At 43.8% G+C, this 72,089-nt stretch overlaps 3 long non-coding RNA genes across 3 annotated transcripts; all 3 read right to left on the bottom strand.

The window, feature by feature from the left end:
* Positions 1 to 622: 622 nt before the first annotated feature.
* Positions 623 to 2,955, bottom strand: LOC138798654 (uncharacterized). The gene is made up of 3 exons (XR_011364126.1): positions 2,847 to 2,955; positions 1,770 to 1,841; positions 623 to 883 (listed from the first exon to the last, which is right to left on the bottom strand). It is a non-coding gene; the product is annotated as an uncharacterized lncRNA (long non-coding RNA).
* Positions 2,956 to 31,991: 29,036 nt separating this feature from the next.
* Positions 31,992 to 33,434, bottom strand: LOC138798653 (uncharacterized). Its single transcript, XR_011364125.1, has 3 exons — positions 33,325 to 33,434; positions 32,750 to 32,821; positions 31,992 to 32,253 (listed from the first exon to the last, which is right to left on the bottom strand). It is a non-coding gene; the product is annotated as an uncharacterized lncRNA (long non-coding RNA).
* A 7,319-nt stretch (positions 33,435 to 40,753) lies between these two features.
* Positions 40,754 to 42,850, bottom strand: LOC138798652 (uncharacterized). The gene is made up of 3 exons (XR_011364124.1): positions 42,754 to 42,850; positions 41,640 to 41,711; positions 40,754 to 41,021 (listed from the first exon to the last, which is right to left on the bottom strand). It is a non-coding gene; the product is annotated as an uncharacterized lncRNA (long non-coding RNA).
* Positions 42,851 to 72,089: the final 29,239 nt, after the last annotated feature.

The following is a 72,089-nucleotide window of genomic DNA, read 5'->3' as shown; positions in this document are numbered from 1 at the left end:
ATCGGGTGATGGGTCCCGGGAAGGAGAGTGCAGGTGCTATGTGGCGATTGCGCCCCTGACACCGAGGGCACATAGCACCCGCACTCTCCTTCCCGGGACCCATCGATGCTGAGCCAGGAGGAGGGCGGGCTGCCGCTATCCTCACAGTGCGCTTCGGCAGGAAAGGGGAGTCAGGGTACTATGTAGAGCTCAGCTGGGTCTGGGGGATGTCAGTGCCGGCGCCTCCCGTGGTCGTTGGCTGATTGGAACGGCTCTGACTTCTCTCCCTCCCCCAGCATCACCCACACAGTATGTGGGTAAGCTGCTGCTGCTGGAGGGAGGGAGGGAGGTCAGAGCCGCTGCGGGGATAGGTGCCGGGACTTCTGAGTTATAGCAGTGTCCCGGCACTAAAAGGGCCAAAAATAATAGCACCGCGGGCCAGCTCTAGGGAATCATCAGATTTCCTAGGCGGGCCAGAAATAATGGCACCGCAGGCCAGAGTTTGACATGTCTGTTATAGGACCATAAGTTATAGTCAGCAAACTTTACTTTTTATAAAATCAGCTGTTTCCGGCCATTAAACGGTAAAAATACCAAGGCAGTAAAGTGACTGGAAATCTAACAACTCACACATAGACTCGGATAACTTAAGAGAATGCATTTATTAAGTGAACAGAACCTTTTCAGGATAAGTTAAGCATTTCACATTGATATAGATAGCATAACAGACTGGAATGTGTCATTAGCTCCATCACTAAATTCTGAGGTTTTAATGGTACAGAAAGGTTTCTTCACTTCTTGCCACCATATCCTCCCAACCCTCCTTGGCCACCAAAGCCTCCCAACCCTTGGCCAGAGAGACCTTGCTGCTTACAGCAGGGATCCTGCACGACAGCACATGGATCTAAAAAAAAAAAGTAAAAACTAAATTAAAACAAGGTTTTATAGATTGTTTTTAAATAGTACCAGTGTTTTTTGAGAACAGCATTATATACAAAACCATGAAATATATGTGATCTGATTACAGAGATGATAATTAATACAAAAGGGAAAATTGGAATCTGAAGTTCCTGGGTCCCAATGCAAAATGTATATAATGTGGTAAAAACTGGATGTCAGAAAACAGCGTATAGAGGGTGAGCCAACTACAACCAAACACACTTGGATAAGGTTTTTACCTTAGTGAACTGAGCTTGAATATACTGTATAGGCATAACTCTATATTGTATAACAACTCTCTCATGTAATAGGGCCCAATGCAAAGGATTTGTCTGTACAATGTGCCTCTGAGTAGACAAAGTACTATAAACCATCATAGGTATAGGCATAGGCATAGGTAATCTTTCTGTGTAAATGGGCCCTAAGCAACATTGTTTTTTTTTTTTTTGTTTTGTTTTTTATACCTTGGCAAGGAGGAGGTGCACATGGATCTGGGCAGCATTTGGGTGTTTGATCTATACAGGACCTGCTGTATGCACCTCTTATGTTATCCATCCTGAGGACTTTACAGACTGTATTGTTCCCCCTCACCACTGTATTGCCAGTGCAAAATATGGAACATGTAATGTAAATGTGTACACCGTACCTCTGGGTAGACAAGATACTATTCCCATTGTAAGCAGACAAAATGAGGAACCAGCACTGAGGTCACCGCACCCCACTACTGTATCCATTGCATTGCGTTCCACTAGATTCTCATGTCTATGTTTGCATCAAAGTATTATCAAAAGCTATATCAAGTGAGATTATAAGAAAGACATTAAGACCTAAGAAACCAATTTTTTTCATACTTTGGCAAGGTGGTGGTGCACATGGATCTGGGCAGCATTTGGGTGCTTGGTCCTGGCAAACTGGGGCACATGCTGAAAAGAGAAAGTTATGATTATATCAGACAATGTCAGGGAAACAAAAAGGATTACAATCATCACATTGGAAAACTAAGCCATATATTGAAGTAATAATTTAGTTATAAGCGCATTGGTGCAAGGTTGGCACTACCTACTACTGCTGCTACTACAACTACTACTACTACTACTACTACTAATAATAATAATAATAATAATAATAATAATAATTATTATTATTATTATTATTATTATTATTATTATTATTATTATAAATCATACTATTGCGCATCATTTACTAATATCAGCTAATAAATTAAAGAAACCATTTGTTTGGAAAGTTGACAAATATGAAACAAAATAAGGAGCCCATTCTATGAGGTCACAAAATACAACTGCACAAGGGCCCTGCAGGCAAAAGGGCTCAATGCTGTTTTATATGAAAAAATTAATTGTTCACAAGAGACGTCTCTGGAGAAACATAAAGGAGTTTGTCTATGGTTTGCATCCCACACCTATCAAATCAGCAGTTAGAAGCCAATAGAGCTATAAACATTATGCCTAGACATAGCTTAGTGTATGTTAGGGCAGTATATGTATATACAGTGAAATAGAGTTACCCTATTCTGTTGTATGATGTTGTATTTTTATACTTTTCATATAATTACAGTTACCCGAAATCATTAACCCAGACCAGTTAAATCCAACTTTCGCTCTGATCTGCCTTTACATCTGTGAACATCACTCATGGGAAGCTAATAATACTTCAATCCCCTAATAATAACCCCCCTTACTGCGTAAGAGACTGGCCGTTCCGTGACTCGTGCGCACCCACATCAGAACTGCCCACAGCACACTATGGAGCTAGCGACCGGCGATTCCATAGGCAGCAATGTTACGTATATTTTCGTAATAATCGCGGCGGTTATTGCAATCGGCAACAACAGCCGTAGTTTTACGAAAATAAACGTAGTGTGAACATAGCCTCAAAAAGATATCAAATGCTATTTAGAAGGTACTTACGGTCTTTGCACTGTCCCTTTGCTGACATGTTTGTTTCTGTGGATGTGGTAGACGTCTGAGGGAAGAAACAAGATCACAACAGATGGATACTGCAGCTTGTCACAGTGGTGCTATATATACAAATCTACTGTCATTAATGAGCAGCATAGCAGATACCAAAATAAGCCAATTGGAATCCTAATTGTTGGTTTAACTACAGGATAAATTCTATAATTTGCATACCTTGAAGGCAAGGTGTACTCTGCCAAAGTCTGTGATGCAAATCATTTCCTATAACTTACACACATGTTAATCTTTTATCAAGATAATGACTTTCTATATGAGTACATACTTAAAATTCATAAATAAAATCATTTATCAGATAGGAGTATAATAGTTATACATTCTAAGACTGGATGCTGCCAGTGTCCAAACATTATTCTTATTACTAACTCATCTTGTTAGTTCACTTATTTCATTGATAAGAAAACTTAGCACTGCAACAAAAATGTGACCAAGTATTAGAGAAGAGCGAACCTCGAGCATGCTCGAGTCCATCCGAACCTGACCGTTCGGCATTTGATTGGCGGTGGCTGCTGAACTTGAATAAAGCTCTAAGGTTGTCTGGAAAACATGGATACAGCCAATGACTATATCCATGTTTTCTACATAGCCTTAGGGCTTTATCCAACTTCAGCAGCCACCGCTAATCAAATGCCGAATGACCGTGTTTGGATGGACTCGAGCATGCTCAAGGTTCGCTCATCTCTACCAAGTATCATTGTTACCATGATTTAGTACTAGAGCATACATAACCCACAGACTATATGGATGCTTTTGGACCCTTGAGCTGGCTTTTTGATCGGCACCATTTGCCTTATTAATCATCTATGAGATCATACATACAAACCACAGATGAGCAAAGCAAATCTGACAAATTCTGATTTGCAGTGTTTAATTCATCTCATTGCAATTCGCTAATTCACCAGATTCGCTTTGCAAATTCGCTAAATATGGCAGCCGCAATAGTGACCACACATGTTAGCTTATTTTTACGAAGTTACATACATTACACAGTTGCTAATATTACACAGGTGCGAATATTATGCAGTTGCGTACATCATGAGATAAACGTTGGCATGTTCGAAAATGATTGTTATAACCATTCCGAACATCGAACACATTGTTCAAATCGACGAACGCAAACAATTAGCGGCATTTCCGTGCGAATATACAAACATTTACGAACATGTTCGCTCGCCACTATTTGTAACGAGATTCATTTGTAAGCAATTTGCAAATATTCGCGAATGTTGCAAAACAACTTTCTCAGTGATTTGCCCATCTCTAATACAAACCATCAATTTGCCAAACTATATTGGATTGTGTGCAATGTGTTTTTTTTTCTTTTAAGACACAGGGAGCTGTTGGGAATGATCAGACAAATTGTGCCGATTATGCCGCACACTTATATTTTCAGTCAACCTCAACATGGCCACAATGTGACTGTGATTTCAACAAAAATAAGCCTGCCGTCTTTAGAAAAGACTAGTTCTTATGGGTCCTATTCCCTTTTTTTTATAAAGCTAGCAAAATGGTGAGAGGGCAGGTATATATCTAGATGTTCAATAGCTGTATGGGTATTAGTTAATACTGGCATATAAGACACAGACGTACTAAGTCCCCCATATCAAGTAAATATTGTCCATGCCAAATTTTTTATTTTAAATAAATAAGGTCGCTCTTTAGGCTTTGGTTTAGAATTAATTTCTGGCAGATCCCTATGCTGTGGTTCTACTGGATTAAAGTCTTCTTGCTTTGGATCATTTGGACTGTGTATCGGTTACCCTTATAGTCTACTAGAAGTCAACTTCTAGTCATTGTGTCCTCCTGGTTCTGATTATTGGATGCTTAATATGTTAACTAGTGATGAGCGAGTACTAAAATGCTCGGGTGCTCGTTACTCGAGACGAGTATTTCCCGATACTCGAGTGCTCGTTTTGAGTAAAAAACCAAATTGAAGTCAATGGGAAACTCGAGCTTTTTTGCAGGAGACTCAAGTTCAGCAGAGGGAAGGTTGTGTGAAAACCTGTCAACCTCAGAAATTGATGGAAACACATCGGAAATGGACAGGAAACAGCAGGGGCAGCATGTATGCATGCCTCTGAGACTGCCCAATGGCACCATTATGCCTAATTCTGTGCAGCATATCATGAACCAGCCAAAAATTCAGCCTGACACAGCATAGCGGTGAGGACAGAGTGAACAAGGTAGAAGCGGTAGCCAGTCAGTCTTCCAAAAATTATACCAAACCTAGCATGGCAGTGAGCACACAGAGAACCATTAAAAGTGAGTGAGGAAGCAAGTGAGCCTCCCCAAAATTAGGCCAGACACTGCATGGCATTGAGCACAAAGAGAACTCCCGGGAGCATCAGTAGCCAACATGGAGGCCAGGCAGGAGCAACAGTAACCAACATGGAGGCCAGGCAGAAGCAACAGTAGTCAACATGGATGCCAGTGAAGGCCCAGCAGTAGTCAACATGGAGGCAAGGGTAGGCACACCAGTAGTCAACATGGATGCCAGTGAAGGACCAGCAGTAGTCAACATGGATGACAGTTAAGGCCCAGCAGTAGCCAACAGGGAGGCAAGGGCAGGCACACCAGTAGTCAACATGGATGCCAGTTAAGACCCAGCAGTTGCCAACATGGAGGCAAGGACAGGCACACCAGTAGTCAACATGGATGCCAGTAAAGTCCCAGCAGTAGCCAACATGGAGGCAAGGGCAGCATGGTGGCTCAGTGGTTAGCACTGTAGCCTTGCAGTGCTAGAGTCCTGTGTTCAAATCCCACCAAGGGCATAATCTGCAAAGAGTTTGCATGTTCTCTCCGTTTTTGCGTGGGTTCCTCCCACACCCAAAAACATACAGATAGGTGAAGCGCTGCGGAATCTGTGTGCGCTATACAAATAAAAAAAAAGGCCCAGCAGTAGCCAACATGGATGCCAGTTAAGGCCCAGCAGTAGTCAATATGGATGCCAGTGAAGGCTCAGCAGTAGTCGACATGGATGCCAGTTAAGGCCCAGCAGTAGTTAACATGGATGCCAGTTAAAGCCCAGCAGTAGCCAACATGGAGGCAAGGGCAGGCACAGCAGTAGTCAACATGGATGCCAGTGAAGGCCCGCTGTTTTGATTTTCAACTTGATTTTGACTGTCGCAGGTGGAGTAACATTCCTTGCTCCTCTCCCCCCACCGCTGTTTTGATTTTAAATTTGACTTTGTATTGATGTGGCTCTGGCATCCTGGTTTTAATTTCTTGAGGATCTGGCAATTGTCTCACTTGAGGTCCTGCCATCCTAAATTATGTGCTGCCCAACAACTAGAATTGTTATTTGTTTCTTTAGTTTGAGCAGGGTCAGATTTTTTTTTCCTTTTTCCTCTTTTATTTTATTATTTTATGCCAGCAGACAGAAACAGGTCTGTATACAGACACACACTTAAGAACAGAATACTGACAAAGTATACCACTTGGTTTAAAAATTGTAAGAAATTCTTAAAAGAGTGAGAGAGACAAACACAGAATTAGACAGCAAAGTTCACCTGTTCACACTGCTGTGGTTTCAATATCAGTCTACCATGAGACCCCGTGAGTCTGTGGGATGCAATCCAGCAGTGGCTGCACCTATACACACTCCGTGACACCACCTTTACTCTGTGCAAGCAGTTGTGAACTTAAATAGGCCTTGCGTATGAAATACAGAAATCAGGAAAAATACTTGTGGTCCCACTAATTTTGGGGGTCTGTGGGATACAATCCAGTAGTGGCTTCACCTGTACACACTCCGTGACACCACCTTAACTCTGTGCAAGCAGTTGTGAACTTAGATAGGCCTTGCGTATGAAATACAGAAATCAGGAAAAATACTTGTGGTACCACTAGTTTTGGGGGGCTGTGCTATACAATCTGGTAGTGGCTGGACCTATACACACTTTGTGACACCCCCTTACATAGAAACATAGAAGATTGTCGGCAGAAAAAGACCACTGGGTCTATCTAGTCTGCCCTTTTAGTTTTTTTCTTTCTTATTATCTTAGGATAGATGTATGTTTATCCCAGACATGTTTAAATTCTGTTATTGTAGATTTACCAACCACCTCTGCTGGAAGTTTGTTCCAGGTATCTACTACTCTTTCAGTAAAATAATATTTTCTCACATTGCTTCTGATCTTTCCCCCAACTAATCTCTCACTGTGTCCTCTTGTTCTTAAGCTCAGTTTTTTACTAAAAACACTCCCCTCTTGAACCTTATTTAGTCCCTTAACATAACCTGTCACCCCCCGTCCCAGCCCCCCTCTAGAGCACCCTATTACTAGCCTGATCCCGCCGGGTCTCGCTTTTTGAGCCGGTCGGGTGACTGAGATATCAGCGCCCAAAGCCCAGCGCGCGCTCCTCAGATGAGTCCAACGCTCATAGAGAATGACGGAGCGTCGGACTCACCTGTCATTCTCTATGAGAGTTGGACTCATCAGAGGAGTGCACGCCGGGCTTCGGGCGCTGATATCTCAGTCACCCGACTGGCTCAAGATGCGGGACCTGGCGGGATCAGGTGAGTATAGGGTGCTCCAGCGGGGGCTCGGGGGCCTGTCACCCCGGCATCGGGGGTGACAGGTCCTCTTTAAAGGTTTCAATCATGTCCCCCCTTTCCCTTCTTTCCTCCAGACTATACAGATTCAAATCCTTGAGTCTTTCCTGATATGGTTTATGGACACAGTATTCCAGACGTGGCCTCACCAGAGCTCTATACAGCGGGATCACAACCTCCCTCTTCCTACTGATTATACCTCTAGCTATACACCCCAGCATACGATTTGCTTTCCCCACCGCCTGGTTGCACTGGTGACTCATTTTAAGGCTGTCAGAAATCACTACCCCTAAATCCTTTTCTTCTGAAGTCTTTTCCAACACAGTACTGCCGATGTTATACTTGGATAGAGGATTCCTCCTCCCCAAGTGCATTATTTTACATTTGGAAATGTTGAACTTCAATTTCCACTGTTTGGACCACTTATCTAGCAAAGCTAAATCATTTTCCATATTACTGACACCTCCACGAATATCAACCCTGTTGCACACTTTTGTCAGTAAACAGACAAACTTTACCTACCAAACCTTCTACTATGTCACTTACAAACATATTAAAAAGAATAGGACCCAGAACAGACCCTTGTGGCACACCACTTGTAATAAGTCTCTGCTCGGAATATACACCATTAACAACAACCCTCTGATATCTATCTTTCAGCCAACCAACCACAAATCCACTTAACTATCCAGGGATTAAGTCCAATTTTCTCCAACTTCTCTATCAGCTTTTTATGAGGAACTGTATCAAAAGCTTTGCTGAAGTCCAGATATCTGCAATATCCACAGCACCACCTTCATCCAGCACTTTTGTGGCATAATCAAAGAAATCAATGAGATTAGTCTGACATGATCGGCCCTCAGTAAAGCCATGCTGGTTTGGATCCATCAAATTGTTGAGCCTTAGGTGATCCATTATCTTCGTTTTTAAAAGAGTTTCCATCATTTTCACTACTACAGATGTCAGGCTCACTGGCCTGTAGTTACTGGGCTCTTCTCTACTCCCCTTCTTGTGGATTGGTATAACAATGGCTGTTGTTCAATCATCAGGGACATTTCCTATTAGCAGGGATTGGTTATACAGATCTGTCAGGGGGGCAACAATCAGAGATGCGAGTTCTTTAAGAACTCTGGGATGGACGCCATCTGGGCCGATCGCCTTATTCAGCTTTAAACTGGCAAGTTCCTCTACAACTTCAGCCTCTGAAAATACTGGAGCTGAACCCATATAGCTGGAGGCAATGCTGTGTCCAACCATCCTGTGATTGTGAAGGCCTCCTTCTGAAAACACTGAGCAGAAGTAACTATTCAAATAGTCAGCGACTGCCTTATCTCCATCAATAAACGTATTATCCCCATTACTTATTTTAGTAATGCTGCAGCCATTCTTCTTCTTCCTGTCGCTTATATATCTGAAGAAGATTTTATTCCCCTCACTAACAGAGTTTGCCATTTCTTCTTCTTTTGAGGCTTTTGCAGCATTTATAATCTGTTTTGCCTCCTTCTGTATATTTTTATACGGCTCTCTGTCAGCTTCATTCCCAGTCTCCTTATACTTCCTATACGCTGCCTTTTTTCCTTTTACAATTGCCTTAACCTCTCTAGTAAACCATAATGGATTCTTCTTTCTTTTACTTTTTCTAACTTCTCGTACATGTAGTCTAGTTGCCTTTGATATGGCATTTTTTAAATTCTACCCACTGAGTGCTCGCTCCCAATGTTAAGACTCGCTCCCGATCTAAATACTCCCCCATTTTCTTAAAATCTGTCTTCCTAAAATCCAATACTCTTGTTGTAGTATAGTATGAGATTGGACGCAGTCAGTTTGTATGTCAAACCATAAACACTGGTGGTCACTGGAACCTAAATTTTCTTCCACTCTAACTTCAGAAACTTTATCCCGTTTAGTAAATACTAAATCTAGAATGTTCTCTCCTCTGGTTGGTGACTTCACAAGCTGTTTTAGAGATGCCCCTGTAAGGGTCTCCATTATATTCTTGCTTTTACATGTAAGTGCAGAAGGGATATTCCAATCCACATCTGGCATGTTGAAGTCACCCATAACTACAATCTACCCCTTTTATGACATTTTAGTAATTTCATCCATCAGCATGTTATCATAGTCCTCACTTTGCCCCGGAGGCCTATATATAACACCGATTCTAATAACAGATCCCTCTTTGGACTGCATGCAAACCCAGAGAGTCTCCAGCTGTATTTTTGATGACTGTCGATTTAAGACTATCTCTAACATAAATGGCTACCCCGCCTCCCCTTCTCTCTGCTCTGTCTTTCCTGTACAAAATATATCCCGGCATAGCTATTTCCCAATCGTTAGACTCTTTGAACCAGGTCTCTGTTACAGCAACAAGGTCCAAATCATCTCTAGACATAATGGCCATCAGCTCACAGATCTTGTTTCCTAAGCTGCGAGCATTTGTACACATTGCCCAAAGATTACTAAGCTTCATAATACCTTTATTCCCAACTTCATCTACCGTACCAACAGCATCTTCCTTACCATCTGAATTTTTTACCAAGTACATGTGTACCTATGTGTGATGGGTGCAAACCATCCCTCTTGAACATCTCCTTTTTGGACCACTTGCAATAGCTATGACTACCAAACCCAAAACCTTCAGTCTTACACCACTGCCTTAACCATGCATTAAACTCTGAGATACCACATGCCTTGTTGTTCTGATTACAGACCGGCAAAACCTCTGAAAATGTTACAGAATCCGTTATCTTGCTCAGCTCCAGGCTAAAAGTTTGGAATTCCTTTTTAACCAAATCCACATCTCCTTGGGACAAGTCATTGGTTCCAAGTAGGGATGGTACGAACCCGAACCCTCGGTAATGATTCCCACAGTCTGCCCGCTCCGTGCAGCAGGCGGATCCAGCGGTAGGACCGCCTGGAAAACTGGGATACAGCCATAGCCATAGGCTGTATCCCAGTTTTCCAGGCGGTCCTCCCGCTGGATCCGGCCGCTGCACGGAGCGGGCAGACAGCGGGAATCCGATGCCGAGCGTTCGGGTTCATCTGAAACCTAACATAGGCGGGTTCGGACCATCCCTAGTTCCAAGATGAACCACCAGATCAACATTGCTATCTATACTAGCAGCCTTTACAATGTTCACAATCCGTCTCCTATCCCACTTAACAGTAGCACCTGAGAGACATCTCACCTCTCTAAACACACCCTCCTCCTGTCCTACAACAACACCTCTAACAATCGCGTCACCAACAAGAAGATGCCTTCTCTCCTTACTAACCTTTCCTTCTGCCCTCAGTGGCCCATCCAAAACAACATGCCCATTGGGAATCACCAGAGCAGCCATGTCTCCAACAGCAACAGCATCTCTATCTATATCAGCAAGAACACTAAAACTATTCTGCACAGAGAGGCCAAACATCCTATGCTTCTGCTCCACAGCTCGCAATCTACCTGAACCAACTGTTTTCCAATCGGCCCTTTTCCTCTGAGGTCTTTGAGGAAGTGGTGGCTGGTGACAGGACTGCAGAGCAACTCTTGGCTGGGATAGTCTCATCACATCAGATTGAAGTGTACAGACTAAGGACTGCAGCCTAGAAATTTCACAACGTAAACCAGACATCTGCATGCAAACTGGACCGCACCCCAAGTCCCAAAGTGTTCTATGGAAAACTGCAGCAAAACAGGAATTACACTGCACCAAACCAGACATCTTTTAAGAACAAGTGAAAACAAGTACTGAACAATACACAAGAATCTCCTGCAGTTACCAATCTCCTGCTGTGTTTCAAACTACTGCAGTTTTTTAACTACTCAATGAGCAGTGAAGTTCTATGCAGGTGAACTACAAATCCCAGCAATACAATGTAGTACTCACTAGTTTTGGGGTGCTGTGCTATACAATCTGGTAGTGGCTGGACCTATACACACTCTGTGATACCCCCTTACAATGAGCAGTGAAGTTCTATGCAAGTGTACTACAAATCCCAGCAATACAATGTAGTACCCACTAGTTTTGAGGGGCTGTGCTATACAATCTGGTAGTGGCTGGACCTATACACACTCTGTGACACCCCCTTACAATGAGCAGTGAAGTTCTATGCAGGTGTACTACAAATCACAGCAATACAATGTAGTACCCACTAGTTTTGGGGGGCTGTGCTATACAATCTGGTAGTGGCTGGACCTATTCACACTCTATGACACCCCCTTACAATGAGCAGTGAATTTCTATGCAGCTGTACTACAAATCCCAGCAATGCAATGTAGTACAGCAGCATGACCAGCCTCAATATCAAAAGAGTACTGAGCACGTCTTAGGGGTCTGTATGCAACACCTACTGTCCCGTTTCTGCCAGCAGCCGATCACCACAGTGTGCTGCTGAAATCGTGGTAGCAGCACTGCAAGTCCCAGCCAGCAGTCTGTAGTAATACTATTAAAAAACTATTTGAAGCCCTTAAAAGGGCTGTTTGTTTGTATTGCTAGTATTCCCTGCCTACTGGAGCGCTAAATCCTACACTGACGCTCTCCCTGATCAGCAGCAGCTCTGTCCCTAATCTCTCACAGTACACGTCTGATGCGAACACTACTGGCTGTGCTTTTTATATGGCAGGGTCATCTGATCTGGCCAACCAATCGCTGCTATCGACGTGTATGGGTCCCACCTGATCGCAGGATGTACCAAAGAGTCTCCTGCATGTTTATTGGCTGAGAAATAGTGCCCAAACTTACAGGAAACGGATGATGAGATTTTCTCGAGTATCACGAGATGCTCATCCGAGTAACGAGTACCATCGAGTACCTTAATACTTGATCGAGTACCAAGCTCGGACAAGCATGCTCGCTCATCACTAGTTAAATCATTCAATAAAAGGCTAATTATGCTGTCAACTGTGTGTTTGGGGGGTGGGAGGGTGGGGGAGGGAACAGGGAGGATTACTTACAGGGGGATGCCTACATCAGAAATATTACATACATAGCTACATGAAGGACACTACCTAGTGGAGGTCCTTCCTTAAATTCTATATAGATGCTATATAGTTATGGGAGTGGCTTCCTCTTTCCTCCCTGCAAATGGTTTGAGGTATGTATATACAAATCTACTGTTGTTATTGAGCAATTTAGCAGATACCAAAATACAGTAAGCCAATTGGAATCTTACTTGTTGGTCTAACTACAGATTAATTTCTATAATTTGCATACTTTGAAGGCAAGATGTACACTGTCAAAGTCTGTGATGTAAATTGTTTCCTGTAACTTACACACATCTTTTTTATCAAGATAATGACTTTCTATATGAGTACATACTTAAAATTCATTCATAAAAATATTTATAAGATTAGTATTTATAAATATTATAGTTACACATTCCAAGACTGTATACCGCCAGTGTCCAAACATTCTTTATATTATTAAATCATCTTGTTAGTTCACTCACTTGTTAGTTCATTTATAAGGGTGCATTAACACTGAGAAAAAAAAAAAATTCAGAACGTAATCCCCGCCTCAGACTCCGCTCAGAATTCTGTAATATGATGTAATGTGACCCCAACAATCATCTGTATAAAGATCACTTCTAGTAGTAATATAGAGTCGGCATACATTAGTGATTGTGAACTGCATACAGAAGGTTGCCAGTGTATTGTCCCATCACGGCTGTTACTGGTTCTTCCACCCCTCGCAAAAGCCTGTACTACCAGTTAACGTGGTAATTAAATAGTACCTAAGTTTTACCACTAGATGTCACTATTATTTGTATATGCACTTGTGTATTCCACAGCTGTAGTGAATAAAGGGTTTTTACTTGTTTTTATATGCGCACAACTAAGCGCTCTTTTCTCCACCTATGTCTGTCCTTTTTCTTCTCTTTGCACTTTCTTCTCCACCACTCACAGGGAACATTACACCTCCTGTAGGAAGTTGTCACGTGGGGAGAGGAAGAACACACCCACACTTAGTCAGTATCCATTGTAGTCTAGTCTGTAGTGTGGTAGTGGACAGTCGCACATGGGAGATGCAGACACCAGTTTCCTTAAAGCAGCACTACTCACTATGCAGTGATAGGCTACTCAGGAGAGGACAAGTCAGGGATCACCCCAACCCACTCTGTGAACATCTCTAAAAGTGCAGAACAGTATCCTGAACCAAGAGGAACTGATCCAGGTAGAGTATGTAGGCTTGTAGCAACTTTGCTCTATCTTGCAGTGCGGGTGTAACCAGGAAAACATGTCCACTCTGCTCAACTCAGGTAACAAGGTCTGGGGCTTGTGTCACCCTCATAGGATGGGTCACCCAACACTGTAGGACAACAGCTGGTACAACGACAACAAAGGTTGAAACACGGGCACAAGTATTCTTCTATCTTCATGTATTCTTCAGTATTCTACTTTTTCTTCTTCCAAAGTTCCGGCAGAGCACACTACTACCCTGGGTTGGGACTCTTAGTACAAACTCCTCTCTACTACTCTGAACCTGCAGCACAAACTCCTATCTACTGTTCTAAGCTCACTCTACTTCTCAGCACACAACCAAGTCAACTCAACTCTTCTACTTACAAGGCTCTTAGCACAGATTCTGTTCTGTTATAAATACAGTTTATGATCAACCAATGTACAAAGTATTTTCACAAGTAGATTTTATTTATGGTAACAGGACTCAGTTATTATTGTTTCGGCACCTACACAGTCACCATCCATCCTTGGGTCATCTCCCCTTTCTGTGGGTGGCGGTACCGATAGTCCGGGTGGGTCATAACTCCACTCTGAACCACCGTGACAAGTACCGAAGGGACCCTCTCACAGCCCGGCAGGTCACCGACCACAGGGGAAAGGGTATAGCTCTCCACCCTAAACTAAAAGTAGGTGTGCCTCCATACCTGTGTGCCCACCTGGCACTGGCGCCACGACAGTACAACTACAGGCTGAGCTATACTTCGACCAACCACCACAGAAGTGGAATTACACGGTACTATCTAGCAAGTGACCGGTCGAGCACACACCACACTAGGGTGATAAAAATCATATCCTCCCAGTTTACATCAGTTTAGGTCATTTCATGTAAAAAGTGAAAAATTAAAAAAGTAATTGTAAGGTAAAGAAAAAGGGGGGTGGGGGAAGCATTTTTGCAGATTGTGTGAAATTTCATTTATAGGCTATGTTCCCACAAAATTTTTTCTTGTCCGTTTATCATTTTGGGTTTAAAATTACGTCTGTTATTTCTCGGTTTGGCCACTCGTGCAATCACAGCTGTTGGTACATGATTCTAGCTCAGGTAGACTTATTGCCATTTGTCTTTAATTGAAAAGTCCATTGAATTTAATTTAATTAAATTCCATAGACTTTAATGCATCTTATTGACGACATTAAAAAAAAAGGTCGGGTGCCTTTTCTTCCTCTCTTTTTTTTACAGCAGTCCTGTAGCCTTCAGTGCAACACTTCACCTGCTGACCTGCACACCTCCATATAAATATTCATATTGGCGCTCTGCAGTAACATCGCTCTCTTCCACAACTCTTTGCAGAGGGCCATTGTGAATACTCATAAAGTGACTGAGCTGAAAGTTGGATTTCTGCGCAGCCTAGTGCATCAAATCACTTTATTTACATGTTAGGCTAGGGCCACACTGTGTTTTTGCGTCGTTTTGTACTCGTTTTAGTTTTTTCTTTTATAACACAGCTGCACTTTCCATCCCCTGCCATGTTAGAATCTAGCTGCAGGTTTAATTTGTCTAACCTGCTGCTAGATTCACTTTAAAAATGCATATTTGGTATCATCAAGCATAGAAAGAAGTAACTAGCTGCCAGAATACAAAGGCCTGGATCAGAGATAACTCTGAGCCTGGCTGTTTAACTCCTCAGTTACCATGGCTTATAGCAACCATAACTAGTGATGAGCGAATAGTATTCGATCGAATAGCTATTTGATCGAATAGTATGCTACTTGTGCTATTCGATTGCATTCGAATATTCAAATGATAACACAGTAAAAATTCGATTTTTCCAGCCAATAAAAATGAAGGGGGGAGGGACTGGTACTAGGAATAAACAGGACTCTAAAAAAAAAAACCTCTAACTGTGATTGGCTGTCTAAACTACATCACCTCCTTAGTATAAGAATAGTGATTTCAGATTCATGTCAGTTGCTGGTTGGAGCTAGAGAGGGACAGGCTCTATACCAGGGAGAGAAAGCTTTCAGGTGAAGTTAGATAGGGACTTCCAAAAGCCCTTGTTAGGGCTAAAAGTATAAAAACCAGAGATTTAGAAGCTGTTGTGAGATAGGCAGTGTGTTCAGACATCTACTGATAGTGTATACGGCTGTATACTGTGAGTGTGGGATAATAGCTGTTAATTTGCTACTACTGATTTGCGCAGTCTGCGTCCTGTGAAGGAGTTGACCAGCCCTTTCATTTTATTATTGTAAAAAAACAATTAAATCTTGCTACTACTGATTTGTAGTTATCGTTAATTTTCGTTATTACGTATTCTACACTGCACCTGACCTCATACGTACGCAAGTGCGTACTAATAGACCGAAACGTATGCTTCTACTGTACGTTCATATATTGTTCATGAATCTTCGGTGTACACTTGGGAAAATTGGGATGTTCGCTTATCACTAGTGTTAGATGCAGCCAGGCATGCTTCCCCTGCTGACCTACATGCATCCAGAGGTGTTGGCGTCATTTCCTGAGGTGTCATTGTGCACTTGGTTACCTCCTAGTGGTCGAATATTGATTTCCAGGTGCCAAGTATTTTTCTCCTATAGACTAAAATGGGATTCAATATTCTTTCAAATATACGCTCATCTTTAACCATAACATCTAATCTGCTTGACAGAGGTGGCCGATTTACTTCAAGAGTTATTAAAGGAAAGCTCCAGGCCAAATTTAAAAATCCGGGGTGGGCGCGGGGTTGTGGGAACACAATAAAAATTTTTTTGCTTACCCGCCCCCATGCCCCCGCAGTGTAGCATCACCAGCTTACTGTCTGGTCACTTCTTAGCTTAGAAATGTCTGCTCAAGCAGTCAGTGACTGGGCCAGGACACCTCTTCAAACACTGACTGTCAGGGCTGGGATAAACAGACAACAGAGGAACGCTAGCCCTGAGCTTACCCTGTCCCTGCCTATTGCCCCACCCATGCTAGACCGTGGTGCGACAATCACGATGACTGCGATATACACTGACTAGGGTGCAGGGGATGGGAGACAAGAGACAGACAAACAAACACAGAAGAATGGTCAATAAGGCCGAGTCAAAACCAGGAAGGTGTGTAAGGACAAAATCACAAAGTTAAGAATAGTCAAAAACTAGCAGAAATCAAAAACCAACCGGTAGTGAAGTACAAAGGGATCAGGCAAGGTGATGGTCAAAAACATGAAGCAAGGTCAGAACTGCAGAAAATAAACCATTAGACTAGCTGGTGCAGAGAACCTCTAACACTGGCAACTAGCATACTGTTTGCAGGCCTTAAAGCGGTACTCCAGGTAGAGATTCATGTTGAGCAGTTCCCAGAATGCAATGCTTTCCCTCAGCTGATCATCACAGTCCCCAACCAATCACAATCAGTAAAATTAGTGCTGCATCTGCTTCTAGCCGGTCAGAGCTGGTAAATCACTCAGGGAATTGGGGGATCCAGCCAAGCCTCCTGTGAGAGCACGCCCTGCCCCCTGTCTGCATCATCAGCCTGTCCTCTGCAAACGCACACAATGCGAGACAGAGCCATGGAATATTTGTCTCCTAAGGGGGATAGCAGTGGGAGCAGGAGACAATGTGAATTGGCACAGAGGCCATTTTTCTTCACTTCCTGGATTTCTATCAGCTACCAGTGTGGCAGAACAGCACAGATACGGTAATACATTGTATAGACACATCTATATAACTTTTAATGTACTTTTAATAGAAAACAAGTTTTTCTTATCCGGAGTTACCATTTAAATGCAACCTGAAATCCCCACTCCCACAGGGGAGGGGAGGAGAAACTCCAGTGAACAATTAACCCTTCAGATGCCCAGGTCTGTACAACATAGCAATTGATTAAAATGCTCACGTTATCCGACATGCACCTAATGACCGAGAACGTGAGCAAGCATCCACATCACCTGCAGAGTCAGAGGTAGGACCAGCGGCACGGATGCCATGACCACCAGTCCTGACACTGACTGGCTGAGTGGGTACTTCCTGCTGGGACAGTGGCGTAGCTACCAAAGAGGCAGGGTAGGCAGCTGCTATGGGGCCCATGGGGGAGGGGGGCCCAGGATGCAAAGGGAAGATAAGAGCCTCCTGTGTCCTTCTGCTTAACCCCTTATGTACTGCACTAAGTGACCCAATGTTTACTTACATGCTGCAACACAAAGGGTTAACAAACAGAAGACAGAGATCTCTGCTTCACTGCACTGATAACCTCTGACCTCTGTTCTGCCTCAATCAAGTAGTACATTGTGCAGAGCTCCTGCAGAGGTCAGGGATTATCAGTGCACCAGCAGTAAAGCAAAGATCTTCTTGTCTTCTAAACATTGGGTCACTTACACACTGTAGTATATAAGGGGTTAAGCAAAGGTGGTCCGCTCCTGAACCTATGTTCTTAACCATAAGGGCTCCCAATGGGCCCTTATAGTTAAAAACAGTGGACTGTAATAGCAAGCAGCCATTGTCTCCCTGCTCTGCCAGTCAATCTTGTGGCTGTAGCCAGGATACTACCAGTGGCCAAAAGAGATTTTATTTTTTGGCAACATCACACGTGGTGGGGGTGGGACTGTCTAACCACCAGGAGGATTGCAGGACTTACAAGAAGATTACTACTGTGGAAGGAGATGGCTGCATGGGGAGTACATCACCAGGGTGATTACCTACATGAGATGGTGCTGGAGGGGATGCCTACATTTTTTTTCGGGGGGGGGGGGGGGGCAGAGAGGGCCCTAACTACTACATGGAAACAGAGGTAAATAATAACTATATTGGGGCACAGAAGGCCTAACTACCATATGGATGCAGAGAACGTCACTTATGAGCTGACTGACCCGAGCTGTGTTGGTAAGCCTAGTCAAGACAGTGCTTCTGAGGGGGAGGCAAGTGCAGCACCAGAACAGGTTGGAAGAGGCAATGGGGTGGCCAGAGATAGAAGCAGGGCCAGAGCAAGTAGATCAGCAACAGTTTTACGGAGTGAAGCTCCCATGTCGAGGCCTAGATGTTCACAAGACTGGAGGTTCTTTAAAGAAAGTGAGGATGACCTACGGACTGTGGTGTGAAACCTGTGCCGCAATAGGCGGTGACAACAGAGTGACCAAGTTAGATGAGGTAGCAGCTGAACCACCCAAAAATGTAGCCTGACACAGCATGGGGTTGACAACAGAGTGACCAAGTAAGATCAGGTAGCAGCTGTCACCGAGTCCGACCCTGTCACCGAGGATTGTGGGGCCTATCTCATGGTTCTCAGGCTAATTATGCCTCTTCCTCCAACTCCTCCTCCTCCTGTCAATTACCATCTACGAGCATGGCGCCTTCAGTCCGTAGCTCTAGGCGCAGCAGCACTGCCGTGGGTAAATGGCAACAGGCGGTGCTGAGACTGATGAGCTTACACAGAAGTTCTTATCCCTGACACACACACTATTGATTTTTTTTTTCTGAGTGTTGAAACACTGAATCAGGGCAGTTTCTAGTGCAGTGCGAGCCGGGCAACCGCACGGAGCGCCAACAGCTAGGGGGCACTGTTGGCACCCCCCAGGACCTAACTTGACCCCCCACCCCCGGCCCACCGCCACCTCCATAACACCACCAACCCCCAGCACTTACCTGACCGGCCCCCTGCTGCCTCCATCTCCCTTCGGAGCTCACCTGTCTGGCTCGCCGCCATAGCAACCCCCTGTGCGCTCAGCTCAGTGCTTGGCAGCTCTTCAGGCCACCGCCCGCATCTTCTCCCTTTACAGAGCCTGGCCATGCACACTCAATTCAGCAGGCACAGTGATATGACGTCACTGCGCCTGCTGGAGGATGGGTCCTGCTCTGCACAGGCTGGAGAGAGAAGATCCAAAGATAGAGGGACCCGCTCCATCAAAGGATTTGGTGAGTATAATGTTTTTTGTTTTTTTTTTGTGTCTTGGGCAATACAGGGGGTTACTATGGGGCAGAGCACAGGGGGATTACTGTGGCGCACAGCACAGGGGGATTACTATGGGGCAGAACACAGGGGCGATTACTATGGGCCAGAGCACAGGGGGATTACTATGGGGCAGAGCACAGGGGGGATTACTATGGGGCAGAGCACAGGGAGGATAACTATGGGACAGAGCACAGGGGGGATCAGTGTCGGACTGGAGTGCCTTGGGCTCACCAGGGGAAATCATTCTTGGGGCCCACCTTTCTGCCACTATACTTATGTATGGTAACATTAATAAGGGTCCATTAACACAGCATGATATGGGGCATTGTAGGGCTGCAAACGATTGCTAATCAGCAGGGCAGGAATATATAGAGATGCGCGGCCAACAACAAAGATTTTTACAGCCACACAAAATATCCTGTATACTGAGAGTGATATTACCAATAATACCAGTAGATAGGAGGGAAATATTATCACCATACATATTACCGCCATACTGTTACTGACCAAATCCTGTATACCAATATTACCAATAATACCAGTATACAAGGGGGAAATATTACCTCTACACCACAACCAATACCATCACTATATTGTTACTGACCAAATCTTGTATACTAAGACCAATTAAACACAGTACCAGATTACAAGTAACAAATACCACCGCATACTGACTAATACCATCACACACTGACTAACACCATCACATACTGACTAACACCACCACATACTGACTAACACCACCATATATTGACTAACATAACCGCTGCTACTTAATAACATCCTCTGTACACAGATCAAAATCACTTCATCCAGTCACATAGAGGTAGCCCCAGCTCTACACAGGTTCTGTACCCCATATACAATACAGTGCAGTTACATCAGGTGACTCACAGGGGACGTCTTCTCTGATTGGAGTTCTTCCCTTTTCATCTTCTTCTCCATCTGCCCTGGGCCATTATGAGAACTTCTCCGAGCCACGAGTCCACAGAATCTGCCAGACAAACATGTTAGGCTCCTCACTCTGGCACCATCCTCATCTCTCTACAAACTGCACATCTGTATTGGTCCCTTTGTGCCCTTATTTAGTGGGTAGCCCTAACTCTATGTATATATATATATATATATATATATATATATATCCCTTATAGTATATGGTCCCCTCTGTGTAGACACCTTATAGATGGTCCTTTGTTCAGTCCTCCATATAGATAGCCCCCAGTGTTGTCCATGCCCCATATAGGTAGACCCCTTATGTTGTCCATCCCCATATATAAAGCCCCCTCATGTTGTCCATCCCCCATATAGCCCCTTATGTTGTCCATTCCCCACATATAGACCCCTCATGTTGTCCATTCCCCCATATAGCCCTCATGTTTTCCTTTTTTCCCCCATAGCCCCCTCATGTTGTCCATCCCCCTATATCCCCCACATGTTGTCCATCCCCACATATAGCCCCCTCATGTTGTCCATCCCCCTATAGCCCCCAGTGCTGTCCCCCTATGATAAAAAAAAAACAAAACAAAACTCACCTGTCAACACGCTCCACCTTCGGTCGCAAGTCTCTTCTTCTCTCTTCCCCAACAAATGAGCAGCTCTTGGTCCCATGCAGCGCCATCACCACTAAGCTCCATGCGCGCTGCAGCGGCTGGGACTTCCGGTATGCACTCTGTGTACCGGAAGTCCCAGCTGCCGCACTGCGCACAGAGCTCAGTGGTGATGGCGCTGCCCGGGACCAGGAGCTGCTCATCTGTCGGGGACAGTGGCAGCACGCTTGTGATCGCAGGCAAGAAGCTGCTTGCGGTCAGAAGAGTGATTGACAGGGCGAGAAGCCGATGGCTTCTCGCGCTGTCAATGGGAACACTGCCACATTTAACTGGAAGCGATCGTTGCGATTGCTTCCAGTTAAAAGGGAAGGAGCGGCAATCGGCGGCTGAGTGGGCCCCCCAGGAGCACGGGGGGTCCCGCTAGGCTCACTGGGTGGAGACCACATTGATGTGGTCTCCAGCCCTGTGTCCCCTGACTGGGGGATGGGGCCCACTCCTGCTCGGGGCCCACCGGGGGAAATCCCGGGGAATTACTATGTGACAGAGCACAGGGGGGATTACTATGGGGCAGAGCACAGGGGGATTATTATGAGGCAGAGCACAGGGGGATTATCACTATGGGTAGAGAACAGGGGGGATTATTACTATGGGGAGAGCACAGGGGGGATTACTGTGGGGCAGAGCACAGGGGGATTTTTACTATGCGGAGAGCACAGGGGGATTACTGTGGGGACAGCACAGGGAGGGTTTACTATGGGGAAGAGCACAGGGGGATTATTACTATTGGGGCAGAGCACAGGAGGATTATTACTTTGGGGCAGAGCACAGGGGGCATTATTACTATATGTGAGGGCACAGCAGGGCAGGGAGCATTATTACTATATGGGGGTACAGCAGAGGACATTATTACTATATGCAAGCACATCAGGGGGCAGTATTACTATATGGGGCAAAGCAGGGGATATTATTATATGGGGACACAGCAGGGCATCCTATATACAGGGGCAACCCACATACCTACTGACTTTACTGCCCATAACACAAAAAAGGTTGAAGGAAGTTGCTGGAAAAGTGTGGAGCCTAAGATGTTTGTCTGGCAGGTTCCGAAGAGATGAATTGTTGCTGCAGAAAATCTTCCTGGAGGTCTGGGCCGGATGGAAAGGAAAGTGACGCCTCAGGTCCAAGAAGACGTCACCTTTGAGTGACTGAATGACTTTTTTTAGTAGAAAAATTTGGGTAGCACTGCTTTATGCCATAATACACACACTGCTTCTTCCTAGCAACAACTTTTATCAAGATTCACCCTGTAGTCAAAATTACCTAGATATGGCCCTGCACTGGATTAGTTAATACTGGCATCTAAGACAGTCTCAATAAATCCCCCCATTGAGTATTGTAAAGGCCTGTTTTTAACAAACAAGGTCGCTCTTTGGGCCTTGTTTTAGGATAGATTTCTGTCTGTTCAATTTGTAATACTGTTAACTAGAGATGAGCGAACATGCTCATGTGAGCTTAGTACTCGGTCGACTATTAGGGTACTCAAGGAAGTGGCATCTTCCTCTTCCTGCATGTTTGGCGGCTTTTTCTCAGCCAATCAACATGCAGGGGAGGTTTGGGACCTGCTGACCGGGACTTGTAGTGCAGCTACCGCCATCTTGGCTGCACGCTGTGCAGAGCGACTGGTGCCAGAAAGGGGACAGCAGATGGTCCACATAGACCCCAAAGAAATTGGACAAAGTCCTCTCAGTACTTATTTTTGCTGCTGCTTTATCTTGGCTTGCTGGGATCTGTAGTGCAGCTACAACTATCCTGGCTGTATCCATTTTAACGGGTGCCCTAAAACATACAGCACCTGGTACCTGGTACACACAGACTCCATAGACTACACCAAAAGTCCTCCTAGTACTCTTTTTTGCTGCAGCACCTTGGCTTTCTTGGACCTGTAGCACAGCTACACCTATCCTGGCTGTATAGTGTCCAGTGTAACGGGTGCTCTAAAACATACAGCACCTGGTACACACAGACTCCATAGACTACACCAAGTCCTCCCAGTACTCTTTTTTGCTTGGCTTGCTGGGACCTGTAGTGCAGCTACACCTTTTCTGGCCACATACTGCAAATTACGCTTTTTTTTTTAACACCTTAGTGGTATATTCTTGGCTCGTCTAATACTGATTAGTGCTGTCTGTTAGTTATCTAAGCATTTTAGCAGTACATTTTAGGCTTGTCAAATACTGGTGCGTGCTCTTTCGTTCCATTCACAACAGTCTAGTGAATACGTTTTTGCCCTCAGTTATATTTACTACAGTCTAGTGAATACGTGTTTGCTCTCAGATACATTTACTACAGTCCAGTGAACAAGTGTGCGCTCTGTGGTACACCAACCACAGTCTAGTGAATACTTTTTTGCTATCTGTTTGATTCACTACACTGGAGTGAATGTGTGTGTCCTTTCAGTTACATTCAATCCAGTCCAGTGAATCAGTGTGTCGTCTCAGTTACATTCACTCCAGTCTAGTAAATCAGTGTGCCCTTTCAGTTACATTCACTCCAGTCTTCGACGCAGTCCCCCCACACTAGCCAAGGGAGTGGAACTGTGGCTCCTTCAGTTCAACCTCCTTCCCCTCAGCCTGGCCCCTCCATAAAAATTAGGGATTCAGATTGGGCATACTCCCAGGAACTCTTTTCCGGACCCTTCCCAGAATCACAAACCACTGCTCAGCAGCAACCTGAGCAGTTGCCCTGTCCCGATGCCCAAAATATCACACTTTCGCAGTCTGTGGGTGATGTGAGTGGGGACTTGCAACTAGTGTGTGAAGAGGTGTTACATAATGATGAGACACGGTTGTCAGACAGTGACGATGTCAGGGCAGTTAGTCCGAGGGGGCAGCAGAGTGAGGAATTGGAGGAAGAGCTGGTGGATGATGAGCTGACTGACCCAAGCTTTTTTGGTAAGCCTAGTAAGACAGTGCTTCTGAGGGGGAGGCAAGTGCGATGCCCCTGGCCCCTAGGGGCCACTCCGCAGTGTTGATGGTGCTAACGGGCAGGAACTGGGGCAGCTGTAGGGCATAGGGTTGTCACGGTGAAGGCACGAGGGTGATACAGCTGGAAACCGGGCTCCTGACCATGCAGGGATACTGGGCATGCGATTCTTCGTTGTCCTTAGTCAGGGCACCAATTATCACACCAATGCCAAGGTTCAGAAACAACGGTAGTTGTATATTTATTGTAACGGTGGTAACTAGTAGCAACAGTCTCTCCGGATGCAAACAGGTATAAAGCAAACTTGAATAAAGCAGAGTAATGGGCAGGCCCGGATTGGTAATCTGGCAAAGCGGGCAAATGCCCGCTGGGCTGCCAGGATTACCAGTCCGGGGGCCGCCGGTCCTGCCCCCCATGTGCACCGGCCCTCAGCAAAGGCTGCAAGAATAGCGCAGCCGGCCGCTGCGCTATTCATTCAGCCTCTGCAGAGGGCCAGTGCCCTGGCCCTTTAACTGTGAGCGTTCAAGATGAACGCTCACAGTCTGCAGTGGCCGGGCTCTGACTGACAGAGCCAGGGAGCCATAATTGGCCCCCGGCCCTGCCAGTCACTCCTGTGGCATGTGCCCCCCCCCCCCCGGGCCGGTTTTCGCGGCTGAAAGTTGTCAGGGCCGGCCCGGGGTCGCAGACGTGCCGCGCGCAGGCACGTCTGCAGGCACCTCTGCCAGGCCCCCAGTGGTGACGTCACTTCCCTGACGCGCCGCTGAGGGCCTGTGAGGAGAGACGCCGCCGCCGCGCTGCAGCATAGAGAAGAAGCTGCAGACTGAAGATCCGGGACCAGGAGGAAGAAGCTGCTGGGAGCGAGGTGAGGTGAGAATGTTCTTCTTTTTTTTTTTTTTTTTAACCCCTTCACATGTGGCCATATGGGGGGGTCTCCACAGGGAGGCTATTCTATATGGGGGGATGGCTGTCTGGGGCTTTACAGGGGCTATTCTCTATGAGGGGATGCAGGGGGGCTATTATTTATGCGGTGATGCAGGGGGGGGGGTGGCTGGCTGTCTGGGGCTTTACAGGGGGGCTATTCTATATGGGGGTTGCAGGGGGGCTATTCTCTATGAGGGGATGCAGGGGGGCTATTCTATATGGGGGGGGATGCAGTGGGGCTATTCTATATGGGGGGATGCAGGGGGGCTATTCTATATGGGGGGATGCAGGGGGGCTATTCTATATGGGGGGTGCAGGGGGGCTATTCTCTATGAGGGGATGCAGGGGGGCTATTATTTATGCGGTGATGCAGGGGGGTGGTGGCTGTCTGTCTGGGGCTTTACAGGGGGGCTATTCTATATGGGGGGTGCAGTGGGGCTATTCTCTATGGGGGATGCAGGGGGGCTATTCTATATGGGGGGATGCAGGGGGGCTATTCTCTATGAGGGGATGCAGGGGGGCTATTCTCTATGGGGGGATGTACAGCAGGGGGGCTATTCTATATGGGGGAATGTACAGCAGGGGGGCTATTCTATATGGGGGATGCAGGGGGGCTATTCTATATGGGAGGGGGATGCAGGGGGGCTATTCTATATGGGGGATGCAGGGGGGCTATTCTATATGGGAGGGGGATGCAGGGGGGCTATTCTATATGGGAAAATGTACAGCAGGGGGGCTATTCTATATGGGGGGATGCAGGGGGGCTATTCTATATGGGGGATGGAGGGGGGCTATTCTATATTGGGGGATGCAGGGGGGCTATTCTATATGGGGGATGCAGGGGGGCTATTCTATATGGGGGGGATGCAGGGGGGCTATTCTATATGGGGGTATGCAGGGGGGGGCTATTCTATATGGGGGGATGCAGGGGGGCTATTCTATATTGGTGGATGCAGGGGGGCTATTCTATATGGGGGGATGCAGGGGGGCTATTATATATGGGGGATGCAGGGGGGGCTATTCTATATGGAGGGATGTATAGATGAGGATGTTGCTGGAGCATGAAGCCTAAAATGTCTGTCTGGCAGATCCCGTGGAGAGGAGTCATGGCCAGAGAAGCCTTCATGATGGCCGGAGCCAGATGGAGAAGAAAAGGAAAAGTGGACGTCTCTTCATGCAGAGAAGACGCCTACTGTGAGTCACATGATGTAACTGCACTACTATCACTTACAAAGTCTGCAGAACCTTTACACAGCTGGGATCTACCTCTATATCGGGGTGTCAAACTCAAGCCCTCCAGGTGTTGCAAAACTACAATTCCCAACATGCTTTAGCTGTCCAGGCATGCTGGGATTTGTAGTGTTCTAACAGCTGGAGGGCCGGAGTGTGACACCTGTGTTCTATGGTCACTGCTGTGGTAGAATATTGGTCTTTATATAGTGGCTATTATTTGATGACAGTATAGTGGTATTGTCCAGTCACACTATGGTGGGAGTAGTGGGCATGGTGTGATGGTATAGTGGTATTATCCAGTCACTGTATGGTGAGGGTAGGTATGGTATGGTATTTCTCGTCCTGTGTATTCTGGTATTATTGGTAATATAAGTGTTGCATATAGTGGATTGTATTCAGTCACAGTGTAGCGGTATTAGTCATTATGTGGTGGTAATGGCCGTGCTCATGGTGTGGTGATATTATTTGTTGCTTATATACTGGTAGTATTGGCAATATTGGTGGGTTTGCTTAGTAACAGTATGGCAGTAACGTGTACAGTGTGTTGATATTTGCTTACTGGTGTTATTAACTATGAGAGTATCATGCACAGAAAATTCTTACCTATGTTTCCAATATGTATCCTAAAACTTGTCCTGGGGCCCTACTGATAATGTAGAGATAGATAGATAGATAGATAGATAGATAGATAGATAGATAGATAGATAGATAGATAGATAGATAGATAGATAGATAGATACCCAGTAGGAAATGGCTATCTAGCAGCTTATTATGTAGCTTTGATTACACAAGAGATCACAACCAGCAGACACATTTTAATAATTAAAACCTTACTACTTATACCACCATTATATGGAGTGCAGATATAGTCAGGATAAAAGAGATTTAAAAAATATAGTAACTTTTGTCCAAAAACAGCACCACCCTGTCCTCAGACTGTGTGTGGTATTACAGCTTGGCTCCATTCACTTCAATGGAACTGAGCTGCAATACCTTACACAAACTGAAAAAGAGTATGTCACTGTTTCCGGAAGAAAGTGGCCATGTTTTTCTCCTTTAAAGGGAATCTGTGAGGTCCATACCAGGTCTAGGGCTATAGATCTCAGCAGACAGATGTGAGGGAGATATCACTGAACTTTAGTCCAGTGTAAACTTTTATAATTGTCCTTTTCATTACTAACTAACGTTTCAGAACAGCAGCGGCAGCAGCAGCACCCTATATGTCCATCAGTCAGAGCAGACAGGGGCGGGGGCAGAAGGTGCTGCTGTGGCTCCACCTCTGTGACACTTCAGCTGGTAATGAAAATAATGATTATAGAAGTTTACACTGGACTAAAGATCCAGTCCCTTATCTGTACGCTGGGATCTACAGCTGTGTACCTGGTATAGACCCCACAGGTTCCCTTTAACGGCTAAATGAAGCAGAATTTGCTACATCGCATATTTTACACGGCTATCCATGATATGGTATGTGGGCTGCTGGGGTTTGATTGCCAGGGCTGATTTTAAGTCCCAGTCCGGCCCTGGTAATGGGTGATGCTGCAATAGGCTGTGATGATAGCGTACTGAATGATGGGAGTAGTAGTTAAACTGAAGATGAGATGCTGGGCGAAATGAGACTTGAATGAAATACTTGCTGTTAATGATTAGAGAAGATGATGGGAGGAATGACTGAAGAATCGACACCCAGATGAGAATCTTGAGACTTGAGACAGGAACACAGCAAGTGGACTGGAGCAGCAGAACACACGCAGGCCTCTCTCTTAGCAGGGAGAGAGAACAGACACAGAACTTGTCCCCTGAAGGTGGAGAACAAGACTGAGGTCGAACAGGAAGTCACATGGTAACCCCAGCCAAAGCTCGATGACCATTGGAGTTACCATGGAAGCAGGGGCAGTCATGACATCCAGCCATTGCATAATCACACCATTAGGCATATACAGAGAAATATACATGAGAAGTACCATACTTGAACACTGGGAGGCGACATAATACCTTTAGTCACTGATACATGAATATGCATACAAGAAATGAGTGGAATAGCAGACCTGAATACTGAGAAGGGTGACACAATACACACAGTTTGCAGTGAACCATAGCTTTCCAGAACAGAACTGGTTATAATAAAAGTGTGAGGATAAAGTGAAAAATAACTACTCTGTTCTGGGACACTGCACAAGTGCAGCACCAGAACAGGTTGGAAGAGGCAATGGGGAGGCCAGAGATAGAAGCAGGGCCAGAGCAAGTAGATCAGCAACAGTTTCACGGAGTGAAGCTCCCGTGTCGAAGCCTAGATGTTCACAAGACTGGAGGTTCTTTAAAGAAAGTGAGGATGACCTACGGACTGTGGTGTGAAACCTGTGCCGCAATAGGCGGTGACAACAGAGTGACCAAGTTAGATGAGGTAGGAGCTGAACCACCCAAAATTGCAGCCTGACACAGCATGGTGTTGACAACAGAGTGACCAAGTTAGATGATGTAGCAGCTGAACCACCCAAAAATATAGCCTGACACAGCATGGGGTTGACAACAGAGTGACCAAGTAAGATCAGATAGCAGCTGCCACCGAGTCCGACCCTGGGTCTGCTTATGTGCTGCCCACACCGAGGATTGTGAGGCCTATCTAAGTCACGGTTTCTCAGGCTTATTATGCCTCTTCTTCCAACTCCTCCTCCTGTCAATTACCATCCACGAGCACGGCGCCTTCTGTCAGTAGCTCTAGGCGTAGCAGCACCGTTGTGGATAAACGGCAACAGGTGGTGCTGAGACTGATGAGCTTAGGTGACGTGCCCACGCAATGGAATTCCAAGTTACACATACTAGCCAGGGTTTACCAGCACCGCAAAGCGATTGTAGACTGCCAAATAACGACTTCCACGAGAACTGTTAGTCAGGTTAGTCAGCTTCCTCAAGTCTACAATGAGTAGTGGATGTGGATGTCTGATATATGTCAGGTGTTAAGCCACTTTAAGGAGTCAACACAGATGGTCAGCAGCGATGCCGCCATTATCAGCGTCACCATCGCACTGCTTTGTCTGCTGGAAAACTCACTGCTCAGCATGAAGTCAGAGGCTTTGCGCTTGTCACAGGAGATGGGGGAAGAAGATACGTTTGTTGATAGCCAGACCAGCCTTAGGTCTGTTTCTTAGCGCGTATTGGAGGGGGAGGAGGATGAAAAGGAGGAAGAGGAGGAAACTGTTGGCAAGACTGAAGAGGGTACCTATGCTCATTCTTTCTTATCTGTTGAACGTGTATGGGCTGAAAAGGAGGAGTTGGAGGAGGAGGAAATGGAGAGTCAGCCTATTAAGCAGAGGGAATTCTTGCGTGTTGGGACTCTGCCGCACATGGCTGACTTCATGTTAGGCTGCCTTTCCTATGACCCTCGCGTTAGAAACATTTTTGACAACACTGATTACTGGGTGTTCACCCTCCTGGACCCCTGGTACAAGCAGAACTTTTCCACTCTCATTACTGCAGAGGAAAGTAGCATGAGAGTGAGTCAATATCAACAGGCTCTGGTGCACAAGCTGAAACTATCTTTCCCATTTGATACCGTAAGCGGCAGAGGACGTAGTTCTGTGAGCCAACTAGTGGGGGAGAGGAGGGGAGCTTGCAGCTTGTCAAGTACTGGCAGGGGAACACTTTCCGAGGCCTTATCCAGTTTTATGGCCCCCCAAAAAGACTATGTCACCCGTCCCCAGTCTAGACAGAGTAGGGAGGAGCTGTTTAGAAAGATAGTGAGGGAGTACCTAGCTCACCATACCAAAGTCCTGCATTATAAAAATGAACAGCGCTCCATAGTGTAGATATCAGACAAAAGGGCATCAGGAAAAAGAGAAAATGGAGATTCTCACCTGATGGTGTTGTGCAAAAACAAGGCACAACACTCGACCACAGCAGGCATATGAAACGCATATGTATTAAAAAATGACACAACGTGTTTCGAGTTCGCAACGATTCTTTTCTCAAGGTCAGACACTTGAGGAAGGGATCGGTGCTATCTCGAAACACGTTGTGTCCTTTTTTTAATACATTTTAGTACTTTATTTTGCCTTGCTTTTTTACCTGGACCTGCAACCGTTGGACCCAGTTGTGGAGTGAAGGATTTTGTAGCTGTTAATGTCCTGCATTATGACTACACTGTCGCCCAAAATTGTCTTGAGGGTCACCACAAGGCTGTTGCTCAGAATTTGGTATAATGGGGCAATTAGGCAGCCATAGAGATATCCATACATACTGCCCCTGCTGTTTCCTGTCTATTTCTGTGGTGTTTCCATCATTTTCTGAGGTTTCCAGGTTTTCAAGCAACCTTCCCTGTGCAGAGCTTTGGTCTCCTGCAAAAATACTCCAGTCTCTAATTGACTTTAATGGAGCTTGTTATTCAAAACTAGCACCCGCACATCGGGAAATATTCGACTGGAATAACGAGCACCCGAGCATTTTAGTCCTCACTCATCTTTACTGTTAACCTGTTAGCCTTTGACTTATGACTTTGCATCTACCTGACCTCTTGGCTTTTGACCCATAAACTGACCCATGTTATAAATCTATTTGCTGTTCTTGTCCTGATGAACCCTCTAGTACTGAGCTGGCTAGATAACCAAACTACACTCTCTTGCAACTCTTTTTTTTTTGGCCTGCTGTTCTGCACCAATACTCCATCTCAGTGGTCTGCAGATACATCTGGGCCCCCGGTTAACCAAATCCATCTGACCTCATGGAAAGCTCCTGTGACTCCTTCAACATCAATCCCACAAAGGGCACGGAGTTTGTAAGTTAGTAAAATAGGCCATTGCTTCATGGGAACAGACAGGTATCTGCTATATTAGTCAAGTACAGTGGAATGATAGCTTTTATTTATTTTTAGTTATCATGCTGTGAAAACGAGCTATACTTACTTGTATTCAGATCCAATCTCCTGAAGGCAGCTTTTAAGACTTGTGCTGGTTGAAAGAAAATAAAAGACTAAATGCAGGAATTTACGGCCAGTATAGAGCGTCACGGCTCAATGTGTCTGTCAACCAAATGACTGCCTTCTCTATCAGCGTACAGATGACCGGGACTTCCTGCAGTTTGTTTTTTTCAACCAGAACAAAACTGAAAATCTGCCTTCAGAAGACTGAACCTGAATTTCAAGTAAGTATAGCTTTGCTTTACAGCATGATAACAACAAAAAATAATTAATGTAAATTTCAAACTTGCTTTTTATCACATCTCCTGTTTTGAAAATGATTGCTGGGTCATAGGACTATCAATTATAGCCAGCAAATCTTTATATAGAATATATATATATATATATATATATATATATATATATATATATATATATAGAAAAGAAGGAGATTGAGGACAGCATCGTCTTCCAAAACACGTGCTAATTCTTTATTGTGCCAGTTCGCATAGTACAGTGCAACGTTTCAGCTCTTTATCTTGAGCCTTTTTCAAGCTTGAAAAAGGCTCAAGATAAAGAGCTGAAACGTTGCACTGTACTATGCGAACTGGCACAATAAAGAATTAGCATGTGTTTTGGAAGACGATGCTGTCCTCAATCTCCTTCTTTTCTGCATAAACATTGGGGGATAGAGCCGTACCCTGGGAGGACTGTGCATCCATTGGTGTAGTTTCCGTGGACCCAGCCCAAGTTTTTTGCATATATATTTATATATATATTTATTTTTTTCTGGCCATTAAGAGGTGAAATGCCAGGGCAGTGAAGCGACTGGAAATCAAATACCAACTCACACATAGACTCGGATAACTTAGGAGAATGCATTTATTAAGTAAAACAGACCCTTTTCACGATACATTAAGCATTTCACATTGATATAGATAGTATAACAGACTGGATTGTGTAGGTAATTCTGTTATTAACTTCTGAGGTTTTAATGTTACAGAAAGGTTTCTTCACTTCTTGCCACCATATCCAAACCCTCCTATCGGTCCACCATATCCTCCTTGGCCAGCAAAGCCTGAAATACCTTGCTGCTTACAGCAGGGATCCTGCTGGACACATGGATCTAAAAAAAAAAACAAGGAAAAAAATATTTTTTTATAGATTGTTAGCAAAAAATACCAGTGTATTTTGAGAACAGTATCATAAACAAAATCATTTACAGGTAGGTTGAGGCGCAAAGAGCCAAACACGCTGAGCTCAGCACACTTTACTCAGCAGAGCTTGAGTATACCGTACAAGCATAACTCTATATTTTTATCAATAGCTTTCTCATGTAATAGGGCCCCAATGAAAACATCTGTACACTGTGCCTCTGAAAGACAAGGTACTATAAACCATTGTACAGAACTAGCACTGAGGTCATCCCATTCTACTACTGTATCCATTGCATTGTGTTCCATTAGATTCTGGTGTTTGTTTCCATCAAAGCAAAAAGAAAAGCTAGAACAAGTTATATTATGAGAGAGAGAGGGAGAGAGTGAGAGAAAGAGAGAGAGAGAGAGAGAGAGAGAGAGAGAGAGAGAGAATTAGATCCAAGCAATATCAATTTTATTTCATACCTTGGCAGGGTGGTGGTGCACATGGATCTGGGCAGCATTTGGGTGCTTGGTCCTGGCAAACTGGGGCACATGCTGAAGAGGTATGCAAGGTATGATTATATCAGAGAATGTCAGGGAAACAGAAAGAATTACAATCATCACATTGGAAAACATAGTCATGACTAAAGTAGCAATTTATTTATAAGCTCTTTGGTGCATAAGGAGCCCATTCTATGAGGTCACAAAAAAGAACTGCACACAGGCCCGGCAGGCGAAGGGGCTTAATGGGGTTTTCTATAAAAAAAAATAAATTGTGCACAAGGAACTAGACAATAATTCCTACTCATGGCTCAACATTGCTAGTGAATTTGCAGACCAGTTAGAGACGTCTCTGAAGAACCATAAAGGAGTTTGTCTATGGTTTGCATCCCACACCAATCAAATCAGCAGTTAGAAGCCAATAGAGCTATAAACATTATGCCTAGACATAGCTTAGTGTATGTTAGGGCAGTATATGTAAATACAGTGAGGTTAAGTTAATCTTTTAGCTCTGAACTGTATTTACACATATTAAATGCTATTTAAAAGATACTTACGGTCTTTGCACTGTCCCTTTGCTGACATGTTTGTCTCTGTGGATGTGGTAGACGTCTGAGGGAAGAAACAAGATCACAACAGATGGATACTGCAGCGTGTTACTGTGGTGCTATATATACAAATCTACTGTCATTATTGAGCTACATATCAGATGCCAAAATAAGCCAATTGGAATCCTAATTGCCAGTTTACCAACAGATGAATTTCAATAATTTGCATACCTTGAAAGCAAGGTGTACTCTGCCAAAGCCTGTGATGCAAATTATTTACTATAACTTACACACATGTAAATATTTTATCAAGATAATGGCTTTGTATATGAGTACATACTTAAAATGCATTAATAAAAATATTTTAAAGATAGGCGTATAATAGTTTTACATTCCAAGACTGTTTGATGCCAGTGTCCAAACATTATTCTTAGTAACTCATCTTGTTAGTTCCCTCAGTTCATTGATAAGAAAACCGAGCACTGCAACAACAATTTATTTTGCTATAAAAATAGCAAACAAGGTGGTGGGAAATTTTCCCAGGAGTCATAGAAAGACCCAACAGGATCCTTGTGATGGAGATTCCCTCTCTTCTACTTTATCACCACTATTTATCAGCCAATTACAGATCAGAGCTTAAAGTTTGACTTAACTGGTTAGGGTAAATGATTCCAGGTAACTGTAGTTATATATATATATATATATATATATATATATATATATATATATATATATATATATATATTATATATATCACAAATGCAACATCATACACTTCATGTAAAAAGTGAAAAAAAGAAAATACCTAAAAAGAAGAATCTTTGTGGGCTAAAAAAAAGGAAAATGCTATCTTGCCACAACATTTTATCTTGTCCGTTTGATGCACAGCCCCAGAGCATCAAATCACTTTGTTTAGATGTTAGGCTAGGGCCACACTGCGCTTATGTGTCCATTTAATTGTAACTGTTTTAGAACGTTTAATTTTAACATACAGAAAAAGTGATCAGCAAAGTCTTTGTGGTAGTCTATTATTATTTTTTTTAAACTCATCTGTTTCCTACAGTTGAAGGTCAATTGAAAACTGATGCTACAGGATGGCATAGTTTTTTTTATTATTATTATTATTTAAACGGATATGTTGTACAAACAGGAAAAATGTAGTGTAGAAAAAGGAGGATTTATAGTTAATGGGGAAGCGAACTTTCTAAATATACCCATCAATACAACTACAGCCGCACTTTCCATCCCCTGCCACGTTCGAAAGCTGCAGGTTTAATTTGTCTAACCTGCTGCTAGATTCACTTTAAAAATCCATGATGGGTACATTTTTAGCCAACCACAATGTGGCTAATTATGAGTTCAACAAACATAAGTCTTCCAAACTATCTTTGGTATGTAATTTACAGATAATAGTTAGCCAAAATGACTATTTCAGCTAGCGATACACAAAAAAAGCAATCAAAAGCCAGCACATCACACTAACACTTGTTCACACTATGCCGTTTACATACAGCCGTGGCTAACAAGGAGACAAAAACAGATAATTGCTATAGCCAAATGCAAGTGCCATATAGAATTTTAGTTCTTTTTAGGTTCTTAGCAAACCATTTGATTAAATAGAATGTACCAACTCACCACATTAAGGTGACCTGAGAGAGTTGGGACCTATACTAGAAATGACCTCTCTACATATCTGGGCATATAGGATCAACTAAACTCTGTGTAAGAGACTCATTTTTTCAGAAAAAGCTTTTGATTGCTCTTTTGTGTGTCACATGTGGGGTGTGTGGCTACCTCCTTTATAGCCGTGCACTCCACCAAGCTCCTGTTGGTGTTTTACACTGACTTTAGTTGATCCTATATGCCAAAATATGTACAGGGCCGATTCTAGCTTTTCTGCCGCCTGAGGCGAGAACTGACAGAGCCCCCCCCCCCCCCGGGCGATATGGCCAAAACATTTTGAGACAATTCTCGATTTAAATCTCGATTGTCTATTTTTATGTTAAATAAGCAGAAAAAATACAACAAGACACAGATGAAGCAGTACTAGCAGCTGTACTTGAATGAGCTGAAAAATTGCATTCCAGCATTGTATCCCTGTTCCCTCACATTCCCCCTACAAGATTACCATGCCCCCTGCCCTCCTCACATTCCCTGTAATATTACCATGCCCATAGTGCCCCTCACATTCCCTGTAATATTACCATGCCCATAGTGCCCCTCACATTCCCTGTAATATCACCATGCCCATAGTGCCCCTCACATTCCCCATACAAGAACTCCAGCACTCCCAGGTCCCCCCATTCAACATGATTAATGCCTCAGCTGAGTATCCTATCCTGTGACCTGACAGCAGTCTAAACTGCAGGGACCTCAGAGCAATAGTCAGGGAGAGAAGATCCAGGACAGGCACAGTGCAGCATGGCAGTGTGTATGGGACAGCACTATAGATAACCTCTGACATCAGGAGCCAGAGAAGAGCCATAAAACGGGCTGCTCTGTTAACTCTTTCAGTACTGCAGAATGTAGAGTATTACTGTGCATCACTTACATTCTGCAACAGCAGAGCAGAACATTACTTTTATGCCTCTTCTCCTGCTCTTGCACTATGCTGAGGTCAGCTCGGAGTTCGGCAGTGCAGAGAAGACATAATATAGCTGTTAACTTTTTCTTTTCTACAGTGTGTAAGTGATGCAGAGTATAACAACTCTGCATTATTGAAAGGGTTAACAGCAGGAGACACTATATCTATGTCTTATGTGATGTGAGTACCTGTGAATACGAGGTTTCCAGTGCCTCCTCAGCGCTTCTCATGAGACAACTGACAGGAAACACGGCTGAGCACTGAGCCATAACTAGTTGTAATGATAAGGACACAGGACGCTGATGCCGCCCCCCTCAAGGGCTGTGTTATCTTCACCTCGCCTCATGGCAGATACGGGCCTGGATATGTAGACTGAGAGAGCCCATTGCTAGTGTAGGTCCCAACTCTTTGAGGTCAACTTAACTCTGTGAGTTGGTACATTTTATTTAATCAAATGGTTTGCTAAGAACCTAATTTTTTCCTAAAAAAAAAAAAAAAAAATTCTATATGGCACTTGCATTTTGCTGCAGCAATGTTCTGTTTTTTTAATATTTCAGCTAGGACACTAATACCACTCATTTATCACATCTAGTTCAATTGTCTGACGACTAAACTAGTGTATCTACATGCCATTATATGACTTTATGACCTCCACCTGTAGTCATCCTAGGTGAGAGAAACCTGATTTCCTGTGATGTACAAAATAAATATTATAAAACATTCATGTCTGTATATATGTTTTTACAAAACTGATTGCCATATTTCTTTGATACACTACATAATGTATACATCAGCTAATGTTTTGCACCGGTTTTTGATAAAAAAATTTTATATGCTTTTCACACTATTCACAAGATTTGCAACACGTTTGCAACTGAAGTGTGTTATCAGTTAACCTAATTGTAAACCACAAATTTAAACTAGTCAAATTGTAGCATGTACTTGTCCTGCTTGAAATTGTTAGATTTGTTATTTACTTCTATTAAAAAATCTTTAGTTTCAATCTAATATATGTCTTGCAGGAAGTGTTGTCCAGAGCAGGAGAGGTTTTCTATGTGGATTCATAGAAAACTGAGACCAAGTTCCTGTCTCGGACAGAGATGTTAGCAGAGAGCACTCTGTCAGACTGAAAATAAAAAACATTTCCTGCTTGAAATATAGTTGATGATAAGAGTGGTAAGACTTAAGATTTTTTAATAGAAGTAAATTACAAATCTATATAACTTTCTGAGATCAGTTTATTTGAAAAATAAAAATAAATAAATAAATAAAGATTTTTGCTGGATAACCTCTTTAAATATTTTCAAGTATAAAGCTAGCTTTAGAAAAAACTAGTCCTTATGTGTCCCATTTCCTTTGCTTTTAAGATAGCAAAAAAGGTGATAGGAGGCAGGTGTATTTCTCGATGTTAAATAGCTATACAATGTCATTGATGTTAAAGGAGAAGTCTGGTGAAAATTTTTATTAAAGTATTGTATTGCCCCCCAAAATTTATACAAATAACCAATATACACTTATTATGGGAAATGCACATAAAGTGCTTTTTTTCCCTGCACTTTCTTTTAAATCAAGGCTTCACTTCCTGGATACAATGGTGATGTCACGACCCGACTCCCAGAACTGTGCGGGCTGTGGCTGCTGGAGAGGATGATGGCAGGTGGACACTGAGGAACACAGGGCACTGGAGGGATACTGAGCATCCCTCTGCCATCATCCTCTCCAGCAGCCACAGCCCGCACAGCTCTTGGAGTCGGGTCGTGACATCACCATTTTATCCAGAAAGTGAAGCCTTGATGCATTAGTAAGTGCAGGGAAAAAAAGCACTTTAAGAATTTCCCATAATAAGTGTATATTGGGAATTTGTATAACTTTTGGGGGGCAATGCAATACTTTAATAACATTTTTTGCCAGACTTCTCCTTTAAAGGGGTTGGCCACTTTTTAGTAAAATAGGTCAGTACAAAGTATTGGTAAGTGTACTCACTGTATATAGTGACAGCAGCTCCGTGTTTACCTCATAGAGCTAAAATCCGACTCCCCTTCACCACTCTGCCCTGCTCTGTTTTGTTTCAGTCCATAAAATGGCCGACATGGAGGAGCATGTGACCATGCCCTGTCCACTGTGTCCTCCATAGACATATACAGGCTCAGTGGTGGACACTGGGGGGCGGGGCCTGGTCACATGCTCCTCCAGGTAAGCAATCTTATGGACCAAAACACCACAGAGCAGGTGAGCCACGCCTGGAGGAGGGGAGTCTGATATTAGCTCTATGAGGTACACAGGGAGCCCCTGTGAGGACATACATTGAGTACAGTTACTAATACACTGTACTCTGAGCAATTTTACTATAAAGTGGCCAACCCCTTTAAGTTTGTGGCTATATGCTGGGGGAGGATTAGTTAATACTGGCATATAAGACAGTCTTAATAATCTTACCCCCCCCCCCCCCCAATTGAGTATTGTACATGCCTGTTTTCAACAAATATGGTTGTTCTTTAGGCTTTGGTTTATGATAGATTTCTGTGCGAAACATATGCTGTGGTTCTATTGGTGAATTAAGGTCTTCCCTCTTTGGACTGTGTACTAGTAACCCTTCTGGTCTACTGATTCTATTTATTACATGTCCTCCAGGCCTTGACTATTATACTTTTAACCCTTGGCTTATGACTTTGTATGTACCTTACCTCCTGGCTTTTGACCCATAAACTGTTCCTTGTTATAAATCTATTTGCTGTTTTTGATCTGTTGAGTCCCCCCATGTACTGAGCTGGCTAAATAACCAAGCTAGACTCTGTCACCGATTGTTGAGTTAAATGTTGGCTGCTATTTAGGATAAGCTTAAAGATCAAAGCGCTATCTCCCTTTATAGGGCAGCTGTTTTGGAAAAAGAACAAAGTGAGACAAATCAGCAACAGAAGCAGCTTTCCTGATTGTATGAAATCAAGTATGAATGTTCAGTGCAGCTGGTGGCATCATTACTGAAAATTGTACCTGCCTGTTGTAACGCCTGGAGTAGTGGATCCACTGGACCGGCACCAGCGATGGCACTAACCTCACCAGGGAGCGGAGTCTAAGGGGCCACTGGTTTTCACCAGAGCCCGCCGCAAGGCGGGATGGACTTGCTGCGGCAGGCGACCCCCAGGTCGCTACCCCTGGCTTGGTTGCTGGTGACGGCAGGCGAGGCGTGGCAGGAGCAGTAGGCGTGTCCGCAGGTGACAGGCTGAACTCAGGAGCCACGGTGACACAGGGGAACAGGAACCAGGAACACAGACTAGGGACCAGGTAACGGATAGGAACCAGGAACAAGGACTAGGGACCAGGTGGCAGATAGGAAACAGGAACAACAGGGGCTGGGCCAACGCTATGGGAAGCATGTAGAGGCTCCAACACAAGGGACAGGGCATGCTGGGATTTATAGGGGAGTGATTGGGTGCAACTACCAATTAGGAGCGCACTGCCCCTTTAAATCTGAGACAGCCGGCGCGCGCGCGCCCTAGGAGGCGGGGACGCGCGCGCCGCCCGGCACAGTGAGAGACAGGAGCGTGGAGAGGTGAGGCGCCCCCCGGGGCCGAAGTAATAGCAGCGCCGGGTCCCTGACTATGGACACCGGCTGCTGCATGGGGCAGGAGGCGGTCGCGGCGGCGGCGGCCCGGAACGCGGAACGCCGCTGCGGCCGTGACACCTGTCAACTGACAGCGCTGAGAGGCTGACGCTTATTAAAATGAATAAAGCCTGGATTTAACCGGAGTTAAACTCTCCTCCGGGGGAAAGAAGCTAAAAATGAAGGTTTTTTATGTATCCCCTCCTCCTCCATCTCTACTTACACAAACGCTGAGCCAACAGGCAATTTTTCACAGGGCCATCTTGCTCTCTTCAAACAATGTTTACTGAAGGCTACCTATAGACCTTTTCGCTAATCGATTTTTAAGAGGATCAAATACACACACTAAAAAACAATTTTTTAGGAGGGTCAACTACAGCCTTTTGACTGGAATCTCATTGGTGACTGTGTTGTCACCGCCATGCTGTGTCAGGCAAAAATATTGGGTGGTTCACCTGCTACCTCAGTCAAACTTGGTCAATCTGCTGTCACCGCCATGCTGTGTCTGGCTAAAGTTTTGGGTGTTTTACCTGCTACCGCATCTAACTTGGTCACTCTGTTGACAACGCCATGTTGTGTCAGGCTGAATTTTTGGGTGGTTCAACTCCTACCTCATCTAACTTGGTCACTCTGTTGTCACCGCCTACAGTGCCAGGCTAAAATTTAGGGTGGTTCACCTGCTATCTCATCTAACTTGGTCACTCTGTTGTCACTGCAATACTGTGTCAGTCTGAATATTTGGGTGGCACACCTGCTACCTCATCTAACTTGGTCACTCTGTTGTCACCGCCATGATTTGTCAGGATATGCTGTGTTAGTCTAAATTTTTAGGTGGTTCACCTGCTACATCTAACTTGTTCACTCTGTTGTCACTGCCATGCTGTGTCAGGCTAAATTTTTGGCTGGGTCAGCTACTTATGACTTTGCATGGACCTGATCTCCTGGATTTTGACCCGTAAATTGTCCCATGTTATTAATCTATTTGCTGTTCTTGTCCTGATGAGCCCCCTAGTACTGAGCTGGCTAGATAACCAATCTACACTCTATTGCGACGTCAATCCCACAAAGGACAAGGGGTTTGTAAGTTAGTAAGTCAGTTAGGCCATGCTACATGGGAACAGAAAGATATCTGCTATATTAGTCAACTACAGTGGAATGATAGCTTTTTTTTATTTTTCTGGCTATTAAGAGGTGAAAATACCAATGCAGTGAAGTGACTGGAAATCAAATACCAACTCACACATACACTCAGATAACTTAGGAAAATGCATTTATTAAGTAAAACAGACCCTTTTCAGGATACTTTAAGCATTTCACATTGATATAGATAGTATAACAGACTGGATTGTGTAGGTAATTCTGTTATTAACTTCTGAGGTTTTAATGTTACAGAAAGGTTTCTTCACTTCTTGCCACCATATCCAAATCCTCCCAACCCTCCACCATATCCTCCTTGGCCAGCAAAGCCTTTGCCAGAGAGGCCTTGCTGCGCACAGCAGGGATCCTGCTGGACACATGGATCTAAAAAGAGAAAAAAAGGAAAATATTAAAACAAGGTTTTATTGATTGTTATAAAAAATACAATTGTATTTTCAGAACGTTATCATAAGCAAAAACAGTTACATGAAATATATGTGATCTGATTAGAGAAATGATTATTAATACAAAAGGAAAAATATGTAAATTAACTTCCCAGGGTCTGAATGCAAAGTGTATATAATGTGCTAAAAACTTGACAATTGCATAGTATAAGTTGAGCCGAAAACAGCCAAACACGCCGAGCGAAGCAAACTTTAGTGAGCTGAGCTTGAGTATACCGTATAGGCATAACTCTATATTTCTATCAATAGCTTTCTCATGTAATAGGGCCCCAGTGCAAAGGCCACATCTGTACACTGTGCCTCTGAGTAGACAAGGTACTATAAACCAGTGTAGATGGAGAAATACAGAACTAGCACTGAGGTCATCCCATTCCACTACTGTATCTATTGCATTGTGTTCCATTAGATTCTGGTGTTTGTTTGCATCAAAGCAATAAGAAAAGCTAGAACAAGTTATATTATGAGAGAGAGAGAGAGAGAGAGAGAGAGAGAGAGAGAGAGAGAATTAGATCTAAACAACATTGATTTTATTTCATACCTTGGCAGGGAGGTGGTGCACATGGATCTGGGCAGCATTTGGGTGCTTGGTCCTGGCAAACTGGGGCACATGCTGAAGAGGTATGCAAGGTATGATTTTATCAGAGAATGTCAGGGAAAGAATTACAATCCTCACATTATAAAACATAGTCATGACTAAAGTAGTAATTTAATTGTAAGCTCATTGGTGCATAAAGAGCCCATTCTATGAGGTCACAAAAAAACAGCACATGGGCCCAGCAGGCAAAGGGGCTCAATGAGGTTTCATATGAAAAAATAAATTGTGCACAAGGGACTAGACAATGATTCCCACACTTTGTCTACGGTTTGCATCCCACACTCATCAAATCAGCAGTTAGAAGCCAATAGAGCTATAAACATTATGCCTAGACATAGCTTAGTGTATGTTAGGGCAGTATATGTATATACAGTGAAGTTGAGCTACATCGCCCTGTTGTATGATGTATTTGTGATTTATTTATATATATATATAAATATATATATATATATATATATATATATATATATATATATATATATATATATCAGGGGCGTAACTAGAAATGGCTGGGCCCCATAGCAAACTTTTGATTGCCCCCCCCCCGACTGACCACTAAACAGTCAAGTGAAGTCATAACTACATACCTGCTAGCTCTGGTCAGGAGTGCTTGCAGTTAAAGGGACATTTGCAAAACCAAGGAGAGCAGCAGGGCCACCCGGTGCTGCAAATGATGACGGCTCAGGGGACCCAGTGTATTGCAGGAGCAGGCCATGGGGCCCCCTGATGCGGCGAGCCCCATAGCAGCCGCTATGGCTGCTATAGTGGTAGTTACGCCTCTGATATATATATATATATATATATATATATATATATATATATATATATATACATATATATATATATATATATATATATATATATATATATATATATATATATATATAAAACTACTGTTACCTGGAATCATTTACCCAAACCAGTTAAGTCAAACTTTCAGCTCTTATCTGCATTTACATATGTTAACATCACTCATGAGAAGCCAATGATACTTCAAACCCCATATAATAATAATCTCCCTCATAAAGATATAAAATGCTATTCAGAAGGAACTTACGGTCTTTGCACTGTCCCTTTGCTGACATGTTTGTCTCTGTGGATGTGGTAGAAGTCTAAGGGAAGAAACAAGATCACAACAGATGGATACTGCAGCGTGTTACTGTGGTGCTATATATACAAATCTGTCATTATTGAGCTACATATCAGATGCCAAAATAAGCCAATTGGAATCCTAATTGCCAGTTTACCAACAGATGAATTTCAATAATTTGCATACCTTGAAAGCAAGGTGTACTCTGCCAAAGCCTGTGATGCAAATTATTTACTATAACTTACACACATGTAAATATTTTATCAAGATAATGGCTTTGTATATGATTACATACTTAAAATGCATTAATAAAAATATTTTAAAGATACGTGTATAATAGTTATACATTCTCAAGACTGTATGCTGACAGTGGCCAAACATTATTCTTATTACTAACTCATCTTGTTAGTTCCCTCATTTCATTGATAAGAAAACTCAGCACTGCAACAACAATTTATTTTGCTATTAAAATAGCAAACAAGGTGGTGGGAAATAGTCCCAGGAGTCATAGAAAGACCCAACAGGATCCTTGTGATGGAGATTCCCTCTCTTCTACTTTATCATCACTATTTATCAGCCAATTACAGATCAGAGCTTAAAGTTTGACTTAACTGGTTTGGGTAAATGATTCCAGGTAACTGTAGTTTTATATATATATATATATATATATATATATATATATATATATATATATATATATATAATCACAAATACAACATCATACACATTATTTAACGGTTTGGCCCCCCTTTAGTGCAATAATGGCTGTTGGTACATGATTCTTGCTCTGGTTGTCCTTTGTCTTTAATTGAAAAGTTCATTTAATTTAATAGTAAATTCCATAGACTTCAATGCATCTCTTTGACGTCAATTAAACTGTTGTAATAATGGACTAAAAAAAAATGTGTTGTGAATATATGTAAGGAGCCATGATCCAGGAGATGAAAGTTGGATTGCTGCACAGGCCCAGTGCATCAAATCACTTTATTTAGATGTTAGGCTAGGGCCACACTGCGCTTATGTGTCCATTTTATTGTAACAGTTTTTTTAACTCATCTGTTTCCCTAAGTTGTAGGTCAATTTAAAACTGATGCTACAGCATGGCATAAGTTTTTTTTTTTTTTTTTTAATGTTGTTATTATTATTTATATGGATATGTTGTATGGACAGAAAAAATAGCCACGGCTGCATAGTGTGAACAAGTGTTAGTGTGATGTGCTTATGATTGCTTTTTTTGTGTGTCACATTTGGGGTGTGGCTACCTCCTTTACCACTCCACCCAGCTCCTGTAGGTGTTTTACACTGACTTTAGTTGACCCTATAAGCACAGATAGGTAGGCTTATAGTCTGAGAGAGGCCATTGCTAGTGTAGGTCCTAACTCTCTGAGGTCACTTTAACGCTGTGAGTTGGTACATTCTATTTCATCAAATGGTTTGCTAAGAACCTCATTTTTTCAGAAAAAAAAAAATTATATATGGCACTTGCATTTTGCTGCAGCAATTTTCAGTTTTTGTAATATTTCAGCTAGGTCACTAATACAGCTCATTTATCACATCTAGTGGCTACAGCAGCAGACATGTTCAGTTGTCTGCCAACCAAACTAGTGCATCTATATGCCATTATATGACTTTATGACCTCCACCTGTAGTCATCCTGGGTGAGTGAAACCCGATTTCCTATGGTGTACAGATTAAATATTATAAAACATATTTGTCTGTGGGGTGACCCCACTGGGGGTAGTAGTAGTAGTAGTAGTAGGTAGGACCCAGGTTGCCACTTGCCATATGTTATGGTCACGGTTATGGCAAGAGGAGAGGTGGCCAATCCATGGGAACCTGACCCTGCGGGACCCCAGATTCTTCGTTGCCCTTAGTCAAGGCACCAATAACTAGACCAATGCCAGGGTTCAGAAACAGCGGCAGTTGTGCGTTTATTGAAAAGGCAAAATATATATAGGAGTATTGAGAGAATGAACCTTTCGTGCTGGGACACTGTATACCTCCCCAAGAATAAGCCGACCTCGGTGAATCAGAACTTTTAGGGACACACAGGAGACATAGATGAACAAGACAACAAGACGGGAGAGAGAAAGATGTGTGTGTTCCACGCTCAAGACACAGGTGATAGGAGAAGAAAATACAAAGAGAAAATCCTAGTGGCAGGACTTCAGCTAGGGGTGCCTAACGTACTCTGGCGACCAGGTAGCTAGTGCGTGAACCATCTGACATGTGAGCCAGGACTACTCAACTGTTGGCGGGAGACTCTTAAATTCCATACAGTTTGGACAGTAGGTTTACAGTAGCAATCGATTACCCTACTGGAGAAGAGACTTCTGAACCTGTGTTGTTTGAAAACTTGAGCAGGTGTGTGACGTGCATGGAGTGTTTTTGGACACCTTGAGAAGAGGAAAAGAATAAAATAATAAAATGCAAGCATACATTGGGATCCCCCATACATACCAGTCAATCATACGATCCAATTGTTCGATAGGCCAGGCGCATGAAAAGGTGCCAAAGGTGCAGTATAGGATGCGTCAACAAGTGTGGGTGTTGAATGTCACTATGTGTAGCAACTACTGAGTGCTGAAAATGTGTTATGGAACAGACCAGAGATGGACAAAACAATTAAGGCACAAGGATAAGAAATATAGAATACACAGAATAGATTAACCCTTTGAGGACCAGGCCCAAAATGACCCAGTGGACCGCGCAAATTTTGATCTTAGTGTTTTCGTTTTTACCTCCTCCCCTTCCATGAGCTCTAGCACTCTCAGTTTTCTATCTGCAACCCATGTAGGTGCTTGTTTTTTACAGGAATAGTTGTACTGTGTAATGGCGTCATTCATTTTACCATAACATGTATAATGGAATTCCAAAATTATTATTTATGAAGATATAAATAGGTGAAATCGTAAAAAAGAATGCAATATGGTAACGTTTGGGGGGTTCCTGTGTCTACGTAATACACTATATGGTAACAGCGACATGATACTATTATTCTATAGGTCAGTCCGAACACAACCATATGCAGGTTACACAGATTCTCTAATGTTATATATATTTTTTTTTATGAAATCCTTTTTTTTGGCAATTAAATATTAATAAAATGGGCCTATTGTGACGCTTATACCGGTTTTATTTTTTCACCTATGGGGCTGTGTGGGGTGTCATTTTTTCCGCCATGATCTCTAGTTTTTATTAATACCATATTTGTGAAGATCGGACGTTTTGATCACTTTTTATTGATTTTTTTTAATATATAATGTAACATAAAATCGGTAATCTGCGCACATTTTTTCCCTCTTTTCGTGTACGCCGTTCACCAATCACAATGACGCTTGTTATATTTTAATAGATGGGACAATTACGCACGCTACGGTATATTATATGTTTATCTATTTATTTATTTTTATATGTTTTATTTATATAATAGGATAGGGGGAGTTATTTCAACTTTTATTGGGGGAGGGGCTTTGGGGTAGTGTAATAGTGTTTTGAACTTTTTTTTTTTTTACACATTTGAAGTCCCTTTGGGGGACTTTTACATACATTACTTTGATTTGTACACTGATCATTGCTATGCCATAGGCATAGCATTGATCAGTGTTATCGGCGATCTGCTCATTGAGCCTGCCTGTGCAGGCTCAGTGTAGCAGATCGCCGATCGGACCGCACGGAGGCAGGTGAGAGACCTCCGGCAGTCCGCTTTACCGATCGGGACCCCCGAAGTCACACTGTGGGGGTCCCGATCGGTAAAGGACACGCAGGGGTTAATGACAGGGGTTAATGACACGCGGCAGTGCGATCGCTGCCGCGTGTCATTACCGGTGAGGTCCCGGCTGCTCACTGCAGCCGGCCCCCACCTGCTATGAAGCTTCATAGCGGGAGAAACACCCAGGACGCACAGTTACGTCATGGGTCGTCTGGGGACAGACTTCTATGACGTAACCCTACGTCCAGGGTCGTCTAGGGGTTAAAGAATCTTCCCAGCTGTAAATACAATAATGCACAAAATATGACAGTAATACAATACTTTTTAGAAAAATACACTCTTCCTGAGGTTACTCATATGAACTTACTCCTTACTCAGAAGAGGAAAAATATGGGAAAATAACTCTTTACTTTAGTGCAATAATCAACCTGATAAACAATATATACTTTGGAAAGTGCTTTTAGGAAGAACTGTTACTTTTAGTACTAAAACTGGGTAAGTGTCTCTGTGTTAGGAGAGTCTCTTTCGGCAATTCTAACCATTGTCCTTAAAAGGCTCTAGGAGCAGGCACTGAAGGATAGCATACCAATAACAACTGAATGAATGTCCTCTCAGTCTATGGTCTATGCTTGGTCTGGAGGACCAGGTTTTGAGGCTTGAACGTTGCAGAAAAACTTTCTAACTAAGGCAATGAGGTACATGGTCTGAGGACCAAGCTCTGAGACTTAACCGTTGCAGAACCGTTGCATCACACAATAACGGTAAACAAAACAGGAAGAACAGTCAGGATGGCCATGTCGGCCTAGCTTTCCGGAGGACACTTAACAGAAATGTCCTAGAGGACCCCAGGTGGTCCCTCTCTTCTTTTCCCAGGGGTGGTACCAGGAGCACTTTCCGACGCGGTGGTTACCACCACAATGCTGGGGGTCACGGTGGTAATAGGGGAGATAATAGGGACTAGGTGGTAGGTGACGGTAGTGGTGGAGTTGGCGGCTTTAGCCACAGTAGTGGAGGCGGCAGTGCTAGCTACCGAGGTAGATGGGACCGGAGTTGTGGGAGTAGCAGCCAGTGACTTGACCAGGGGCTTGAAATCAGGCCAGTCCTCGTCCCACTGCTCCGATGGGGAAGGCAGGAAAGGCTGTTGTACCGCATTTTTAGGCCTGGTGACGGCGGCTGCCCACCAGGGTGTACTCCACCACTTCCCCTGGGGTGAGGTTGTTCAGGTAGCCCGGCTGGTACTCTCGCATCACGGCCCGTCTATTAGCAAGTACCAGCAGGCCGGTGTAGGAATCCATGATGAGGCCATACCCCAACTGTTTGTCAAATTTAGTGACGGTTCCCCGTCTCCGCTCCAGGGGGACCTCACCTGGCTTGGGCCTCTCCAGCTTCCGGATGAACAGTCGCTCGGAAGCGGCATTAAATTCTGCAAATGGAGTATAGGGATGATCCCACAGAGGAGCATAATCAGGATAGGGCACTGGTGGGGAATGTGCCTCTGATAGGCCAGCCTGAGCGGGGAGAGCATCGCTGGCAGTGGTAGCTGCTGGTTATTGTCCCACTGTAGTAGAAGCTGCAGGCGCAGTGGTGGCCATGGCAGTCGCAGCTTTAGTGGCAGACGGCAAATAATTCCCAGGCAGTAGGCACCAACAATGAGCAGTAGACATCCTCCACACTTATGGGACACTGGGTGCATCCATAAATCCCATGGCAGCACAGCAAATTGTCCACTTTAGCAACACCACCTTAGACAACGTCTTTTCGGGGATACTTGGAACGGGCACACTGTAGTTAGGATCCTGTTCGTGACGCCACTTTTCATGGGGTGACCCCGCTGGGGGTAGTAGTAGTAGTAGTAGTAGTAGGTAGGACCCGGGTTGCCACTTGCCAGATGTTATGGTCACGGTTATGGCACAACGGAAGGTGGCCAATCCACGGGAACCTGACCCTGCGGGACCCCAGATTCTTTGTTGCCCTTAGTCAGGGCACCAATAACTAGACCAATTCAGAAACAAGGGGAGTTGTGCGTTTATTGAAATGGCAAATGATGGTAGCAACAGTCTCTGGATGCAACCAGGAATAGGCAGAGTCAAATACAACTGAGCAGATGGGTGGTGCTGCAATAGGCCGTAATATGATAGCGACGTTGTAGTTAGGGAGATCTTTACGGAGGATGGGAGTAGTAGTTCCCTTGAGAATGATGCTGGGTCGCAGGAGTGCTTATCCCTGAAACACACACCATTGATTTTTTTCTGAGTGCTGGAAGACTTTTTGTGTTTAATATTTCATTTCAAGGGGTTGTCTAGCAAAAATCATTTTCTTTCAAATCAACTGGTGTCAGAAAGTTATGTAGATTTGTAATTTACTATTAAAAAAATCTCAAGTCTCAATGGCATTGTATAGCTATTCAACATTGAGAAAAACAACTGCCTCCTACCACCTTTTTTGCTATCTTAAAAGCAAAGGAAATGGGACGCATAAGAACTAGTTTTTTCTAAAGCTAACTCTACAACAGGAAATATTGAAATGGGTTATCAAGCGAAAATCTTTTTTTTCCCCAAATCAACTGATCTCAGAAAGTTATATAGATTTGTATTTTACTTCTATTAAAAAAATCTCAAGTCTTCCCACACTTATCAGCTACTATATGTCATGCAGGAAGTGTTGTTTTATTTTCAGTCTGATACAGTGCTCTCTGCTGACATCTCTGGCCGAGACAGGAACTGCCCAGAGCAGGAGAGGTTTTCTATGCAGATTCATAGAAAACCGAGACAGAGTTCCTGTCTTGGCCAGAGATGCGAGCAGAGAGAACTGTGTCAGACTGAAAATAAAACATTTCCTGCATGACATATAGTAGCTGATAAGTGAAAGAAGACATGAGATTTTTTAATAGAAGTAAATTACAAATCTATATAACTTTATGAGATCAGTTGATTTGTAGAAAAAAAAAAGGTTTTTGCTTGATAACCCCTTTCAATATTTCCTATTGTAAAGCTAGCTTTAGAAAAAAACTAGTTCTTATGCGTCCCATTTCCTTTGCTTTCAAGATAGCAAAAAAGGTGGTAGGAGGCAGGTGTATTTCTCGATGTTAAATAGCTACACAATGTCATTTGTCAAGGTTGTGGCTATATGCTGGAGGAGGATTAGTAAAAAGTAGAATATAAGACAGTCTCCCCCCCCCCCCCCCCCCCCCCCAATTGAGTATTGTACATGCCTGTTTTCAACAAATATGGTCGTTCTTTAGGCTTTGGTTTAGGATAGATTTCTGTGCAGGGCTGTGGTTCTTGATAAATTAAGATCTTTCCTCTTTGAACTGTGTACTAATAAACCTTCTGGTCTACTGATTCTGATCGTTATATGTCCTCCGGGCCTTGACTATTATACTGTTTACCCTTGGCTTATGGCTTTGTATGTACCAGACCTCCTGGCTTTTGACCCATAAACTGTCCCTTGTTATAAATCAATTTTCTGTTCTTGTCCTGATGAGTCCCTCCATGTACTGAGCTGATTAGATAACCAAGCTACACTCTCTTGGGGCTCTTTTTAGGCTTGCTATTCTGCACCAATACTCCATTTCCGTGGTTTGCATATGCATCTTGGATCCTTGGTTACCAAATTTATCTGACCTCATGGAAAGCTCCGGTGACAGAAGTAGCATTAGACTCTTTCACCAATGGTTGAGTTCAATGTTGGCTTCTATTTTTGATTAGCTTGAAGATCAAAGCCCTATCTCCCTTTATAGGGCAGCTGTTTTAGAAAAAGAACAAAGTGGGACAAATCAGCAACAGAAGCAGCTTTCCTGATTGTATGAAATCAAGTATGAAAGTTCAGTGCAGCTGGTGGCATCATTACTAATAAGCGTACCTGCCTGTCAACTGACAGCGCTGACAGGCTGATGCTTATTAAAATGAATAAAGCCTGGATTTAACCAGAATTCAAATCTCCACCAGAGGAAAGAAACTCAAAATGAAGGTTTTTCATGTATCCCCTCCTCTCCTCCTCCACCTCCATCTCTTCTTAGACAAACGCTGAGCCAACAGGCAATTTTTCAGAGGGCCAACTAGCTCTCTTTAAACATCTAACTTGTTCACTCTGTTGTAACCGCCATGCTGTGTCAGGATACATTTTTGGGTGGTTTAGCTACTTATGACTTTGCATCTACCTGACATCCTGGCTTTTAACCCATAAACTGTCCCATGTTATAAATCTATTTGCTGTTCTTGTCCTGATGAGCCCCCTAGTCCTGAGCTGGCTAGATAACCAACCTACACTCTCTTGCGACTGTTTGATTGTTTCTTTGTTTTTTGGCCTGCTGTCCTGCCAAAATACTCCATCTCAGTGGTTTGCAGATGAATCTTGGCTTCCTGGTAACCAAATCCATCTGACCTCATGGAAAACTCCTGTGACTCCTGCAACGTCAACCCCACAAAGGAGAAGGAGTTTGTAAGTTAGTAATTAAGTTAGGCCATTGCTACATGGGAACAGAAAGGTATCTGCTATATTAGTCAAATACAGTGAAATGATAGCTTTTATTTATTTTTAGTTATCATGCTGTAAAACAGAGTTATACTTACTTGTATCCAGGTCCAGTCTCCTGAAGGCAGCTTTTAAGACTTGTGCTGGTTGGAAAAAAAAAAAAAAGACTAAATGCAGGAATTCCCGGCCAGTATAGAGTGTCATGGCTCAATGTGTCTGTCAAGCAAATGACTGCCTTCTCTGTCAGCACACAGATGACAGGGTCTTCCTGCAGTTTCTTTTTTTCAACCAGCAGAACACTGAAAATCTGCCTTCAGGAGACTGAACCTGGATTTCAAGTAAGTATAGCTTTGTTTTACAGCATAATAACAAAAAAATTATTAATGCAAATTTTAAACTTGCTTTAAATCACATCCCCTGTTGACATTGTTTTGAAAATGATTGCTGGGTCATAGGACTATGAATTATAGCCAGCAAACTTTTATATGGTAAAAAAGTAAATAAATACATATATATATTTTAGGTGACTGGAAATCAAAAACCAACTCACACATACACTCAGATAACTTAGGAGAATGCTTTATTAAGTAAAACAGACCCTTTTCAAGATACTTTAAGCATTTCACATTGATATAGATAGTATAACAGACTGGATTGTGTAGGTAATTCTGTTATTAACTTCTGAGGTTTTAATGTTACAGACAGGTTTCTTCACTTCTTGCCACTATATCCAAATCCTCCCAACCCTCCACCATATCCTCCTTGGCCAGCAAAGCCTTTGCCAGAGAGGCCTTGCTGCGCACAGCAGGGATCCTGCTGGACACATGGATCTAAAAAGAAAAAAAAAGGAAAATATTAAAACAAGGTTTTATTGATTGTTATTAAAAAATACAATTGTATTTTCAGAACGTTATCATAAACAAAACCAGTTACATGAAATATATGTGATCTGATTAGAGAAATGATTATTAATACAAAAGGAAAAATATGTAAATTAACGTCCCAGGGTCTGAATACAAAGTGTATATAATGTGCTAAAAACTTGACAATTGCATAGTATAGGTTGAGCCGAAAACTGTCAAACACTCCGAGCTCAGCACACTTTAGTGAGCTTAGCTTGAGTATACCATATAGGCATAACTCTATATTTGTATCAATAGCTTTTTCATGCAATAGGGCCCCAATGAAAAGGTCACATCTGTACACTGTGCCTATGAGTAGACAAGGTACTATATACCAGTGTAGATGGAGAAATACAGAACTAGCACTGAGGTCTTCCCATTCCACTACTGTATCTATTGCATTGTGTTCCATTAGATTCTGGTGTTTGTTTGCATCAAAGCAATAAGAAAAGCTAGAACAAGTTATATTATGAGAGAGAGAGAGAGAGAATTAGATCTAAGCAACATCTAAACTAAACAACATTTTATTTCATACCTTGGCAAGGTGGTGGTGCACATGGATCTGGGCAGCATTTGGGTGCTTGGTCCTGGCAAAATGGGGCACATGCTGAAAAGGTATGCAAGGTATGATTATATCAGAGAATGTCAGGGAAACAGAAAGAATTACAATCACCCCATTGGAAAACATAGTCATGACTAAAGTAGCAATTTAATTGTAAGCTAATTGGTGCATAAGGAGCCCATTCTATGAGGTCACAAAAAAGAACTGCACACGGGCCCCGCAGGCAAAGGGGCTCAATGGGATTTTATATGAAAAAATAAATTGTGCACAAGGGACTAGACAATGATTCCCACACTTTTTCTATAGCTTGCATCCCACACTCATCAAATCAGCAGTTAGAAGCCAATAGAGCTACAGTATGAACATATTGCCTAGACATAGCTTAGTGTATGTTAGGGCAGTATATGTATATACAGTGAAGTAGAGCTACGCTGCGCTGTTGTATGATGTTGTATTTGTAATTTTTTTAATATACATACAAACCCCATATAATTATAATCTCCCTCATAAAGATATAAAATGCTATTTAGAAGGAACTTACGGTCTTTGCACTGTCCCTTTGCTGACATGTTTGTCTCTGTGGATGTGGTCGAAGTCTGAGGGAAGAAACAAGATCACAACAGATGGATACTGCAGCTTGTCACAGTGGTGCTATATATACAAATCTACTGTCATTATTGAGCAGCATAGCAGATACCAAAATAAGCCAATTGGAATCCTAATTGCCAGTTTACCAACAGGTGAATTTCTATAATTTGCATACCTTGAAGGCAAGGTGTACTCTGCCAAAGCCTGTGATGCAAATTATTTACTATAACGTCCACACATGTAAGTATTTTATCAAGATAATGACTTTGTATATGAGTACATACTTAAAATGCATTAATAAAAATATTTTAAAGATAGGTATATAATAGTTATACATTCCAAGACTGTATGCTACCAGTGTCCAAACATTATTCTTATTACTAACTCATCTTGTTAGTTCCCTCATTTCATTGCTAAAAAAAAATTTGTTTTGGTACTAAAATAGCAAACAAGGTGGTGGGAAGTTGTCCCAGGAGTCAAAGAAAGACCCAACAGGATCTTTGTGTTGGAGATTCCCTCTCTTCTACTTTATCACCACTATTTATCTAATGTTTGTTACTCAACTTGTCCATATCTATTAATCTACCTAAAGACCAAACTGTCCAGTTTTGCTCATGACAGACAATTACAGCTCAGCATTCATATTTGCTGTGGTGGTGAAAATAATGCTGGCCTGTGAGTAGTTTTCTATTGGAAAAAAACCAGACAATTTTGATTTCAGGCAGATTGATAAACATGGACCATAGTATGTACATTGCAAATAGTTTGCCTTCTGCTCCGTTTTTCAATATGATTAATTGAATTTTTTAATAATATATGAAACAAAATATATGTACAATGTAAGAGTATCACATCAATAAAACAGAAAAATAGCAAACATAAGTATTATCTCTGGAAAGAGGAATAAAGAAAAAAAAGGGAAACAAAAACAAAACGAGGGACAGAAAGTTTTGCTCTGCAGGAATAAGGAAAAAGAAAGAGAACCTGTACATCATGACGAAGAAGTAATTTTGAGTTCTCCTAGGGTGCCACTAACTTCCCCAGTATAATACCAATTGGTTTTACGAAACTGTTTAATAATACATTCTCTTTCCTCCATTGACATAGCATCAATTAAAAAAGGTTTCCATTTTTTTATGAAACTCTTGGTAGAAGTGTCTTTGTTACGAATTGCATCTAGCATTTCCCAGTGTATAGTTTCCTTATGAGAAATTACCAATTCAGATATAGTTGGAAGTGTGTCAGATATTCAATGGTTTAACCCTTTAAGGACATGGCCCATTTTCGTTTTTACGTTTTCGGTTTTTCCTCCTTGTGTTTAAAAGGTCATAGCACTTGCATTTTTCCACCTAGAAACCCCCATGACCCCTTATTTTTTGCGTCACTAATTGTACTTTGCAATTACAGGCTGAATTTTTGCATAAAGTACACTGCGAAACCAGAAAAAAATTCGAAGTGTGGTGAAATTGAAAAAAAAAACGCATTTCTTTTATTTGGGGGAAATGTGTTTTTACGCCATTCACCCTGGGGTAAAACTGACTTGTTATGCATGTTCCTCAAGTCGTTACGATTAAAACGATATATAACATGTATAACTTATATTGTATCTGATGGCCTGTAAAAAATTCAAACCGTTGTTAACCAATATACGTTCCTTAAAATCGCTCCATTCCCAGGCTTATAGCGCTTTTATCCTTTGGTCTATGGGGCTGTGCGAGGTGTCATTTTTTGCGCCATGATTTGATCTTTCTATCGGTACCTTGATTGCCCATATACGTCTTTTTGATCGCTTTTTATTACATTTTTTCTGGATTTGATGCGACCAAAAATGCGCAATTTTGCACTTTGGGATTTTTTGGCGCTGACGCCGTTTACCGTACGAGATCAGGAATGTGATTAATTAATAGTTCGGGCGATTACGCACGCGGCGATAGCAAACATGTTTATTTATTTATTTATTTGTTTACTTTTATTTAAAACCTGGGAAAAGGGGGGTGATTCAGACTTTTATTAGGGGAGGGGGCTTTTTACTATTAACAACACTTTTTTTTTTTTTTTTACACATATACTAGAAGCTCCCCTGGGGGACTTCTAGTATATACACTTGGATCTCTCATTGAGATCTCTGCAGCATAGATATGCTGCAGAGATCCATGAGATCGGCACTCGTTTGCTTTCGGCTGCTGCAGCCGGAAGTAAACGAGTGCCGAGCCGGGGACGGCGCCATCTTGGACGCGTCCCCGGCCGGCATCAGTAACGGAGATCGCTCCTCCGGGACAAGGTCCCGGAGGAGCAATCTCCCCCACTAGACACCAGGGAAACGTTGCCTCCGGTAATCGGAGGCAGCTGTCAACTTTGACAGCTGCCTCCGATTAGCTAATTAGCGGGCACGGCGATCAGACCGTGCCCGCTAATAGCGGCGGTCCCGGGCTACATGCGGCACCCGGGATCGCGGCACTTCAAAGCGGGGCCGCCGCGCGGCCCCGCTTTGAAGTGCAAGTGAGGACATAGGACGTACCGGTACGTCCTATGTCCTTAAGAGGTTAATAGATTCTTAAGCGCTAACAATAAAGTGAGATTAATACCTTTAGAGGCTATTTGTTTTTTAGAGGAATCTCCGTCTTCGGCCACCACATCATGAAAGACATAGCTGAGCAAAGTCAAAGGTATGGTTTCATTCCATGTGGTATGAGAGCATGACCATACGCAATGCAACAAATTTGCGTTTTGTTCATTACATTTAGGACAATGTGTTAAGAAATAATCTGGCATATATGGATAAGAGAAATTAAAAGCATAGATTGCTTTATGTAGTAACCGAAAATGGATTTCCCTCAGTTTTACACTAGGAGTAGCTGAATTAACATAACGGACACTATTAACAATTTTTGTTCTATATTTTAAGTCTGTAGTTCAGAAGCAAAGGAGGAGGAGGAGAAAATTGTGTAGATGTAGAGAAACATTACACAACATGTGATATAGGTGCGATAGAGACAAATTGGGAGAAGAATTAAAACAGAGGAGGTCAAAAGTAACCAATTTTTCGGCAGTTGTACAAGATCTAACTTTTTTAGTAATAAATCGTCATAGTTGTTCAAAAAGATGATTTTGATGAGGAGGTATTGCATGTTTTTGGCTAAAGAAAAGGTCCTATAATACCATAATGAGAAAGCAACATATTCAGCCATTCCCAGTTAATATTGTTGAAAGCCTTTTCTGCATCTATGGCAAGTAGGCCTGGCAAATGGACTGGATTTTTTCTCCTCCGCACCACTTCTTGTACAGTCAAGACAGTTCTGATGTTGGTGACTGCAGTGCGGCCTTTTACAAAACCAACTTGATAATTGCTATTTAATTGGGGAAGAAATAATGCAAGACGGTCAGCCATAATTTTTGTGAGAATTTTTAGGTCCTGGTTTATCAATGAAATGAGACGATAGGAGGATGGGAGTTGTGGGTGTTTTACTTGTTTATGAATTACTTTTAATATAAGCCATTTCTCCAGATGGCAACATGCAATTTTCATCTATGATATATTGAAAAACCCAGGGACAATTTCCATGGGTAAACTTTTGTAAAGTTCCCTGGACTCGGTGCTTTGTTATTGTGGAGAGAGGAAATGGTTTTAGAGATATCTTTAGTAGAAATTGGAGCATTAAGTAAATGTAGAGAAGAATCATCTAGTTTAGGAAGATTTAGAGACTGGAGAAACTTTTGACCATCAAGCATATTGACAGAATCAGGTCTGAATGTTAAAGACCATGATAGTCTTTCATCGTTTTGGTGTGAGAGATAGGACGTTTACCCTTTTCAAGATTAGCTAGTTATTTTCCTGCTTTATTACCAAATTTATAAAGACGGAAAAAATATTGATCTTTGTATAGATTATTAAGTTTTTCTTGAGCTATCTCAAATTCTTTTTTCGCTATGCACCATTGGGATTTGTTTTGTTCAGTGGGATGAGAAAGAAAAGAAGTGTAAGCAATACGAAGCTTCTGAGTAAAGAGAGGATTCACTCATCGGAGGAAGGATATGTGGAGTACTCGGACGCCTGGCGCTGGGTTCACAATGAAGGATAGGAATCGTAGTGCAAGATTCTCCCACTTCTTTATTGTAATGACTTAAAAAACACAGTAATACGTATCGAGGTGCAACCCTCTTCATCAGATAATTAAAGCGACTCTGTACCCACAATCTGACCCCCCCCCCCCCAAACTATTTGTACCTTCGGATAGCTGCTTTTAATCCAAGATCTGTCCTGGGGTCTGTTCGACAGGGGATGCAGTTATTGTCCTAAAAACAACTTTTAATCCTGCAGGGCTGTGTCTAACGGCCGTGGCTTACGTTTGTATATGCATTAGGTTGGCACCACCTCTCTGTAATTCCTCCCCACCCTCCTCATCATTAGGAATGATCCAGAAACATTTACTGCTGTTTGAGCTTTGCACAGGTGTATTAACGATCCAGCCCATGTTCATTATACACACAGGTGGGGAATAGGAAGCAATCTGCCTGGAGCATTCCTAATGAGGATGAGGGTGGGGAGGAAGGACAGAGAAGTGGTGCCAGCCTAATGCATATACAAATGTAAGCCCTGGACGTTAGACACAGCGCTGCCGGATTAAAAGTTGTTTTCATGACAATAACTGCATCCCCTGCCGAACGGACCCCAGGACAGAACTTGGATTAAAAGCAGCTATCTTAAGGTACAAGTGGTTTGGGGGGGGGGGGGGGGGTCAGATTGTGGGTACAGAGTCACTTTAAACACATGCATACATGCCCTACATTTATAGTAGTCCAAACACGAAGTTCTGGCTTCAGATTTTCTGGGATCAGCAGTCACTGGGTAAAGGATCTTTCTGGATTCATTCTTCATATTTGTTAACCCCTTAAGGACAGAGCCTGAAATGGCCTTAAGGACCGGAGCAAATTTTATGAATTTGACCAGTGTCACTTTATTCATTAATAACTTCGGGATGCTTTTACCTATCCGGCTGATTCTGAGATTGTTTTCTCGTGACATATTGTACTTCACATTTCTTGTAAATTGGAGTCGATACTTATAACGAATCTTTATGAAAAAACCCAAAATAGCGTGAAAAATTGTGAAAAAATGCATTTTTCCAACTTTAAAACTTTTCTGCTTATACAGAAAATGGTTATACCACATAAATTATATATTAAATAGCATTAGCAACATGTCTACTTTATGTTGGCGGCATTTATTAAACTATATTTCATTTTTTTTAGACAATAGGAAGCTTAAAACATTAGCAGCAAATTTCCAAATTTTCAGTAAAATTTCAAAATCAGATATTTTTAGGGAACTGTTCAGGTTTAAAGTGTATTTGAGGGGACTGTGTGTTAGAAAGCCTCACGAAGCACCCCATTTCAGAAACTGCACCCCCTAAACTCTGCAAAAGCACATCCAGAAAGTTTTTTAACCCTTTAGGGGAGTCACAGAAATAAAAGCTAAGTGTGTAAGAAATTTGAAAATTTTAATTTTCTGTGCAGAGATTTTATTGTAATCCAATATTTTTCATAATTATAAACCTATTACCAGAGAAATGCACCCCAATATTGATTGCCCCATTTCTGCAGTTTATAGAAATACCCCATATGTGGCCCTATTGCGCTATTTGACGCAACCACAAGCCTCAGATATAAGGGAGCGCCTAGTGAATTTCAATGGCTCCGTTATTTTTGGTCATTTTTGACTGTACCACTTCAGGTTGGCAGAGGCTCTGGGGTGCCAAAACCTAAAAAACACCCCTAAAGGGACACCATTTAGAAAACTACACCCCTCAAGGAATGTAACAAGGGGTGCGGTGAGCATCTGGACCCCACAGGTGCTTCACAGATTTTCCAAACAATATGGCTTGAAAAAAGACTAAAGTATTTTTTACACTAAAATGTTGTTCTAGCCTTCAATTTTTCATTTTCACAAAGGGATAAAAGGAAAAAAAAAACACAAAACATGTAGCACAGTTTCTCCCGAGTACGGAAATACCCCACATGTGGACATAAAGTGCCAAGCGGGCGCAGGACGAGCCTCCAAAGGGAAGGAGCGCCAATTGGCTTTTGGAAGCTGGATTTCACTGGAATGGATTTCAAGGGCCATGTCGCATTTACAGAGCCCTCGTGCTGCCAAGACACTGGAAACCCCCCACAAGTGACCCCATTCTGGAAACTACACCCCTCAAGGAATCTAACAAGGGGTGCAGTGAGCATATGGACCCCACTGGTGACGGGCACAAATGTGGAAAAATGTGACGTGAAAGTGAAAATTTTCATTTTTTCACTTTCATGGCACAAATGTGCCCGTCATCCAGGGGTCCATATCCTCACTGCACCCCTTGTTAGATTCCTTGAGGGGTGTAGTTTCCAGAATGGGGTCACTTGTGGGGGGTTTACAGTGTTTTGGCAGCACAAGGGCTCTGTAAATGCGACATGGCGTTCATCATCCATTCTAGCCAAATCCAACCTCTAAAATCCAAATGGCGCTCCTTCCCTTGGGAGGCTTGCCCTGCACCCACATGGCGCTTTATGTCCACATGTGGGGTATTTACGGACTCGGGGGAAATTGCTCTACACATTTTGTGTGTTTTTTTCTCTTTTAACCCCTTGTGAAAATGATAAATTCAAGGCTAGACCAACATTATAGTGTAAAAAATTTAATATTTCATTTTCACGCCACATTGTTCCACATTTGTGCCCGTCACCAGTGGGGTCCATATGCTGACTACACCCCTTGTTACATTCCTTGAGGGGTGTAGTTTCCATAATAGGGTCACTTGTGGGGGGTTTAACTGTCTTGGCAACACAGGGGCCTTTTGAATGCAACATGGCCCCTCGAAATCCATTCCATCCAAATCCAGCCTTCAAAAACCAAATGGCGCACCTTCCCTTTGGAGGCTTACCCTGCACCCGCATGGCGCTTTATGTCCACATGTGGGGTATTTCCGTACTCAGGGGAAATTGCTCTACACATTGTGTTTTTTTTTATCTTTTAACCCCTTGTGAAAATGAAAAAATCAAGACAAGATCAATGATTTAGAGTAAAAAATTTAAAAAAATTACACTAAATGTTGGTCTAGCCTTGATTTTTTTCCATTTCCACAAGGGGTTAAAAAAGAAAATGAACACAAAACGTGTAGGGTAGTTTCCCCTGAGTACGAAATTACCCCACATGTGGACATAATTTGCCATATGGGCACAGGGCAAGTCACCAAAAGGACAGAGCGCCATTTAGAGGCTGGAATGGGGGATGGAGGCCATGTCGCAATTACAAAGCTCCTGTGCTGCCAGAACAGTAGAAACCCCCGACAAGTGACCCCATTCTGGAAACTACACCCCATAAGGAATCTAACAAGGGGTGCAGTGAGCATATGGACCCCACTAGTGATGGGCACATGTGTAGGACATGTGCCGTGAAAATAAAAAATACCATTTTTTTCATTTTCACGTCCCAAATGTGGCCGTCACCAGGGGGCCATATACCCGCTGCCCCACTTGTTAGATTCCTTATGGGGTGTAGTTTCCAGAATGGGGTCACTTGTGGGGGGTTTCTACTGTCCTGGCCGCACAGAGGCTTTGTAATTGCATCATGGCCTCCTCTAATGGGAATGGCAGCCATACCTATTTAGCTGGGGAAAAGGGACAATTCTAATTTATTTGGGGGTATTAGGCCAATTATTAGTTTATAAGGTTGGAAATGACAGGTGTCCATCAAATTCAACCTGTGTTGATCCAGAGGAAGGCAAAAACCCCTCGTGAGGCAGACGACAGTAGCCTCATCACAGGGGAAAAATTCCTTCCCGACTCCATAATGGCGATCAGAATAATCCCCGGATCAACGTGACCCCTGAAATAGGAATAAGGGACAGAATTTAGATAATGTAGAACCCCAATGACGTGTGGTGCGCCTTGGAGCGATCCAGTATGCAGAGGCCGGGGTGATCAGGACAGGTGTCACACTGGAAAATGGTGTCCTTCCTGATCCCCCTGTTACCCCACACTCTGCACTTCTTCTGGGGTCTCCTGTTCTCCAGTGTGGGGGACGTCACCTGGAAAATGTTGTCCTGGTGCGATACGGGGTCCTTCATATCCAGAAGCGCTGGGTCCGCTCCATGGCTGCTAAATATTAGGGCTCTATTACTACTTCTGATATGTTCGGATCGTGCCGCAAGCTACAGTAGCTCGGGCAGCGAGGGGGTGCTGGTATAAAGGTTATCCCCGTACGGGTGGTGGTGACCTTTATCCAGCAGTGGGAAGATCAGTTCCCGGACGATCTCCCCACTAACTCCGAGGATGGGGGGGGGGGGGGGGCAGCTGGCGGCTGGATTCGAGTGTCCCTTCCTTCATACACTCTAAGGGTACGTGCACACTGCGGAATCGCGAAGGATAACCCTTTGTGCATTCCGCAGTTGGCACCCGCCGGCGGACTGATGCAGGCGCACGTCTCCGTCCGTGTCGTAGACTCCATTCTATGCACGGGCGGATTCCGCTCTGCGTCCAACGTGTTGATGGAATGACGGATAATGGAATCCGCCCATGCATAGGATAGAGTCTATGACACAGGCGGAGACGCGCCCCTGCATCAGTCCGCCGGCGGGTGCCAGCTGCGGAATGCACGAAGGGTTATCCTTCGCCATTCCGCAGTGTGCACGTACCCTAAATCTGTAAGTGTACCCTGAGGTACTCTCACAGAGTTTGTAGAATTTCACGCCATACCGTCATCTCTTATTGGGACGGTACTGGCGGAAAAGACGTGTCTGGGGGGCAGCGTACGCTACGCTACTCCCAGACACGTCACTGGATGATGAGGAGGATGAGGATGAATGGAGGAAAGAAGGATCCCCCCAATTCATCCTCACTGGCTGTTTCGGTGTCGGAGGCAATAATAATGTATGCGTCCGACACCGAAAACACCCTGGGGGCCATCTTTATATGGGGATTGGTATATGGGGTATGTAGTGGTGTAGTGTCAAACTTTATTCAATGTAGTGTGGTGTAATGTAGTGTTTTTTTACGTGTTTTTTACAGTAAGTATACAAAAAAAACCTACGCCAAAAATGGTGTTGCTGATGAATGCCGCACTTATGTTCGGCACTTATAAGCAGACCGTGGCAGTAGGATATAAAAAAAAAACACCCTACGCCAAAAAGGAGGAGTTGCTGATTAGCAGCGCACTTTCGTGCGATGCTGATCAACACTCAGCGGCGATAGGGTGCGGAAAATAGAAAAAAAAAAAATTGGGAAAAAAATTTTTTTTTTTTACTACATTCTGAACATCCCTGTAGTGGCTGATACGTGTATTACACTTATCAGCCGCTAGGGGGCAGCAGAGCGCAAGATCCGAAAATAGACGACGCTGGAGCCGGAAAAATACGAAAATAGACGACGCTGGAGCCGGAAAGAGACGATCGGGACTCACGGAAGAAGCCGAAGTCCCAACAAGAGGAAGTGGACGCCGGGAACCCGGAAGACGCCGATCAGGACCCCGGGACAGGTGAGTAATGTACAAATACCTGCTCCGGACCCCTCAGCTACCTAGCTGAGGGGTCCGGAGCAGGTATTTATTACTTGTGGGGACTTTGATCGCCGTGAACGGCCGGCCGGCTGGCCGGCCGTTCACGGCGATCGGGACGGTGGTACCGTGACCACCATTACTTTTTACAGTAATGGCGGTCGGTGCCGTCCTCGGACAGCACCGACCGCCATTTTTTTCCGGGTCATCGGGCCACCGATGGCCCGGAAAGGTTCCGATCGCCGCTATGGGCTTATCAGCCAATAGCGGCGATCGTCGGCATGGGGGGGGTTAACAACCCTCCATGCCGACAGGGAGAGATGGCCTGCTATGTATTATAGCAGGCTATCTCCCCCGATCGGGACCCGGCCGGCCGCGGCGCCCGTTTAAAGGGATGACGTACCGGCACGTCATGGGTCCTTAAGTGACAGTGATCCATGACGTGCCGGTACGTCATGGGTCCTTAAGAGGTTAAAAACACCAATAAATATCTCCTGTACTTTTACTTGTATCATCATTCAAACAACCATAATAAAAGAATATATAAAACAACAAACTTGCATATAAAAATGCAGTGTCCCAGAACAGTGTGTTTATCTGTCATTTTATGTCTGCACCTTTATTATAGTCAGTTCTGTTCTGGATAGTCCCACTGCAAACTGTGTATATTATGTCACCCCTCTCAGTATTCAGGTCTGCTATTTCATTTATTTCTCATGCATATTCAGTTATCTGTGCCTAATAGTGTGATGATGCAATGGCTTGGTGAGTCACATGACTGTTCCCCGGCTGCCATAGTAACCCCAATAGCCGTCGAGCTTTGGCTGGGGAATGCTATGTCACTTCCTGTCTACCTCAGTCTTCTCTCCACCTTCAGGGGAGAAGGTTGTGTGTTGTTGCTGCTCCTGTGTCACAAGGCCGCAACCCTGCGGTACCTGCTCCTGTACTGACCAGAAGTGCTCCGGTCTGGTCTTATTCTCAGTACTACTACTCCCATCATTCAGCACGCTACCATCACAGCCTATTGCAGCATCACCCATTGCTTTGCCTTATCCAAGTCTGCCTTATTCCCGGTTGCATCCGGAGAGACTGTTGCCACTAGTTACCACCGTTTCAATAAATGCACAACTACCGTTGTTTCTGAACCCTGGCATTGGTTTAATTATTGGTGCCCTAACTAAGGACAACAAAGAATTGCTCGGCCTCCGCTTGGTCAGGTTCCCGGTCTGCAGCTGCTATCCCTCGTGCCCATACCGTGACTACCATCAGGCAAGTGGCTAGCTGGGTTCCTACCCAGTACTACCACTACCAGTACTACTACCCTCAGCGGAGTGGCCCGGCGCAAAAATATATTGCTTTGATTGGACATGAAGCTCCAGTTTTTACCTACTTGAATCCTGTCAAAGTTGGAAAAATAAAAAATATTTTATTTTATTTTCCTCCTTCTTTTACCCCCATTTTTATTTATTTATTTCTTTATTTATTTGTTTATAGCACAGCCATAAAAATTGTAAATTAAAAACCATGTAGTATTATTAACTGCCATCAGCATGGCACTAAACATATATATACTTTTCTCTTTTTATAATTCCAAATCTCTCCTCATACCTGACTAAGCTCTAGTACAATGGTAAGTGTTCTAACTGTGATATGGCTTGTCACAGGTTTGAATCCTGTGAATATGGAGAACCCCCTTTCTGTATTTAAGCTCTCGCATGGTAGCTTGACAGTTCCTGTGTAATGCTATTGTGCTCATTATCCTTACTTATGCATGATGGATTACATTCACCCTTACTTATGGGAGGAAATTGCTGCAAACATTTTTGGTAATTCTTCATGAATCAGGTTCCTATTCTGATTCGCTAAGACGTGAAACAACTATTATGTTGTCTTAGAGAAAACAATTTCTATCGTCTGAACATCATATTTTGCATATTCCTTTTCATAACTTCTCGTTAGTGAACCATCCCCAGGTCCTATATAGTGTATGAGAAGGTACTTTTAGTCAATCATTTCGGTAATTTCATTTAATCCATTAGGTTGTAATGTGTTTAACCGATTGATCCAGTACATCTCTTTTCTGGCGAGACCACTGAATCTGTTGTTCACATGTGCAGGTATAGGGTCTATAGGAAAAATCTTCAGTTGTTTATAATCACAGTTATGTTTTTCAGAAAAATTTCTGGATAATCCATGTTTCTGAAAGCCCCCTTTGATGTTTAACCCCTTTCTGCAAGAGGGTGTAACTGTACGTCCTCGCGCGGGTGGGGAACTTCAGAGGGGGGCCACTCAGCGACCTCGCTCTGAACCGCCGCGGTCCAGGGTGCGGCATGTAGCCCGGGACCGCGGCTATTAGCGGGCATGGCCCCATTGCTGTGCCCGCTAATTAAGTCTTCAGATACAGCTGATACGGAAAGAGCGATCTCCGCGTCTGGTGCCGGCTGGCGTCTGCGCCGTAATGGCGCTTATCCCGGCTCGGCATTCTATTGTTTTTGGATGCAGCAGCCAAAAGCAATAGAGCACTGATATTATCAATTTATGCTGTATAACTATACAGCGTAGATGTCAATGAGAGATCAGTGTGCATATACTAGAAGTCCCCCAGGGGCGCTTCTAGTATATGTGTAAAACAAAAAAAAAAAGTTGTATAATAAATAAATAATCCCTTCCCCTAATAAAAGTTTGAATCACCTACCTTTTCCCATGTTATAAATAAAAATTAATAAATAAACATGTTTGTTATCGTCGCATGCGTTATCACCCAAGCTATTAATTTATCACATTCCTGATCTCGTACGGTAAATGGCGTAAGCGCAAAAAAATCCCAAATTACAAAATTGAGCATTTTTAGTTGTTTTAAATTTAGAAAAATTTTAATAAAAAGAGATTAAAAAGTCACATATGCGCAATCAAGGTACTGATAGAAAGTGAAAAACATGGCGCAAAAAATTATGCCTCACACAGCCCCATAGACTAAAGGATAAAAGCATTATAAGTAGGGATGAGCGAACTTTTGAAAAGTTCGGTTTGGTTCGATACAGCGAACTTTCATGAAGTTCGGATTCGTACGAACCGAACCTAAAACGAACCTTGATATAACGGGTGAATAATTGCAGCTACAATAGTGCAGCTGGGAGTGTGATAGGGTATAGTTTCGTTTAGTTGCAGTTGCTATTACAATGAAAAAAGTAGAAAAAAACTAAGTTCACTAGAAAAAGAAATTAGCCAAGGTATAAGTGATTACATGGGACATAGGACACAAAGTTCCTTGGACCCAGTAGGGTGTAAAACTGACATTTGACAGTGGAACCAGCAGCAGTAATAGTACTGTATTGGACCCAGTAGGGTTGAGAACAGAAAATTGATGCAGGAGGAGGAGGAGGCAGTAGCACTTGATTGCACCCAGCCCAGTATGGTTGAAAAGAGACTATTGGAGGCGGCACCACTTGATTGCATGCAGTCCAGTATGGTTGAGAACAGACTATTGGAGAAGGAGGCAGTACCTGATTGTACCCAGGCCAGTATGGTTGAGAACAGACAATTGACAGAAGAGGAGGATGTTCAGCCTTGGAGTGGTGGCCTGGGAATCCTCGCTGATGATGTTGTTCAGCGCACTTTCCAGAACACGGATGAGTGGGATGATGTCATTGATTCCATAGTCATGCCTGCTCACAAACAGAGTCGCCTTCTCAAAAGGGATCAACAATTGGCAGGACATGTTCGCAGAAACCTGTGCATTATGAGGTTTATCACATGTACCATACAAGGTGTATGACTCAGCCCTCCCTGCTGCACTGCAGAGAAAAGGTTCCTTTCTTTGTTGGCTACAACACTTCCCACCGTTAGTTGATCTTGGGCCAGCCATTCATATATCTCCTACCTGATGGTCCAGAGGAGCTCCTGCCCACTGTGGCTCTGTTCACCCAGGCTCACAAAATGGAGAACAGCCTGAGAGCGCCAGGCCTGACATCGTTGGTAAGACACCAAGGCAGGTTGGACTGCAGTTAAAGTGGTGGATGGTTGCAAGCTAGTGGAGGCAGAACTTGTGCAGAACTGGCCCCCTAAAGCACCGGGGAGGTGCAAGAATGGGCTAACTTTCTGAATGTTTTCTGGGGGAATGTTGACCCAATGGGCAGTAACAGAAATGTACTGCCCTTGGTCATAATTAAAGGACCAGACATCAGCACTGGGGTGCACGGTCTTGGACACCAAGAATCCCAAAGAGTCGCCAATAGTGATGAGCGAGCATGCTCGTCTGAGCTTGGTACTCGATCAAGTATTAGGGTACTCTTTGGTACTCGTTACACGGACAAGCATCTTGTGATACTCGAGAAAATATCCTCATCCATTTCCTGTAAGTTTGGGCGCTATTTCTCAGCCAATAAACATACAGGAGACTCTTTGGTACATCCTGCGATCACGTGGGACCCATACATGTCGATAGCAGCGATTGGTTGGCCAGATCAGATGACCCTTCCATATAAAACGCGCAGCCGGCAGTACTCGCTTCAGACTAGAGATGAGCGATTGTGCTCGTCCGAGCTTGGTACTCGATCGAGTATTAGGGTACTCAATGGTACTCGTTACTCGGAGGAGCATCTCGGAGGAAATCTCATCATCCGTTTCCTGTAAGTTTGCGCGCTTTTTTGCAGCCAATAAACATGCAGGAGACTCTTTGGTACATCCTGCGATGACGTGGGACCCATACATGTCGATAGCAGTGATTGGTTGGCCAGATCAGATGACCCTGCCATATAAAACGCGCAGCCGGCAGTGCTCGCTTCAGACGCATGCTGTGAGACATCAGGGACAGAGCTGCTGCTGGTCAGGGAGAGTGTCAGTGTAGGATTTAGCGTTCCAGTAGGCAGGGTATATACTAGCAATATAAACAAACAGCCCTTTTCAGGGCTTAACAGCTTTTATTAATACTATTATTACAGACTGCTGGCTGGGAGTTGCAGTGCTGCTACCGCGATTTAATCAGCACATTGTGGTGATCGGTTGCTGGCAGATTGCATACACACCCCTAAGAAGTGCTCAGTGTACTCCTTTTTGATTTTGGGGCTGGTGGTCCTGGTGTACTGCACTGTATAGCTGGGATTTGTAGTGCATCCTGCATAGAACTTACTTCACTGCTCATTGTATTGGGGTGACAAAATGTGTACAGTTGTTGCCCATACCAGATAGCACCGTCAAGCCCCCCCTAAACTAGTGTGTACTGCACTGTATAGCTGGAATATGTAGTGCATCCAGCATAGAACTTACTTCACTGCACATTGTATTGGGGTGACAAAATGTGTACAGTTATTGCCCATACCAGATAGCACCACCTAAACTAGTGTGTATTGCACTGCATAGCTGGGAGTTGTAGTGCATAGAACTTACTTCACTGCTCATTGTATTGGGGTGACAAAGTGTGTACAGTTGTTGCCCATACCAGATAGCACCGTCAAGCCCCCCCTAAACTAGTGTGTACTGCACTGTATTGCTTCTGTATCACTTCTAATGGTTCTCTATGTCCTCACTGCCATGCTCTGACGTCACACTACGTCTGCGGAGGAGCAGGACTGGTTGCCGGGGGCCCGCCGATCGCACCCCCGCCAACCAGCCTGCTGTTTTATTTTATTTTTTTGTGTAGCAGTGGCCGGGGCCTCACCATCCCCGGTCGAGAGGCATCAAGTGTACCCTTGATGGTGAGTGCTGACTGACAACTGGCCTAGCCAGTTAGCTGTCAGCACCCGGTTCATGTCCACTACATATCCCAGCCCCTGGACTCACTCCAATTTTTGGGTGGGCTCACTTGATTCCTCACTCACTTAAATTTGGCTCTCTGTGTGATGAATGCCATGCAGTGTCTGGCCTAAATTTTGGGAGGCTCACTAGCTTCCTCACTCACTTGTAATGGCTCTCTGTGTGTTTAAGGCCCTGCAGTGTCTGGCCTAGTTTTGGGGAGCCTCACTAGGTGTGCCTGCCCTTGCCTCGTTTTTGCTGGGCCTTAACTGGCATCCATGTTGACTACTGCTGGGCCTTTACTGGCATCCATGTTAACTACTGCTGGGCCTGCCCTAGCCTCCATGCTGGCTACTGCTGATCCTGCCTGGCCTCCATGTTAACTACTGTTGCTCCTGCCTGGCCTCCATGTTGGTTACTGTTGCTCCTGCCTGGCCTCCATGTTGGTTACTGTTGCTCCTGCCTGGCCTCCTTGTTGGCTACTGCTGATCCCGGCAGTTCTCTGTGTGCTCAATGCCATGCAGTGTTTGGCCTAATTTTAGGGAGGCTCACTTTCTTCCTCACTCACTTTTAATGGTTCTCTGTGAGCTCACTGCCATGCTAGGTCTGGTATAATTTTTGGAAGGCTGACTGGCTACCGCTTCTACCTTGTTCACTCTGTCCTCACCGCTATGCTGTGTCAGGCTGAATTTTTGGGTGGTTCATGATAAGCTACCTCTGTTTTAATGGTTCCCTGTGTTCTCAATGCCATGCTGTGCCAGGCTGAGTTTTTGGGTGGTCCCTATGCCTACCTCTGTTTTAACCAGGCTGTTGCACAGAATTAGGCATAATGGTGCCATTAGGCAGCCTCAGAGGCATGCATACATGCTGCCCCTGATGTTTCCTGTCCATTTCCGTTGTGTTTCCATCAATTTCTGAGGTTGACAGGTTTTCACATGACCTTCCCTCTACAGAACTTGGGTCCCCTCAAAAAATGCTTAAGTCTCCCATTGACTTCAATGGGGTTCGTTACTCGAAACGAGCTCTCGAGTATCGGGAAATACTCGGCTGGAGTCACAAGCACCCGAGCATTTTAGTACTCGCTCATCACTACTTCAGACGCATGCTGTGAGAGATTAGGGACAGAGCTGCTGCTCCTCAGGAAGAGCGTCAGTGTAGGATTTAGCGTTCCAGTAGGCAGGGAATACTAGCAATACAAACAAACAGCCCTTTTCAGGGCTTCAAATCATTTTTTAATAGTATTACTACAGACTGCTGGCTGGGAGTTGCAGTGCTGCTACCACGATTTAACCAGCACACTGTGGTGATCGGCTGCTGGCAGAAAAGGGACATTAGATGTTGCATACACCCCTAAGAAGTGCTCAGTGTACTCTTTTTTGATTTTGGGGCTGGTGGTCCTGCTGTACTACATCGGATTGCTGGCATTTGTAGTACTCCTTTATAAAACTTCACTGCTCATTGTAAGGGGGTATCACAGCGTGTATCTAGGTCCAGCCACTACCAGATTGTACCGTGCAGCCCCCCACCCCAAAACTAGTGGGTACTACACTGTATTGCTGGGATTTGTAGTTCACCTTTATAAAACTTCACTGCTTATTGTAAGGGGGTGTCACGCTGCAGCGTGTATCTAGGTCCAGCCACTATCAGATTGTACCGTACAGCCCCCCTAAACTAGTGGGTACTACACTGTATTGCTGGGATTTGTAGTACACCTTTATAAAACCACTGCTCATTGTAAGGGGGTATCACAGCGTGTATCTAGGTCCAGCCACTACCAGATTGTACCGTACAACCCCCCTAAACTAGTGGGTACTACACTGTATTGCTGGGATTTGTAGTACACCTTTATAAAACCACTGCTCATTGTAAGGGGGTATCACAGCGTGTATCTAGGTCCAGCTACTACCAGATTGTACCGTACAGCCCCCCTAAACTAGTGGGTACTACACTGTATTGCTGGGATTTGTAGTACATCTTTATAAAATTTCACTGCTTATTGTAAGGGGGTATCATAGCATGTATCTAGGTCCAGCCACTACCAGATTGTACCGTACAGCTCCCCCCCCCCCCCCCAAACTAGTGGGTACTACACTGTATTGCTGGGATTTGTAGTGCACCTTTAATAAAACTTCACTGCTCATTGTAAGGGGGTATCACAGCATGTATCTAGGTCCAGCCACTACCAGATTGTACAGTACAGCCCCCCCTAAACTAGTGGGTACTACACTGTATTGCTGGGATTTGTAGTACACCTTTATAAAACTTCCCTGCTCATTGTAAGGGGGTATCACAGCATGTATCTAGGTCCAGCCACTACCAGATTGTACCGTACAGCCCCCCCCCCAAACTAGTGGGTACTACACTGTATTGCTGGGATTTGTAGTACACCTTTATAAAACTTCACTGCTCATTGGACGGGGGTATTACAGCGTGTATCTTGGTCCAGCCACTACCAGATTGTACCGTACAGCCCCCCCCCCCAAAAAAAAAACTTGTGGGAGCACAAGTATTTTTCCTGATTTCAGTATTTCATATGCAAGGCCTATCTAATTTCCATACTGTGCAGTGTCCATAAAATGGTGAACCCCAGGAGGTCGTGGTTCAGGGCAGGGTGACACAGCAGCACCTGTTGAGGAGGTAGCAGTGGCACACTGCAGACGTCCACTCCCTAGCTTCTTTTCCAAACTTACAGCATACCTCCGAACCGTCCCGGATCTAGCGGGACGGTCCCGCTGTCCCGGAACGGGCCCCAAGTGTCCCGCTTCCCAAAATGTACCTGGCCCTTTAATTGCGAGCGCGCCTGATGAGCAGATGCGGGGCTGTGCACAGCTTCTTCTAGTGGCCGGAAGCTGCATTCTGCCTCCGGTCACTAGAGGTCTCTCTCATCCCCTGCGTTCCCGTGCGGAGCAGGAGAGTGACGTCACCAGCAGAGCTGAGAGAAGAAGGAGACGCTGGAGTGATTATGTGCTTATTCTTATTTTTAATTAAACGAGGGATGGTGGGGGGAGGTGTTCATCATGGGAGTGCTGGGGGAGGGGGGTCTTCATCTCTCTGCTGTCTGACTGCTATGCATTCCGGCCGGGGATGGAGGGGGGAGGCGGTGCAGTCACACAGCAGAGTGATCAGCAGTGACCAGGGGTAGGGGGCCGCAGTTACAAGCAGGAGAGGGGGTGAGGGGGGTACCGCTGCTGCCACAGACTGACCACTGACTGACACTGAAGGCCATCTGACACTCAGCAGCTGCGGCCTTCACATGCTCTGTCCCTTTCAAAGCCCTGAGCAGGCAGCTCACATACCGCACAGCCCCCGACGCTCTTATCTCCAGCCCCGTGGCACTGGCATTCATCTTTCCCACTGCTGCTGATGACGTCACATGTCTGGGACAGACAGGAGTGAAGAGAGTGCAGGGGCCGCGGGACTGGAGATAGGAGCTGCGGGGGCTGGGAGCTGTGTGTGAGGCTGTGCACATAGCCACTACTGGGGAGAAAGCCACTGCTGTGCTGCCATGTGAGTATCCTTTTTTATTTTTCTGATACACATCTATCTATCTATCTATCTATCTATCTATCTATCTATCTGTCTATCTACCTGTCTATCTCCTATCTATCTATCTATCTATCTATCTATCTATCTATCTATCTATCTATCTATCTGAAGTAGATTCAATGGCACTCCCAAATAGATGCAAAAATCAGTGTTTCTTCCAGTGTCCAAAAATAAGTTGTCACAGCACAGCAATAGGCAACGTTTCTGTGGCCTCACGCCACCATTTTCAAGCCAGTATAAGTGAGCACATCACACATTTAA

The sequence above is a fragment of the Dendropsophus ebraccatus genome, chromosome 8 (assembly GCF_027789765.1).
Source record: "Dendropsophus ebraccatus isolate aDenEbr1 chromosome 8, aDenEbr1.pat, whole genome shotgun sequence".
In the NCBI taxonomy this organism is placed as follows: Eukaryota; Metazoa; Chordata; class Amphibia; order Anura; family Hylidae; genus Dendropsophus; species Dendropsophus ebraccatus.
This window is presented reverse-complemented; position numbering and strand designations above follow the sequence as displayed.